Source organism: Vicia villosa, linkage group LG2 (genome assembly GCF_029867415.1).
Source record: "Vicia villosa cultivar HV-30 ecotype Madison, WI linkage group LG2, Vvil1.0, whole genome shotgun sequence".
Taxonomy (NCBI): Eukaryota; Viridiplantae; Streptophyta; class Magnoliopsida; order Fabales; family Fabaceae; genus Vicia; species Vicia villosa.
The window spans coordinates 11361519-11433607 of NC_081181.1; the positions used below are offsets into that span (position 1 = coordinate 11361519).

A 72089-nucleotide genomic window follows, 5' to 3' on the forward strand; every position below is an offset into this window, starting at 1 on the left:
AGAGAATTTGGTGTTTCAAGGATGGGCGCCATTGTTCTATGAATTCTATGGACCAGTCTATCCAGACTTAGTAAAGGAATTCTGGGTTCATGCAACTGTTATTCCTAAAGCTATAGTCTCCTTCGTTCATGGTAGATTCCTCCCCATCATTGAAACCACCTTGAGAATGTTGTTTGGGTTGATGGATTCTGAAGGTGCTACTGAAGCAACTCCAAGAACCGATTGGAATGTTGTTTACGCTGAAATCTTTACAGATGGGAAGAAATCAAAGGAAGTTAAGGATATGAAGAACATATTCAAGATATGGACAAAGATTCTTCTAGGTTGTTTCTACAACAGGAAATCAACGAGTTCGTCAAACTTCATCAATATAGACCAACAATACATCATGTATTGCCTTGGTACGCAAAAAAAGGTGGATATCCCTTACATAATTTTCAATCACTTGTGGAATGCTGTAAAATATTCCAGAGATGAAAACAGACTAAAGCAAAAGAGGAATGTTATTCCTTTTGGGAGGATCATTACAAATCTTCTGGTTCAAACCAAGATTGTTGAACAATTGGAGTCTGCTGGAGTAATCAATAATCCTTACACCATTATTGGGAGTCTGCTCATACTCTGGAGAAAATGGGCTTAATCCAATCTATTGATTCTACTCCTCTAGCAAATCCAGAAGTTAGAACCAGAAGAGGTCCGGTTTCAGCTGATTTTGAGGTGTTCTTCAAAAATGAACAACCAGATGTTATGGTTCATTATCTTACTATTCTCAAACAAGATGGTTTTGAATATGCTCCTATCGGGATAAGCAAGCAGAAGCTTCTGAATACTAAAGATGGAGTATCAGAAGTCTTTTCAGAAGTTGCGCCCCAGCAAGAAAGAAGAACAAAGCGAAGGTTAGATCTTCCATCTATTCGTGAAGAGAAGAGAAATAAAGAGAAGGCTGAGAAACAGAAGGAGAATCAAAAGAAAGAAGGTGAAGTTGAAAAGAAAAGACAGAAGAAGGATGATGAGAAGGATGATAAGAAGGACGAAGAAAAGAAGAAGAAAAAGAAGAAAGATAAGAAGAAGAAAGACAAGAAAAAGAAAGAAGAAAAGAAAGTTGTTGAAAGAGAAGAGGAGAAAGAAGAAGAAGAGAAAAAGGAAGAAGTAAGGAAGAAAGAAATTTCAAAAGGAAAGCAGAAGGTTGTGATTCAGAAGAAGAGGAAGGCAGTTGGAGATGACTCTGAGAGGCCTCACAAGAAGAGATCTTCAGGTATTCATATTTCTGAACCTGGTTCTGTACCTATTTTATCTTCAAAATCTGTACCAACAGAAGTTCCCCCACTCTCTCAACCAGATATTCAACCAGAAAAAGCCCCAGCTAAATCACCTCCAACCACCAAAGTTCTCACCCCTCCTCCTTCACCCAAGACTAAAGGCACTGCGCCTAATTTTGTTTCTGAACCAATCCTAGAAATCTTACCCCTCAACACCCTCTTTCCTCCTCATACCTCCTTCTCCATTTCTCAACCTCCTCCTCATTCCAACTCCCCTATTGTAGACAATCCTGAGGTCCGCAATACTGCTGCTTCCGAATCTTTTGATTCTGATTCTTTCAACAACCTCTTGCGTGATTGTAACTACAAACCTAAACCTCGCCCTGACCCTGCTTTTGTAGTCTTGGATTCAGACACCAAAGCAGAATCATTGCTTTGTCTTGACAGAGAACCTGAACCCTACTTCATTCTGAACCCAGACTCCTCAACCACCAAATTTCAAACCAAACCGTCTGAACTCTCTGTTGGTGTGTGTTTTGAATTTATTAAGCTTAAGGTACAGGCAGGTTTAGATGCACTGAAGGTAGAACATAATGCCAACATGGATTATGTTGCTTCTAGGAATCTCTGGAGAGCCTTCAGAAGAGAGATTCAATCTGACCTTCTGAAGCTTCAAGAAGCTTGTTTGGCTGATGCTCCTGGCCCTTCTGGATTTCTAAGGGACTTTGAAGAAAGCTACTTCTATCCCATCACCAGCTGGAAATCTCTTGAAGAGAAGGAATCTGTTGATGAGCTTGAAGAAGCGCATCCTCTGGCTATGGTCGTGTAAAAGCTTCAATACAACGTTCTGACTGGCGACTTTCAGTCTATATTCAACTGGCTTAGGGAGAATCCCTCTGTTAAAGCACCAAATATGGTATATCCAAGTGTTGAATACCCATTAGTACCGGTTGCTCCAACACCTCCAGAGAATTCGGTTGACATTCTTCTGGCTCTTGAAAATCCAGATGCTGAGATCCCTGCTCCTTGTATTCTGAAGATGCTTTTGTGTCAGAAGCTGATGTTGAGAATCATGATGCTGAGAATCATCCTGCTGAGAAAACTCCTGCTGAGGAAAATCAAGATGATGTTCTCATGGTTGAAGCAACTGCTGAGAATCCTCATGTCATGGATAATAGCTTTGATGCTTCTTCTGCTAGACCTTCGGCCTCTATTTTGATAAACACTATGAAGGCTCTTCAATAGAATCAAGCTGATTTGGCTACCTGTCTGGATAAGCACGAGGATACTCATGATGAGTTCAGATCATTCATGAAGAATCAGAAGGAAGACACTACTGAGATTAAAAACCTTCTGGCCATCTCAGTAAAAGCAGCAAAAGCATGGCTCGAGGTAGTTGACAAAAGTGTGAAACATTAAATGCAAAGCTATACTATTCACGCAAAGCATTAAATGCAACCCAACGGTCATCTTCTCAACGCCTATATATATAGAAGTTCTGATCAGAAGCAGCTTACGAACTCTTGCGCAAAATACCAAAACGCTGTCAAATTCAAAGCTCACGAACTTCATCTTCAACCTCACAAACTCTTGTAATATTTAGCGAGTGTTAAGCTTAGAACTTAAGAGAAATATCACTGTTGTGATTATAGCTTTATAAGAAGCAATTCATACTCTTATAAACATTATTTTACATTGATTGTAAAAGGTTCCTAGAGTGATCAGTATGGTCAGTAGACTCTAGAAGACTTAGAAGTTTTCTAAGTGGTGAATTCCTAGAGTGATCAAGTTGTGATCTGTATACTCTAGAAGACTTAGAAGTTATCTAAGTGGAAAACCATTGTAATCAGTTGGATTAGTGGATTAAATCCCCAGTTGAGGTAAATCACTCTAAGGGGGTGGACTGGAGTAGTTTCGTTAACAACGAACTAGGATAAAAATAATTGTGTTCATTGTTTTTATCTTACAAGTTTTTAAAGTCACACTTATTCAACCCCCCCCCCCCCCTTTCTAAGTGTTTTTCTATCCTTCAAATAATTCACAAATATTATCTCATTCCAATTTCAAAAAATAATTTTTAGAAACATATCTATAGTAAATTAAATATTTTTCATTACAACAGTTAATTCTGCTACATTAGATTAACCTGAGGAATGTTTACGTAATTCACAATCTCAATGGGATTAAACATTCACACATAAAATGTCAAGTGTAGAATAACTATCCTTAAAAAAGAAGCTCAAGTTATGAATAATTGGATATTTGTTTCCCAATGATTTTATTCCTTATTTATAATAATTTGTATTTATTACATTGTATGAATATTGTCCTATAAATAGGATCAATCTCTTTGTAGAAATACACCGATGAAATAATACAGAATCATTCTATCTTTCTCTCTTCTCTTTTATCTTCTTTCTCCTTATTTCATAACACGTTATCAGCACGAAACTCTACCAAACATGAAAAGGAAAAAAATTGAAGTTCTAACTATTAGAGGTAATATTGATCCTTTCTTTTAAGTTTCTTTTTTTTTTTTTTTACCTTTTATTATATAATTATTGAAGAAATTACCAAACTATCTTGAAGGATAGCAAAATAATAGTTTAATATTTAGTTCCTGAAGAACTTATCAAGTATCCATGAATGATAGAAATATAATAAGTTTATATTGTTCCTGAAGAACATATGAAGAATCCTTAAACGGTCGAAAAATATTGAATTTCTTATATTGTTCCTAAAGAACATATAAAGCATCCCTAAATGATCGAAATATATTGAATTTCTTATATTGTTCCGGAAGAACATATGAAGAATCCTTAAAGGATCGAAATATATTGAATTTCTTATATAGTTCCTGAAGCATCCCTGAAGGATAGCAAAACAAGTTATTTATATAGTTCCTGAAGAACTTATAAAACATCCTTGAAGGATTGCAAATGTTATTATTTTTATGAATAAAAGATTTGTGATTGAGTTTCTGAAGAACTTATCAAGCATCCCTGAAGGATTGCAAATATTATTATTTTTATTAATAAAAGATTTGTGTGATTGAGTTCCTGAAGAACTTATTAAACATCCTGAAGGATAGCCAAATAATAATTTATTATATAGTTCATGAAGAACTTATCAAGCATCCCCGAAGAATAGCAAAATAATGATTTGTTATATAGTTCCTGAAGAACTTATCAAACATCCTTGAAGGATAGCCAAATAATAATTTATTATATAGTTCATGAAGAACTTATCAAACATCCCTTAGCCAAATAATAGTCTTTTATCCGAAGAACTTATAAAACATCTCAAAAGGATTGCAAAATAATTGTTTGCTATGATTCTTGAAGAACTTATAAAATATCCCTGAAGGATTGTACAATGAAAAATAAATTTTGATGAATTATAAAAACGTGTATGTTATAGTTCTTGAAGAATTATAAATATTTGTATTATTGTAAAGAATTTTTTATGTTAGAAACTCTCTAAAATTGTTAGGGTACCAATTATTACCGGTTTGAGATATTATAGATTATATCAACTATTACTTATTTAAAAAGTTAGTATTTTGTTGAATATAAAAGTATGTCTCCTTAGTAGTTGGATAAATTTATTTTTGTGATTTTGAAAATACAATTATTCTGAAATAAATAAAAATTTTAAAGTGATTGTTTATCAATTAAAATTAACTTTGATTTTAAAATTATTTGTGATATTTTAATTTTTTAAAAAAAATCAATATATTTTATTATAGAATAAAGTTTTGTGTGTATAAAATATATTAATATCTACTTTCAATTTGAGTGTAATATAATTTATTGTGAGAGCGTGCATATAATATTTATATTGTGATAATATATTTATATGTGTATTTATATATACAAATAATAAGATTTAAGATATTTCATTTTATTGTTAAATACTACTCAATTAATTTATTAAAAATAAATTAAATAATTTTCAAAGATATATATATATATATATATATATATATATATATATATATATATATATATATATATATATATATATATATATATGATATGATTGAGATAAATAAGTAAAATGGAAATTTTTTATTTTTGAATATATTTTTTGGATATTTGATAGAATCATAAAATATTTGTGAAATATCACAAATTATTATATATAGTATTTATTGATTAATTACTATATTAATAATATGATGATTAATGAAATTGATCTTATGAGAATAAATATTTATATTCAATTTATGTGTGATGAATGCGTATTGTAAAATATTTTTATGATGATAAAATCAATACCTTCTAAGTCATTTAGAGATTCGTGATTTCTTTGTTTATCTAGATCGAAAATTTTATCACTTGCAAGTCATTTAGAGATTGAAACAAATTAAAAGAATAAAATCTTATGTATTATTGTAAACCAGAAGTTTACAGATCACACTTAAGTGTATTGTTGGCAAAATTGGTTGGGTCATCTCAGATGTATTATGATGCGAGAATTAGTTTTGAAGAACCAGAAGTTTCTTCCATCCAATAAAATTTGTGTGTTTCCAAAGGAAAAATTGAGAAATTGAGTTTTTATGACATTAATTGTTACATCGACTAAAAGATCATGCATATGGCTACTCATAACCAGAAGTTTGTGAAATTATTTTCTCAACTAATTAGACTAAGATCTTGTTTTTTAGATTTTTTAGAAATTCATGTATAAGTATCACATATATTATTAAAATTGATATATAAGAAAATGGACTTGAAGATCCATTCTTTAGACGTCTAAAGTTAATTATATGGTTGATACTTATGGGATCAACAATTATAAAGTATATATTTGAAACACCCAAAGTATGATATTAAGATATTTATTCGCATCAAGCCAACAAGATATTATATCTTAGTCCTCCATAATTTATTCTAATACTTCTCATCTAAGTGAAAATTTGGATGTGTTGTGTATATTCCAATTGCTCTAATATAATACATTAAGATGAGCCATGAAAGAATATTGGAAAAATATAATTAATATGAATCTCAATTTTGAGGATATAATTTGAGCAAATAATCAAATACTTGATTACAGCCCAATAGGCTGATTATCACTTGATAAATTAATTTTCCCAATATTAGGGGGGAGAATAAGCAGCTGAAATCATGAACAAGAAGTTCAAATGAACAATTTTAGATCTTGATCCTCGTACAAACCAATATGAACCAGAAGTTCGAAAGATTATTCATTTGCAAATTGTATACAACCAATTACATCTGATAATACTACAATCAAAGTGGATTCTCCTGTTGGATAATCTAATATAGAAAATGAATTGAAACCGTGCATGAAGCATGGTAGAAAAGTCGGTTCCAATATTAATAATCCTTTACCAAGCAAATAAGCTACAATTAAAGATGACTCATGTGAGGATATAGAAAATCTAAAAGAATCTTCGGACATAATAAACATTTTATCTCCAGAAGAGATTGATCATGTACCTGAAACTTATGAAAATAAAGAGATCTCGATAAATTATGTCCAAAATGGAATACAGTGGAACCGATACGGAGTCAACATTGATGATATATTTTTGTACAATATAGCGCTAAATGACAAAGAGGATCATGAGTCAAAGTCTATTAAAGATTGTAGACAAAGTGAGAATTGGCCAAAATAAACATATTCAATTGAATAAGATTTAAACTCACTTTACAAGTGACTCAATTTTGGACCTGTAGTCCGAACACCTTAAGGTGTAAAAATCAATGGCATATAAATGAGTTTTTGTGAAAAAGCAGAATAAGAATGGTAAATATTTTGATTTGTTGCTCAATGATTTTCACAAAGACATAAGATTGGTTTTGATGAAACATATCCACCTGTAGTGGATTCAATTAATTTTTAGATATTTTATTAGCCTTATAGTACTTGAAGGGCTTAATATGAACATGATATATGTTGTAATATCTTATTTATACGACTCACTTGATAGTGACATTTACAGGAAACTCCCTAAAGGGTTAATATAGCAGAGATACGTAATTCCGAATCTCGAGAAAGCTATTCCATAAAATTGAATAAATCTCTCTATGGTTTGAAACAATTTGGACGCATGTGGTATAACCGTCTTAGTGAATATTTACTTAGAGTGAGATATACAAATAACTCCATTTGTCCTTGTATTTTTATAAAAAGATCAGGAAAGGAATTTGCAATAATAGTTGTCTATGTTGATGACATAAATATTATTGGAACTCCTGAAGAGCTTCCAAAAGCTATGAATTGTTTAAAGAAAGAGTTTGAGATGAAGGACCTAGGAAAGACAAAATTATGTGTAGGTTTACAAATTGAGCATTTTGACAAATGAATATTTGTACATCAAGAATGCTATATAGAAAAAGTTTTAAAATACTTCTATATGGACAAATGTCACCTGTTGTCTACTCCAATGGTTGTTAGATCATTAGATGTAGAGAAAGATCCTTTCAGGTCTTGAGAAAATGATGAAGAATTGATTTGTCCTGAAGTACCATATCTCAGTGTGATTAGAGCACTGATGTACCTTGCTAACTATACACGTCTGATATATCATTTGCGGTCAATTTATTAGCAAGATACAACTCTTTACCTACACTAAGACATTGGAATGGAGTCAAACATATACTTCGTTATCTTAGCACTACAATAGACACGAGTCTGTTTTATACTAAAGTATCCAGACTCGAATTAACATGCTATGAAGATGCAGGTTACTTGTCAGATCCTCGCAATGGTAGATCACAAACAGGTTATTTACTTACATGTGGTGGTACAACTACTTCATGGAGATCGGTGAAACAAACAATAGCAACAACTTCATCCAATCATGCAGGACTTTTAGCACTATATGAGGAAAGTTGAGAATACGTTTGATTGAGATCCTTAATCCAACACATACAAAATACTTGTGGTTTGTCTTCTGGAAAAACAAATACAACAATCATATATGAAGATAATACGCCATGTATCGCTCAATTGCAAGATCGTTACACTAAAGGATACTGAACAAAAGACATCTCTCCAAAGTTATTTTTAACTCATTATCTTCAGAAGAATGATGATATAAGCATCCAACAAATCCGTTCATGTGATAATCTTGTACACCTTTTCACAAAGTCACTCCCAAGTAGAACTTTTAATCAACTAGTACAAAATTTGGTCTTCATCGTCAAAGAAATGAACGTTCATCTAAGGGGGAGAAATAAATTTATTTTAAAAGGATATTGTACTCTTTTTCCTTCACTAGATTTTTTTCCCACTGGGTTTTTTCTAGTAAAGGTTTTAACGAGGCATATCCAAAACAAACATTCAAGGGGGAGTGTTATGAATAATTGGATATTTGTTTCCCAATGATTTTATTCCTTATTTATAACAATTTGTATTTATTACATTGTCTGAATATTGTCCTATAAATAGAATCAATCTCTTTGTAGAAATACACCGATGAAATAATACAGAATCATTCTATCTTTCTCTCTTCTCTTTTATCTTCTTTCTCCTTATTTCATAACAATTTTACTATACATTTCAATTTTTAATTTTTTTTGGAAAATAATTTTAAAATTTTAAATATATACAAATAAAATAATATTAACATATGCTTTTAACTTGGTTATCAATGTTAAATCAAAGATAGATCCAAAAAGCTGTTGAATAGAGGGCAAATTTTTTTATTAATAAATTATATCTTTAAATAAAAAAATATTATGTGTCAAATATAAAAAAATAATAATAAGTAATAAAATTAATGTTTTTTACTTTTTTTTCTTCCATAAAACTCACTTAAAAATACAAAAGTTTAATTTTTTTTACCAAAGCACAAAAAAATTTCTTTTTCTAAAATAAATATTTTTAAGAAACATTTTTTATATGGTCAAGAAATCGAATTTTGTATTGAAGTTAAAAAATGAAAAAAGGAAAAATCATAACTACATTATTGGTAAATATATCAATTGTTTATTTTATTTATAAATTCCAAAATATTAAAAATATCATGTGACCTTTAAATGGTGAGTCATGATATAGTATACAACAAGTTTTATTATTTAAAACAAATAAATTAATTAAATCTAGAATACATGAATTATATTATTAGTTTTGTACAAGGACAAGTGTCAAATAATAATAATAATAATAATATATCATTTGTAATATATAGATAAATAAGACACACTACTAGGCCAACATCATCTCAGAGAAACAAATCTAGAGTGAGTAGAGGCTTTTAATTCAGGTATTGAAATTCTAAGAAACAAGTTAATATTATAGTATTATCAAGTTAAGGATGTATTGTCTTCCTAGTTTTCAATATAGGCAGTGGATATTGGGAATTTTGTTGTACATATGTGTTTTCATTCCATTGATGCAACTTGAGAATCTAGTTGCATTCATATTTGGTCCAATACTCAAGTTTTTCTTCTCTTGTAAAAGCAAAGAGATGGAGTTTTCAAAAACTCCAACGCTACCTGCGGTGCGGTTTGAGGATTTGGGAAGAAATGAAGATGAAGACGAAGAAATTTGTTCCATTTGCTTGGTTGAGTTTGAGGGAAAAGATGCAGTGAGCAAGTTGAGGAGATGTAAGCATGTGTTTCATCTTAATTGTATTGAACAATGGCTACAACGAGATCATTTCTCTTGTCCACTTTGTAGGTCTTTTATTTTCATAACTTCATACAAATAAATAGAGAATAAATTTTTCTTGCATTTTTATTTTTGTAGAGGAAATTAACTAGTATCACCTATCCATGAGATTAATAGCTTCTTGAAGTTGTTATTGTACAATTACAAATATTGTAATAAACTTTACATAATGACAATTGTTTTGAAATATTAATTAGAATTATATAATCTCTTTACCGGATTCAATGTCGTTAATATTGTGGCACTTACATATTTGATATTTTTGCGGTCATTAGATCAAGATCAAACGATTAAAATTTAAATATTATTTTTAATTTATATTAAATTAAATATATTTTAATTTTAATTATTTAATCTTAACTCAACTATTGAAAAAAATATTGAATGCATGAATTCGTTAAATTGATAAGTTTTCTTATTTTCCCATGATATAAGAGTCTATAAAAATTTCTACGAGTTTATAAAATGTGAATTTTGAAGGTGGGGATTTGAAAACTTGAAAGATGAGGCAAGAAAATAATAAGATATTTTGGTTGGAGTGGAACTTGATTTAGATTCCTTAAACAAGGTTTTGGGTTTGAATTTTGAGGTTGGGAGAAGAATTCTAATAAAAAATAATTAGTTATATTCTTCAATTGAGATTAGTCATTGATAAAATTGGTGATTCCTACTATTAATATAATTATTTTAAAAGTATAATATTTAAAGTGCTTGAATTTTTTTTCTTTATGCTATATTCTTTTTTTAGACATTATTACCATTTGGACTAAATGCTACTTTGACTCTTCAACATGATTATTTTTTAGAACTTTTTCTATATTTTTTTTTAATTGTTGTAATTAAGGATCTTCACCCATTTCCAATTTTTTTAAAATTTATTTTTATTTTTATCTGACTAAAAGACAAATTTAGGAAAAGAATAGTAGTCTAAATACTTTTATTGTTTTTCTTCAAGTGTTTGTATTTGTATTTTTTTATTTTAGTTATATTTTTTTTTATTTAATTGTAATTTGGACTATTTTCTAATTTGACTCCTATATATTATTTTAACAATTTTTATTTATATTTTTCCAATTAATGTCATTAAATATATTCACCCATTTCAATTTTTTAAATTTAAACTTCTCTTTATATGTTAAAATAAATAAATTCAGAAAAAAATAGTAATTTAAATATTTTATTATTTTTCATTATTCGAAAGAATAATATATTAGTGTTGTATCTTTATTTGCTGCTTCTAGAAAAAAAATTATACTAATAACAATTTGGACTATGCTACCTCAATATTATTATTTTTATAAACTTTATCTTTTTTTAAATTATCATAATTAAGAATCTTTATTCTTTTTCATTTTTACACATTAAAATTTTCTTTCTTTTATTATAAAAATTGAAGTAAATAATTGCAGAAAAATAGTATTCTAAATTATTTTTTTTTTATCTTTCTATCTTCTAAGAATATTTAAAGTGTTTGTATTTGTATCCTGACTTCTGTATTAATGTTTACATTTAACTAAAAGGATACCCGTGCGTTCGTACGGGTACTGATGTTGTTGTTGCGTATGTTTTGCAGAACGAAAGATTAAAAAAATAGTTAATTGAAAAAATATTAATCTATGAAGTAAATTAGTAAAAAAAATCACTACATAAAAGATGAGTTAAAAAGTTTGATAAAAAAATATAATCCAATAAAAAAAGTAAAAAAAAATAAATTAAACAAAATTTTAATGAGAAGACATAAAAACAATAAATTTAATAAAATAGATCGTTATTATAAATAAAATGTTTTTTACAATATGAAATTGGAGTTGATAAATAAGATAAAGTCAAAGGAGTAAAAAAAAGTAACTGTTAGTTGAAAATTAAAAACGGTAGTTATAGATAATATAAATAAAATAATGAAGGTTTATGCTAAAATTGAAAAAAATGAAGTGTGATAAAATTCTAATAGTTTTGATGATATGTGTTATATTAAGAAAAATTTAAGAGAAAGGTAGATAAAAAAACAGGTATCATTAAAACAATGAAGATAATTAGTAAGACTAGTAACAAACTCGTGCATACGCACGGGTTCTGGTTTGGTACGCGTATTTTTTACATAATATATTTATTTTAAATTAAAATCAAAATTTGAATTAAATTTTTTAGATCATAAATATCACTTTTCGTACATAAAAATATTTAGATCAATAATAAATTTTTTCCGTATACAAATATTATTTATGTTTACGTATCATTCAGAAAAATATCTGGATCAATAATAAATTTTCATATATAAAAATAATTTTTGTAATATTTATTTGTAACATATGCACGGTGTAAAAAATTTTTTACACTATCAACCAATGACAACCATGTAAAGCGTCAAGTCACACTGTAAATTTTAAAATACTTTTATGATTTGGCACTTTAAAATATTCTAATTGAATGTATGTGTAATCTTTTTTTACACTGACAATGTACTACCATTATACTCTATTTTTAAATTCATTTTGATTGAAATAATTTTTTTAAACTAAAATTGTTATTATTTTCTTAAAAAATATTGTATCTAAAAATAAAAACTATTTCAAATTATCTTTTTTCGTTATTAATATTCAATAACTTAATTTAATTTTAAAAAATTAAATACTATTTTAAATTTAAATTAACAATCATTTAAAATGATCATAATAATTTTTTTATTAAATTAGTTATAGAGTTAAAAGGTAGTGCACTGACAGTGTAAAATAATTTTACACTGTCATCCAATAAAAAATCATAAAAGTGCCATGTCATTAAGTTTTTTTAAAATACAAAAATGATTTAATTAGATACATGGGTGGTGATTGGTTGACAGTGTAAAAATATTTTACACTGTCAGTGCATCACCCTTTTTCTCTTAGTTATATATATTAACAATCATTTAAAATGATCATAATAATTTTTTTATTAAATTAGTTATATATATATATATATATATATATATATATATATATATATATATATATATATATATATATATATATATATATATATATATATATATATATATATATATATATATATTGATGTATTGAATTAGTTATATTGATGTATTGTTATTAGCATAGATTTGTTAAAAAAAATAATTGTTATTGTTGAATTATAACTATATTTTTATTTTCTACTTTTATATAAACAAAAAAGAGAAGTGAGAAAAGTGGGGGAAATAATAATTTGAATTCAAAAAAGTAAAAAGTGAAAAAGTTAAAAGTGAAAAGTGAATAGTGAAAAGTGAGTTGGAAAAAATCAAAAATGACATTTTTTGCCCCCAAATTATTAATTTAAACTAAGATAACTAAAGGGTATTTTTGTCATTTCCAGAACAGCAACTTTTCTTATATTATAGATATAATAAAAAATGAACATTGGACCAAGTTATGATAGTCAAAAGGGGACCATTTTGGAACTTAGACTCACACGATTTGGAATGAGCTGTGTTATAACACGGTTACAACAACCTGAGAGAGAAATTAGGGTTTCTGATTTGTTGTGTTCCAAGCGTTGAAGAGCTAACGGAGAGAACCATGGCTGAAAGTGGAAGGTTCTTCGAACATAGAGATTAAATCATTGATTCATGTACTTTTGTTCATCTTGTAATGTTTCGGTGTTAACTTTGAGTTGTTGCAATGTTGCAGGTTGAACGACGAGTTCGAAGAAGATGTAACTCCGAGAGATATGGACCCAGGAAATGAGAATGGTTTGGAAAGCGTAGAAGTTGGTGTAGGGGAAGAAGATGGAGATGCAATTTGCGAAGGGATTGTGGAGGTGGAAGTTCGTGGCGACGAAGTTTTGAATATTCATAACAACGGGTTGGCTGGAAACAAAAATGTCGGGTCGGACAATGAAGAAAGGTATGTTGAGGAACGCAATAATGCTTTATTTTCGCATATGTGGTTATCGTTAACATCGTTACAAATGTTCTGGAAATATAATAAGGTGTTGTTGCCATCCGCGTTTTAGAATTTATGTGTAGTGGGTATGAGTCATATGCAAGCTGAGTATAATATTTTATCTTGAGGAAAACGTTATAGGTGTGTAAAATGTCATATATGCCGATCATAATCTGTGGAGGAATGATATTGTAACTTAAGAATAAATACATTAGTTTGGCATACATGGTTATCAGTAAGTTTGTTATAATATTTAAGGAAATATATTTTGTTTAGTATCGCATATATGTTTATTAGTAACTTTGTTAGAAATGTTAGGGAAATATAAGTTGTTGTTGTTGCAAACTGTGTTTAAGAGTTTGTGTATAGTGGTTATGAGTGATATGCAACCGGAATAAGATATTATATCTTCAGAAAAACGTAATATATGTGTAAAATGTTATATCAATTAGGGGTGAATTTGTTTTTTTGAATGTAGGTCAGAAGAAGAAAGTTGCGCTTGAAGATGAAAGCCCTACTGATTCAGCAGGGTTGCTTGGATGCGTTGAAGGTAGAGGCAACCATGAATGTTGCATTAACGGCAGCGGAGAAGACGACTATGATCGAGAAAGCACACAGCGCAATTTTGTTGAGCCTTGGTGATAAGGTTCTTAGACAAGTATCAAAGGAGACGACGGCATCAGGGTTATGGATGAAACTTGAAAGTTTGTACATGACCAAATCATTGGTAAATCGACTCAACCTGGAGCAAACTTTGTATTCATTCAAGATGATTGAAGACAAAGTGTTAGCCGAGCAGTTGGATATGTTCAACAAGCTGATTCTTGATCTTGAAAATATTGATGTGAAGATCAATGATGAAGATCAAGCGTTGTTACTATTGTGCGCTTTGCCTCGATCACATGCTCACTTCAAAGAAACTCCCCTGTATGGAAAGGAGTCCCTGACCTTTGAAGAAGTTCAATCAGTCCTATATTCTAAGGACTTGAACGAACGAAAGAAGCATAAACCTTCGACTGTTGGTGAAGGTTTGTCCGTTAAAGGAAAATTCTTGCGAAAGGATGGTAAGTTCGACAAGAAGAAAGGAAAAAGTCAATAGAAGTCTTATAGTGGCGAAGCATCTGGTATTCGATACTATCATTGTAAGAAGGAGGGTCACACAAGAAAGGTGCGCCCTGAACGCCTGAAAGATCATGGAGGTAAGGATAATGGCAATGCAACCATTGTTTAAGATGATTTCGAATCATCTGATGTCCTTGTGGTTTTGAGCAGTGACTCCAGGAAGGAGTGGATTATGGATTCAGGTTGCACTTGGCACATGACTCCAAACAAAGACTTGTTCGAGGAATTATGTGATCAAGATGGTGGATCAGTACTGCTGGGAAACAACAAAGCTTGCAAGATTGCAGGTGTTGGATCTGTGAGATTCAAGCTTCATGATGAGTCAATAAGGTTGTTGAATGTTGACTGAAGTCAGGTATGTTCCTGATTTGAAGAGAAACTAGCCGAAATTGTATTAGTTCCTTTTGAGCAAAAATTAGTTGTGAGGAAAATATTGTACTGATGTCATGCCGTTATTTAAATGGGACATTTTTTATGAGAAATTTGGACCAGGATGAATGAATGTACAATGGAACAAGAATAATTGTGACAAGGCTATCAAATAACGTCATTGAGACAAAAATGTGTCTAGAAAGAACATTGATAACATAATTTACATTCCCCGAATGTCTATGTCCCCTTCGGATTCACCGTGGTCATTCGAGTCTATTAGGAGACAATTTCCGATCATTGTCTCATACGCAATGAAAATTAATAAATCTAAAGGTCAATCACGTGATAGTGTGTGATTGTATTTGTCTACTCCTGTTTTTCGTCATGACAAATTGTATGTTGCAATTTCAAGAGTTAAGAGCAAGAGTGGTTTAAAAATCTTTATATATATATATATATATATATATATATATATATATATATATATATATATATATATATATATATATATATATATATATATATATATATATATATATATATATATATATATATATATATATATATATATAACAAGGAGAATTCATCATGTTCGACTACTACAAATATTGTGTACAAAGAGGTTTTCCAATCACTTTGTTAGTTAGTAATCGACTTTTACTTTTTCTTTTATGCTACAATTTAAATCTCCATCTTTTTAAATATTTCTTTTACTGCTATTTATTTTAAATGAAAGTTATAGAAATTCTCAAATGTTTTATTTTTATTATTGATCATTTGTTTGATATTGGCCAATGTTTTAAAACTGGACCGGAGATCAAACCGACGAAACATTCAGTTTAATGTTTAATTGGTTCAACCGGTTAAACCTATGGTCGAACCGTTTATTAAATAAACTAATAATATGTAACTAATTTTTGATAGAAATGTTACACATAATTATATATTCACAACTTAATAAAATAAAATTTCAAAATTCAATTACAAACTTAATACAATAATATTGATAGTACATATAATAATAGAACATAATAATTAAAATAGAGTTCAAATAATTAAGAATACCTAAATTAAAAGATAGAATACAAAAACTAAACAATACACTTAATTAAACAATAAAAAGTAAATTCGAGTTGAGTTACGACAAACATGTGATAGAGTGTGGTTGAAAGAAAAAGTATTACGGAGTGACAAACTTAGAAATTTATATATTTGTAATAAAAACACATAATTCTTTTTTGTGATCGAAGAATGTATGTTAAGGTTTGATATTTATGTATTAAACTTCTTTAAAAAACTAAAAAAAAAAGGTCAATTTGATGCATTTTTTTGAACCAGACAGTTTTGCAAAACCGGCTCCCGTTCTATGGTTCGAATGGTTTTGAACAGTTCAATCTGGTTTTTCCGGTTCAACTCCGGTTTTGATCCACTAACGGTTTTGAAAGATTGATCCAACCGGATACATCTCTGATTCAAGATTCAACCAATTGAATCGGCCGGTTCGATCTGATTTTTAAAACATTAATATCAACGTAATTTATTTATATCAAAAACGGTAATTTAGTATAAAAACTGCTGGGAGGCTAATAATTTAGTATCAAATATGACTTATTTTAGAATAAATTTTAATTTCTGCTTTATTATTAAACTTGATAAATTTATGAATCATTGAAACATAATCTTGATTGTATTTTTTACATTTTCGAATGAGCAATATATAATGAAAATTTCTTTACCCACCTCCCTATGGGTGGTCACCTCCTGCGAAAAACCAAAACTACCCCTGCTTCGGAAGTTCATTTCCGAAAGCGTGTTTTTTTAAAAAATTGACTTACTTCGGAAGTTCATTTCCGAAACAATTATTTCGGAAGTTCACTTCCGAAATACTGCGATTTCTGCAGATTTATCAAAACACTCCCCCTCCCCCAATCATTTACCCTAAATCAAAACAAAAAGTGGCAGAGGCGAAAATTTGTGCAAACAGAATTCCAAAGCTGCATCAAGGCTCCAATCACACTGCTAAACAACATTCAAAAGCCCTCAATCCTAACACTTTGTAAGTTTTGAAATTTTTAGATCTATTATTCAAATGCATGTTATTTAGGGTTTTAATTGCATAAATGATATATGGTTAGGTTGTTAGTAGTATTTAGGTTGTTTAGAAGCATTTTGATTTGTTTTGAAGTTTGGTTTAGGGGTCTGCCATGGAAGTTGCAGAAAATCCCATCGCAGGGGTGTTTCGGAAGTTCATTTCCGAAAACACCTCCATCCCAGTTTTCGGAAATGAACTTCCGAAATGTATCAGAAGTTCAAATTTTTTTGTTTTTTATTTTGTCTCTCATATTAATCAATTTCAATTGTTTACAGGAATATGTCAGGCAACCAACCAGCACGCAGGACTGACGCTAAGGGAAGAAAGGGTTCTTCAAAGAAGGAGGTGAAAGAGGTGAAAGAGGTGAAAGAGGTGAAGGAGGTGAAGGAGGTGAAGGAGAAGAAGGAGAAGAAGAAGCTTTTGACTGGTTCTGCTTCGCAGCCTTCAGGCGTGATCAACGCTGATGGTTCTGATACTGAGTGGGATGAGGATTGGTATAATTATCTTCATTCGGAGGAGTTCACTCGTCGGGAAGAATAACGTGTTTTTATTTTGTTTGATGTGTATTTTGTAACGCTCGTCGGGCAGAATAACATGCTTTTGTCTTGTTTGACGTGTCTTGTTTTGTTCTGATTTCGGATTGTATCGAATAATGTTTTTGTATTGGATTTATCATCTTAGTTTTTGGAAGTGGTAACCGGGGCTGGAACATATGACGGAGGAGGTGGATGTCCAGAGGAAGAAGAACCGGAGGTACGTCCACCGCGAGACAAATGAGCCAATCAATGTAAGCTATAGTTTATCATTATCATCTGGGGACGTCATTTCTAAAAAATCAAGATTAAAAATAATAAGATTTTTTTCCCAATTTTTTGTAATGACGTCCCCTGATGATAATGATAAACTATAGCTTACATTGATTGGCTCCTTTGTGTCGCGGTGGACGTACCTCCGGTTCTTCTTCCTCCGGACATCCACCTCCTCCGTCATATGTTCCGGCCCGGGTTACCACTTCCAAAAACTAAGATGATAATATTATCGTTGTAATCTTCACCCGATTAAATAAAGCGAATTGTAACTTTAATTTTCGTTGGAAGTCTTTTTTTCTCCCCACCACTCTCTCATCCCCACTTACCCGTGTTGAACAATATGTAACTTTAATTTTATGTAATATTATCGTTGTAATCTTCACCCGATTAAATAAAGCGAATTGTTGTTGTTTTTCATTTTATTCTGTCCAGACATATTTTCGGAAGTTCATTTCCGAATTCCCCAGGGGGGTGCGTTCGGAGATGAACTTCCGAAACACCACATTTTCTGAAAAAGTCACTTTATTTCGGAGATGCATCTCCGAAATCAATATTTTATATTAAAAAAAACACGTTTTCGGAAGTTCATTTCCGAAAACACCTTTTTCAAGAAAAAAAGTACAGTTTCGAAAATGAACTTCCGAAACAAGGGGTATTGTGGTAAATTCACCGGAGGTGGCCAAGAAGGTTGGGAGGTGGGTGAAGAAATTCTCTATATAATTTAATATATTTCTTCATGTTGTTGTAGGATGGAAAAAAGAAGTTATTGGCTGATTACTAGCAATATATAATTTAATATATTTTTCATGTTGTTGTAGGATAAAAAAAGAAGTTATTGGCTGATTAATTTTCAAAATGTTGACATGTTGCATTTTCAAATTTATAAAAAAAATAGCATGAATTTAATTCCTCAACGTGCAAGCGTACAAACAATAGAGTTCAATACTTAATGCAAATAATCAATGTGCAATATGTGTGAGGGATATAAAATTCGAAATATCGAGTTTGATTGCCCTTCTTAACAGAAAAAAAAAAAATCATTAAAAAATATGATAAAAAAAAAGGGTCAGAAAAATGAAAAGTTGAAAACTACCGAGTAGTTAGCAATCGAGAAGATCAAAATAAACGAAACAGAAGAAGTAAAGTTGGCGCGGATTGCATCAGATAGATCATGAAAACGAAACCAACCGAACTGCATCAATTTCCAGAAGAAATGGAATCGGAGGAAGAGAATGACGATAACAATAACAACAACAACAACAAAATCACCGATAACAATAATAACAATAACGGAATCAAGTTACCAATGTGGGAGACTATTCTCAAAAACCATCGCAACTCTCTGAAATCTCTCTTCCACCGTAACAAACCTGACTTCGCCGCCGCTGATGACGCCGTCAATTCGCCCAAACCTATTCCTCAACTCTCTCCGATCGCCAACTCCGTCGTCTCTCGCTGTTCCAAGTCACGTTACTCCTCCTTCTCCACTCTCATTCGCATTTACATCCATTCGATTCAACAATTTTTTATTCATAGATCATTTTGTATTTTGTTTGTAGGATTCTTGGAGTGTCTACGGATGAATTGCAGCACGCGTTCGATTCGGAGCTTCCTCTCGGAGTGAAAGAGCTTCTAACATACGCTAGAAACTTTGTGGAATTTTGTTCGTTCAAAGCGTTGCAGAAATTGAGTAGAACTTCTGATTATTTGAGCGATGCGGAGTTTCGTCGTTTGGCGTTTGACGCGATGCTTGCTTGGGAAGCTCCTAGCGTTCACACTGAACAACTCGCAGCGGTTCAAATCATTGCATCATTATATTAATTAATTATACTATTTTGCTAATTACTAAATTAATCAGTTAATTAATTACTAATTAATGTTGGTGTGTTGTGTTGTGATCTCAATCATAATTTCAGGAAACTCCTACTAGTAAAGATGAAACTGCTGGTGATGAGGATGATGCTTCCTTTTTTTATTCCAGTTCCACAAATATGGCACTTCAGGTTCCAGAAACTCTAATCATAATCACATTATTATATATTATCTTAAATGAAAATTGAAAATGAATGTTGTAATACATACTATACTAAGGTTTGTTTGGATTCAATTGTTTGAGTTTATCTCCGGATGTAATCACTTATGAGCTCTGTAGCACCGACAGACACCTCTGAAAAAATGTGTGTCTGTATCTGAAACCAACACCAACACTTGTAATTATATTTAATTTATTTATTTTTTCAAATTATTACCAATGTTGACGTGTCAGTGTTGATGTCGTGTATCCGTACTTCATAGCCTATGAGACTATTTGGTAGATGTTATGAAAACAACTTATGACTTGATCGTAAATTGACTTAAGCTTATTTTCCATAAGTTCTCTAGGATAGTTTATGAAAACAATTTAGTTCTATAAGTTGTTTCCAACAATATCGATTAAACTGTTTATCTAAACATGACCTAATGGCATCTTCTTCAATTCAAATATTAATTAATGATGTATGCAATTGCAATGGTTTTTTTTAGGTTGATGATAAGAAGACAGTTGGTCGTGAGGCTTTCTCACGAATAGCTCCTGTTTGTATTCTTATTGCGGATATAATAACTGTCCACAACCTTTTTGATGCGCTCACGAATACTTCTGGCCGTAGGCTCCATTTTCTTGTTTATGATAAATACATAAGATCCCTTGATAAGTAAGGTTCTTTTCCTTCAATTGTGTTGCTTGCATTGTCTATATATTGCATTGTTTGTGTGCTTCTTGTTTCCTTATGGCGAGTTACATGTTCAGGATTGTCAAAAATTCTAAAAATGCTCTGTCCAGTAGTTCTGTTGGAAATCTTCAACTTGCCGAAGACGAGATAGTCCTTGATGTTGATGGGACAATTCCAACACAACCAGTTCTTCAACATATTGGAATTGCTGCATGGCCTGGTGAGTATTTTCATTGCTCAGACTAGAGTATACATATATTGATATTGAATGTGACGTCTTTGATGAATATTAAGTACTAAGTAGTGAGATACTGCTCATTGGTGGCTAGCAGCTTCATTTTTCTGTTTTTGTAAGTCAAAGCTTTCAAGTAATCTAGTCACAGAAGTATTTATCGCAGATAAATGATTATCATTTGTCTTTATCTTTTTGTGAGTGTCTTTGTTCTTGATAGAACAACTTTCGCTTTTCACTAATTGGTGACAAAGGGACACTCAATTATTTTAAATAAACTATTTCTAGACCAATGTCCATTGGTCACCTTTGCTTTTCACTAATTGCGTGAAAATATACACGGAGTAATCTCATGGAATGCTCAATCGAAAATTTGGAATTTTAATCAATTAAATGCTTTATTGTCCTATACAATATCCTACAGCTGGTTGTATTAAACCAGGCAAATCAGAGTATGTTTGTTGGAACTATTGTAAAACATGCAGTTTAATGTGTTAGCCTTTTCTTTATGCAGTAAATACAAAGAGTATAGCAACTAAGTGACTAGGAACCCTTGTTCATTAGCATACCTAAAAGATATTTTAAGTTGGCGGTACCTCAATTTTCTGACCTTTTCTAGGGCGTTTGACCCTGACCAATTATGCTCTCTACTTTGAGTCACTTGGAGTCGGTGTGTATGAGAAAGCTGTTCGATATGATCTGGGCGCAGACTTGAAACAGGTTATAAAGCCTGACTTGACTGGACCCCTTGGTGCTCGTCTATTTGATAAAGCTGTGATGTACAAGTCAACTTCTGTGTATGTCACCTGTTGCAAATATTCCATGCGATTTATCTATATATTTCCTTTGTTTCCACTTCAAATTTTATGATTTTCCGAAATGTATTGACAGAGCAGAGCCTGTTTACTTTGAATTCCCTGAATTTAAAGCAAACATGCGTCGGGATTACTGGTTGGACATAAGTCTGGAGATCCTACGTGCACATATGTTTGTCAGGAAATTCGGCCATAAAGATACACAGAAATCAGAAATACTTGCCAGGGCTAGTCTGGGCATCTTCCGCTATCGTGCACTAAAAGAATCTTTCAAATTTTTCTCATCCAACTACAAAACATTACTTACTTTTAACCTAGCTAAAGCTCTTCCTCGGGGAGATATGATCTTGAAAACCCTCTCAAATAGCCTAATGAATTTAATTGCTATTTCTGGTAAACAACATATTCCAGCGAATGCAGAAACAAAAAAGCAACCAAAAGTGTCTCCAGCAGCAGTTGTGGCACTCTTCTTTCTTGGACTCAAATCAAAAATGGCAGTTGATAACTATGAAGAAACAAATGTTGTTTGTGATATCCGAGTTGGTGAAATAAATCCGTTGGAAGTGGCAGTTAAACAATCCTTTAAGGACACTGGAAAAGCAGAAGCTGCACAGGCAACCGTAGACCAAGTGAAGGTGGAGGGCATCGATACAAATGTTGCAGTAATGAAGGTTTGTTATTATTTACTTTCAATATTGTTTATTTTCTGAAAAAAATCTGAATTTCATTTGATCATGGAAATTATAGTAAAGCAAAGAGGGATGAAAGAGTAACAAAGAACAAAATTTGGCTGTAATATGCTGTAAAACAAACTAGAACTGCAAAGCTCCTTCAGCACCAATGAATACTAATGGGCTATGTTCTAAATGAGTATAAAAAGTAAATATTTTTCCTCCATGTTCACTCTCTACTTTGTTCTATTTGAAATGTATTTCAGTTTGAAAAGTATGTTCTTTGGGCTAGGATGTCCATTGAAAGGCTTAGCCTTTCAAACTAAAATTATAAGGCTTCCCAAGAAGACAAGGAGAAAAAAAATGAAGTCGATGCTTTCATTATATAGTGTGGTTAACTCTTTTAAGTCCTTGTAGGAACTACTATTCCCAGTCATCGAATCTGCTAACCGACTAAAACTTTTGGCCTCGTGGAAAGACTTCTATAGATCAACAGCCTTTTTGATTCTCAGCTGTTATTTGATTATAAGGTAATTGTTTTGTTTTAAAATCAGTGTATATCTGTTTATATTTATCGTTTCCAATTGGCTGCTTTCTTTCTACATATGTATCACGTGACACCCTCATACAATGAAACTTTATGCTGATAAATTAATTTCCAATGTTGATTACAAATGTTATTTCCTGTACTCAGCATTTAATATATTTGATTGTCAACTCTACTACACATTGAATCTCCTTGATCCTGTCTTTATCTATGCGGTTCATTGTTGGTAACCCATCTCCAGCAAAAACCACCAGGTCTTTGACACCATTCTGGATACTGTTGTCAATCTCCGTATTTGAACAAGAAGTTGATGTCATTAAATCTCACATATACATTTAAGAAGGAAAGTAAGAAGTTGTGTTACTTTAATTTTATTGAACAGATTGACTGACACCTGGATCAGACAGTGACAACTGTTAATAAATAACATGTGTTAAAGTTTGCTTTCATGGATCAATTGAATAATGCATTTAGTTAACATTGATGTACAGGGGGTGGATCCAGTACTTATTGCCGTCCATTTTTCTGTTCATTGGAATTATAATGCTCTGGCGTAGACATTTTAGAAAGGGAGGAACATTAGAAGCCTTCACAGTAACAGCTCCCCCAAATCGAAATGCAGTAGAACAGCTGCTGACATTGCAAGAAGCCATTACGCAGTTTGAGTCACTGATTCAAGCTGGAAATATTGTTCTACTAAAATTAAGAGCTCTTCTACTTGCTATATTGCCGCAGGTGAGTATTCTAGTCATAGTCTACTTGGAAGAAAAATTTAAATGTTGGAATGTAGTTAGGCCAAAATATCTTATTTTAATATATGTATGCAATTACTTGTGGGGTGCAATGATGAAACTTGTGCTATGTTTTGTTAATCCACTTTAAATGTGGTCCACCTGCAATGAACCATAATTCAAAACATTTGTTATGTGTTTATTTTTTTTTCAACTGACATCATAACTCTTTATCATGAAATAATTTCAAAGATCATTTACATCTAAGTTAGTCTTAAGTTTGACTTAGTCTCATTATGCCTCTAACTATTAAACAATGCAAGTAAATGCAGAAAACTAAACAAACTCAACAGCACAAAAAATGGTCTACAACTAAATCATGTTTAGAGGCAAAAGCTCTATCTAAAACAATTTTACTTAGATTAAGAATACTCAAACATGTCAAATCAATTTCAGATTTCTAAAATCACTATTATCTAGGAAAAGTGAATCCAAGCATGCACTATTCAGTGTCATCCTTTGTAACATTGCTAATTTGCTATTCTATAAAGTATTTGCTAATTTAAATATATTGTAAATTGTATGAATTATAAACCAAATTTATTCAGTCAGATTGTTAGAATGCAAGTCTTCTCTAGAATCTTTTCTGAAGTTTTACATCTGTCCTGCAGGCTACTGAGAAGGTTGCTCTATTTCTAGTTTTTCTAGCTGCAGTGTTTGCTTTTATTCCTCCAAAATACATATTTTTGGTGATATTCATTGAGTGTTACACAAGGGAGATGCCGTATAGGAAAGAAAGTAGCAAAAGATGGATAAGGCGGATTAGAGAATGGTGGATCAGAATACCTGCTGCTCCAGTTGAACTCGTTAAGCCTGACGAGAGCAAGAAAAGAAAATGATATCTGGTTACTTGATACTGGCAAAGGTTGACAATATTTCTGTGGTAACTGTCATCTCGTTTATTAACAGGATATTCTGATCTATTTGTTCTTTTGTCAATTCATTCATTTTGTATTTGGCATCAAGTTGTATAGTCTCTCGCCTCTCTTGTGTTTCCCCAGTCAATATTAAAACCCAAGGTAAATTGAAAATTTAATGTCTTGATTAGGATCATGGTGTTACAAACCATTATTAACTTAGTTGTTATAGTACAGAAATATGTTGGGTGATCTTAGCAAGATTAGTTGGATCTTTACAAAATAAACCTCTTTTCATAGTCATTTTCCTGACATACGAAGTGATTTTAATGTGTAGTTGGATCCACTTAAGAAAAAACGCAACTTTTTATATGATAAATATTAGTCATTAATGGTTTTATTTTGCTTTACAAGTTTTACTTAGGAGAATAAGTATCACCTATTTAAATAAAAATAAATAGGTTTAGTAAATAGTCTTAGTCTAACTTTTTTTTACTAAAAGAGAAAGACCAAATCAGACCTTAAAAGGATCAGATTATAAACTGTCGCCAGATGCTCTAGCCTATTTTTAGTGTTAGTCGTAACCAACTAACCAACCTACTTATGTGGGTATATCATGTAAAATATGCCACGGAAATGAGACAAATAGTTTAACATATATCCGTAAAATTACCCTTATAATATTCACATTCATATCAATTATTTTCAAGAAGGCGGATAGCACGTGACTATTATCCATATTCATGGATGTCTTTTGTCATATCTATTTTCAACCTCTTTCCCTCTCACCTTACAAGCACAAATATCCTCCATTGTATCTCAAACAATTTTGACTGAAGAACATAATGCTGCTAAATATTGCTTTTTTTAATTGATGGAATAAGATGAAGTGATATGATATGATATGTGATTTTATTGTTTGGTTTGTTTTCTTAAAATGAATAGAATGGAGTAATAATCTGGAATCTAATTCTTCCTCAATTTGGGGTATATAAAATGAAATCCAATTCACTATTTTCTTAACCACAAAATTACCCCACTTAAATTCTTACAAAAATATGCTAACTCTTGGTTTGATTGTCAGCTTTATTCCCACAAGAATCCAATGAGTGACTCCATCGAGTTTCAAAAACTACCAAAATTGACAATATTATTTATTTGTGCACATTCTACATATTTTGACATGTAACTCTTAAAGTTACAAATTTTATAAAATATTTTGTTAATCCACCAGAGAAATAAGACTTAAAATATTTTGCAGTTATAACAAATCTCATTTTGTCCACTTTCTAAGCTATAAAATGAAAATTTAACTCTTTTTTGTCATAAAATATTCAAACAAAAACAAAATTCTGGTTTTATTCTATTTTGCTCCCCTTTATTTTATTTCATTTTAAAATATTCAAACAAAATTTTGATGCCCACATTTGTAGCCCCACATTTTCCGTCTTTTTCAGCAATTCTCAAGCATAATCCCTTCTAAAAAAGACTCTCGCTATAACCCATAACTAACTTATGTCACTTAGAAGTTAGAATTGAACCCATTACTTTCCTTTATAAAGAAAATACATGTGAAAACATCTTCTTTTGTTTAAACCGGGAGGGACATGTCCTCTCATCACATTCCCACAGCATTTGCATATTTCTCTATTGTACAAAAGAATTGAAAAGAGAACAAGAGTTGATTATTTACACATGAAAAAAGGTGCCAGAAATTCCTTCAATTTGCAGAAATCTTCCATGAGGAAAACATCTTTGAGATCCAACTTGCACAGACTCGGAATTCACCAGTGATGCATTATAATATGAACCCATCACCAATTCTCATACATTGTCAGGCCAGAACTCTCTAAAGAAAGCGCGCTCAAATTCCTTCTCCTGCATCTTCTTTTCTAACTCCTGCATCTTTCTCATCCGTTTAGAAAGTGCTTTGGTTTTCTTTTTAGACAAATCTTCCTGAAAAGTGAAATCAATTGAAGTCAAATTCAACGAACAACAGGAAACCATATACATATTATTTTTCCTTTTATTCTTTAAGAAAATGTAATGGGGAATTATGCAGAAAATAAAGACGCTGCTGTAACTCGTGTTGATGTTCAAAATCTAAATGGTTAAAAACAAAATACAACGCTTTACGCTTCTAACTCATAAACTATAATATCCATCAACAGGGCTTTTCCCTTTGCATTATTGTTTAATATGAACCTGTCCACTGATTCAGCACAGTACACAAAATTTCTACTCTATCATAATCACTTCTTATTTTCTTCTACTTGTTGCTAGTACTCTTCCAGACCTGCCACCTCCCTCTCATCTCCTCCACCAACGTTGTTATAAGTGATGGTAAAGTTGTGTAGATTTAAATTCAATTCAAGAAAAATCAGTTTTTTATATCAATCTAAATTTGAACCAGTTTTTATTATAAACCAGTTCTGAACCAATTCACAATTTTAAACCGTTTTATTTAAATGGTTTGCTTTATCAAATTATGACCATAAAGTGGATTGGTTTACATGGTGTGGTTAACCATGAACACCTCTACCCATCACTTTGTATGACAAACCCAAGGTACTTCAAACGTGAGAAGAACAATATTGTATGCTCTCGGAATATCAGCTTCTATGTAGAATATATTTTTCATTTACTAAACGGCACTATGCTGCTATAACGGAGCGGGATTTGGACAAACTGCTATCGTTTTGCGATACACAATTCAGTTCAAAATGTTTGTCAAGTAGAAGCTATAGTGGTGCTATAGCACTAATGCATAGCAGAATTTTAACATTCTATTATTTTCCGCAATCTATGATTGACAACATTGGTGGTAGTCTACTTAGGCATAAACCACCTATTTCCAAGGATTTTCGCAATATCTATATCTTTTCATTAACTATATCGAACTAACACAATACCATTCACAAAAGGCATGAAACTTGGAATTGTTTCTTGGACATGTAAGCATATCTAGAACTAAGATAATACAGATGTGCTAAAAGTGACCTTTAATAAACACCTATAGAGAACCTTCCATAAAACCTCTCTAAATACTAGTTGATTTGACCGCATTATATGTATTTTCTCTTACTCAAATTTAAATTTTTTTAACACTTTAGAGAGCCTTCCATAAAGCCTCTCTAAATACTCTATGTTGCGCCTTTTCCAATTTATTTATTTAAAGCAATGTATATAATTTTGTTTAATTCCTCCTATACCTACATCAATCTTCGTAACAATATTTGGCTTCTACAGTCATCCTCCTAAACATAAACCAAATTAGATGTGAGTTTCTCATCTTAATCGATGCATACCACCAAAGCCGTTGGGAACAAAGCAAAGCTTAAGAACAAAATAAAATTACCAGCTTATTGTCTCCTTTAGAGGAATCAGCACCACGATCAGGTTTCACTATCTTTTTCTTCACTTTATCTGCTCCCAAACCTCGCTTATTATTCTTCACATGAGTTTCCACAGGTTCTAATCTACCCTGTTACCAAAATAAATTTATTTATCATCAGAATCATTGAAAGGAAGCACCTAAATTCATTTCTCATGATCAAGATAGACTAAATTATGAATACAAAATAAAATACAAAAACATGAGTTTAACAGTTACTTTCGGAATCAGGATGAGAAAACAAGCATAACTGTACCTATTAATTCTGCTTAGGCTTTCCATCAATTAAAATACCTCTAATAGTAAAATTTAACCCATGGTTTCTGAATATCAAAATCACTGGTCAAATTACTCCGTGAATGTGCAATTAAATTAGTCTAGATATTCACAGGCCTAAGAACTAATTTGACTAACAAAATACAAAGTTAAAGACCTTAAAGGTAACTTCCCCCATTCAAGGACCTCTTAAGCCCCCGGAAATTCTGATTGAATGTGTCCGGTGTCAGACACATATCAAAAATTAAACCAAACATTCACTAATTCAATCTTTTCATAGAAGAATGAAAAAGAGAGAGAGAGAGAAAGAAAGAAAACCTGCTCAGAGATTCCAAGCCCAGTGCCTTCTTTCCAACCCTGCTTCTTCAATAGCTGCAGAGAAAAGTAACACCATCCCAAATTACAGTTACAATTACAACAACGAGGAGAAAAATTACAGTAGATAAATTCAGAAGGGAATAAATTCAGAACCTGAAACCCTATATTGGAAGAGTGGATTGTTGTTGATGAACTCAACCTCTCTTCCATGGCATGAATTGCTAAAACCCTCGAGATATTGAAGAAAATCGCTAAACAGAAACGAAACTAATTAAATCCGAAATTGGAACACCGGAGTGGCTACAACCGACCTCGATTTGATGAGAGTTTATCGTCGTCTTCTCTTTCTTTTTTTCCTCCTCTCGGTCTATTATTGCTGTCATTGGTTTTTTTTTTTTAATAAGGTTTCACTAAAACAAAGAAGAAGAAAAAAAAGAGAAAAGCGTTAATGAGATATTTATAGGTTTTTTTTTTTTTGAAACGCGTGTATTTAATGTATCTAAACTTTAAATATGACTTTATTGCATTTAATTACATTTAACATTTTCTATGTATAGTATCGTGCCCTAAGAGCACATGTTAGCATGACCCAAAAAAAATAGTATACCAAAACCATCTCACGAATAAATGGATTTAAAGAAAGACACGTCAAGTCCATTTTTTATAAAATCTATCAAAAAAAATTAGGAATACAATTATACTCAGTGTATTCACGCACGGTTAAACCAATATTTATTAAAGAATCCACACGACTTATCTAAAATATGAGAAGTCACAAAATTCATATTTTTAGTGATATTAAGACAATTGACCTACTGGTTCCGGATTTGTCAAGGTACTTTGAAAGGAGAAGAGAAAGCACGAACCACAACTAAAGAGTCAGATTTTAACCAAATCCTACGTCAACCCTTCTCACGGGCGAACTCAATAGCTAACATAGCACCGGTGAGTTCGGAAATGAGAGAGTTAGTAACACCTAAAAAGCTAGCAAAAGCCCCCAAAAAACTTACCGTCAAAATTAGGGTGGTAAACGGGCATGTCCAACTTGCAAATGCCCGCGAAAAAACGGGACAGGGCGGGGTGGGCATATTTGAAAGTGTTGTCTAAAATCTTGCCCCGCCCCGCAAAAAAAAAGTGAGGGTGGGGCGGAGAAGGCCCGCGGGCATTGAACTTTTTAGGCCTAAAAACAGTAAAATTGTATGAAAAAACTCATGTCCGCAAAAGTTCGCAAAAAAATGAGGCGGGGCGGGCACATTAAAGAGAGCGGGCCTAAAATCTTGCCCCGCCCCACGAAAAAGTACGGCCCAAACGGGCTTTCCTCGTGGGTCGGGCCAGTTTTGCCACCCCTAGTCAAAATCTCTATCAATATACCCACAAGCAGAAGGCCTAAGATTCTTTGAAGAAGCACCGTCACAATTAATCTTGATCCAATCCCAAGGAAGAGGCTTCCAAATGACTTCCACAATTTTAGGGCCACTAGGATGCTGAATAATGACCATAAAATTCTTCAAAATATCAAAATCAAGAATGTTTAAGAAAGACAAAGTAGTGTACTAATATTACATGCTAACCCACAAACCGAAACAATACCGACAATAGAAACAAAAGTAGAGATACAATATCATTGAATCTGAAACTATTGCGAGCAAACCAAATGGCATTAAGCAAGTAGATGACAACAACATTAAATACTAACTTGCATTGGTCAGACCAATTTCACTTCCAAACACTCCAAATATCCTCCCACGACTATATACAAAAGGAGATCTTTAAAGCTTTGCCCAACCAATTCCATAACCGCCGCACATAGGCACAATCAAAGAAGAGATGAGAATTTGTCTCTTATGCCAAAGAGCAAAAACTACACATAGACGAAAATAAGAAATTCTTCTTCTTAAGTTGATCATCAGAAGCAAGTTAATTGAGCAACAATCTCAAAACTAAGAACGATTTAGAGGACAGAATAAACTTCACCCAAATCCAACGCCACCACTCCACACGAACACCTCTTGAACTCATAAGCCTCCTTGAGCGAAAGATCCCCCGAAATCGTGCCATTCCAAATTCTTTTATCCGGTCGAAGATCAAAGGGAATGTGACATCGAAGAAATATGACCTGAACGGAATCCAGAATTATACCTAAATCACTCGGGAAAGTCCACATCTGGTCTGAAATAAAAGAGCTAACCATCAACTCTTTAGGAGTCAACCCTCAAAATAAAGTGGTTCGCCACACCAAGAATCGTACCAGAACATAATAGAATTGTCGTTGCCAAGCAGCTAAGAAGAATTATTGAGAATCACTGAAATTTTTGTTTTGATACTCAACCAATAAGAAGCGAAAATATGATGCTTGATGAAGTTATTCTTCCTCATGGCCCTCCCTCTAACAAGAATAGCCCGAGGGTCTGCCAAATTGAGAAAATCCCAAGCCAATTTTAAATTCGTAGTCGCTTTAAGATCAAACGGTGATCTAATACCAAGCTCACCTTTAGAATAAGGTTTACAAATGTTTTTCCAAGCCACATTGACGATTTTGCTCTTGGAGACTTCCCCATTCTAAATGAAGTTACGGGTTGCACGCTCAATATAACTCAACAGCGAAATCGGTCAATCATAGATGGACATAAAGTGAATAAACATACTTTGAATCGAGGACTTTACCAACTCCACTCTACACACGAAAGAAAGTAGGGAAGAAGAAACTTTACCAATCATTCCACGACGCGAGCTTAAGGATAATTTTATCAACAATAGGAAGAAGAAACTTAGCCCGAGGCTTTCCCTTAAAAATAGGGACACCAAGATAAAGAAAAGGAGAATTTCCAATATTGATACCTGACAGAACTGGAAGAATATTCAGACGAGATTGGGAAATAGCCCCACCATAAATAAAAGACTTACAGCAATTAACCAATTGGCCAAAAGCTGCCTCGTAAGCCTTAAAAACCGAAATCAGAGTCTTGATATTAGCAACACTTGCTTTACAAAAAATCAGCACGTCATCGACATAGATTAAATGTGAAGGAATCTCAATGTGATTGGGCCCCCTAATTAGAGAAAGAGATCCGGAGAGTACCATCCTACTAATATGCCTTCCAAGTACGTCTTCCGCAAGACAAAATAAAAGTGGAGATAACAGATCGTCTTGTCGCACCCCCATAGTACAATTAAAGAAAGGGAGCTTCGGCAAGGCGATGGTAAACTCTCATCAAATCGAGGTCGATTGTAGCCATTCCAATGTTCCAATTTCGTATTTAATTAGTTTCGTTTCAGTTTAGCGATTTCTTCAATATCTCCAGGGTTTTAGGAATTCATGCCATGGAAGATAATTTAGTCTATCTTGGTCATTGGTTGTTTCAATATTACATATGTTCTCACTTGAGTCGCATGTTTATTTTAAGTAAGATATATTTTGAGATTCTCTAATTAATTTTATGACTAAATACTTGTTTTGGCCCCTTAAGTTTACCTCAGGGTCCATTATGGTCCCTTATCTTTAAAAAGTTCCAAAGTGGTCCTTTAATTGTTCAAAAAGATCCACGTTAATCCTTTCCGTCACATCCGTTAGTCAAAGTCAAAATTATGATCCAAATGGCATATACGTGTCACTTAGTTGGCACATTGGCATTCACGTGGCACATTTATATGTTTCACTATTTATTTAACATAAATTTGTTTTTTAAAATTTAATTAAAAAAGAATACAAAATAACAAAGTTAGAAAATCTGGAAAAAAATTCTTATTCATCATCTTCTTCTTTCTCAAACACCCATCACCATCTTCACCTTCTTTATGGTATTCATTAATGCTTTAATTTCAGATTCTCAAATATTTTATTGAGTTGGATTAACTTTAATTCTGATTCTCAAATAAGAAATAAAATTCCCAATTTTATTTCCTGATGTATCTTTTCTTCTTTTTTTTCCAGTCCATAAATCTGCAGAAACCATTTGCATCAAAGTTTTGTTTAATTGGGTAAACTAATTAACAACAAAAAGTATTATGGATATGCAGAAAGTTGAAAGTGAACAATTCGTTCACATTGGTTTGAAGTAGAAAGATGAAAGCTTCATAGAGGATGAATATGAATGCAAAGGATTAAGGGTTTCCAGATCCAAAATAATATGTGTATTGTTTTTTATTTTAGTTTTTTGATTTCAATTTCAGATCCAAAATAATTTTGATTTTCGATTATAGTTTTTCAATTTTGATTTCATTTTCATTTTTTTGATTTCAGATTTAATGTTGATTTTAGTTTATGGGTTTCGATTTCTCCATTGTTTTGAAGGTTTCGTTAATTGGGGAATGTTGATGAAGATGATTCCGTTGAAGAAGACAAAGATTTAAGGAAACGGTTTCATTCTTGGATTTCTTCAAATTTACTGGGTTTCTTCAATTAAACATCATGAACCCTAAATTTAAAGCCACTGCATCCATTCAGTCATGTTCACCATGATTTTGCCTTATTATTTTGGTTCTTTAATTCTTGTTTGTCTTTTACTCTTGGTTATAATTTAGATTTGCCTTATTATAATGTCAATTTGGATTTTGTAATGATTGTTTATTGAGAGAATCTAAATATATTAAGGAAGCTTATGTTATAAAACTAATGGTCCAGATGCTAATAATAGTCTGTGTAAATTTATTTCAATTTACTATGAAAATGCAGCAAACGGTTACCAGAATGGTGCAATATCAGAAACTGGTGCAATACCTACTAATTGGAAAATCTTAAAATACAAGAAATTGGAAACTGAGTTGATTTTGAATGCAAGATTGAGGAACATGACCAGAAACTTTGAAGAAACCCAAAAAAAAGAGAGAATTAATAAATTTAGATAGTAAAGTTAATAACTAAAAGAAAAATGCCTCAGTGATAAAGTAACATCTATGGTGACCACCAAGACAATTTTTTGAGGTTTTATTGAGTTTTAATTAATAGTATAATTATCATACGCCACATCAACGCCACGTCAGATGCCACACAAGCAAAAGTTGACGCCGTTAGTAAAAATTGGACGGAAAAGACTAACGTATACCTTTTTGAACAATTAAAGGACCACTTTGGAACTTTTTAAAGATAAGAGACCAGAATGGACCCCGAGGTAAAATTAAGGGACCAAAAAGGGTATTTAGCCTAATTTTATTTATAAGAGATTCTCTAATTAATTTTGAGATTTGAGAAAAATAATGTGAAGACAATCTTTCTACAACTTGGTTTTGATGAAGACAAGATCTCAATTGCAAAAGGAATGGATCAATACATATGAAAGCACAAAGATTCAAGTATTTCAAAAGGAGCTTAAATTTGATTGATCAAAAAATATTAAGGTATATGGCATACAAGTCTCTTAATGCATAAACAAGTGTGTTAAAACATCCATACATGTCCCATAAACTTTGCAAAACATTAGAAACTCATTCAAACCTTTAAATATAAGTTTTTGGAGTTTTTTTGCATGTGGGAACCGAGTTCCAGTTTTGAGGAACCGGTTCCCAGTTCCCTCTGCCCATTTATTTTACGCCCGTCATGTCCAGGAACTGAGTTCCACTTTCTGGGAACCGGTTCCCCAGTTAAGTTTTTCAAATTTTGTTAACGTTACAAGTAGGGAACCCGGGTTCTGGATTAAGGGAACCGGTTCCCACGTGAATTTTTTCAAAAATTCAGAATTTCTTTCATTCTTCAAATGGTACCTCTTCACCTTTTATTCTTGCATCCTTCCATACATAATAACCATTTGTAAAGGTGTCTTAGAGGCTATATATTTCAGTTTTTTTTTAGAATTTATTTTTTACCTCTTTCATTCATATCATTCAAACAATTCAAGTGTCCATATCTTTCACAAAAATCACCAAGTGTCTATACTTCTTTTTCATTGAAACTTTGTGCATATAACTTTCACTCAAAATACCAAAGTTTCATATCATACATTCATTGAACACTTGTTTATCATTAAAAGGAATTGTATGCTTGAAAGGGAAGATCAATCCAAGATTGATATATTATTCATCTTCATAAATTCTTGTATCATTCAAAGATATTTTTCTTTTTCCTTACTATCCAGGATTGTTGGAAGTAAGTGTTGTGTTTTGAAGAGGATTGTTCTTCATTCACATTAGTGTTGTTTGATCTTAAAGGTGTTAAGAACCTTTGATCACCCTATAGGTTAGATAGTAAGCATAGGCTTGTACAATAATTCTAACTATAGTGAAATCTCTTTCGTGTTGGAAAGGGTACTGGAGTACTCTCGGATTTTGAGGGGAACCAGTATATATCCTTGCGTTCTTTACTTTTCCGCATTTTATTGTTCTCATCGCCATTACCAAGAAAAGAAAAGAATCACTCAAAAAACCTTCATACATTCAACCAAAAATTGTTAGAAGTATTCTCATAAAACCGATTAAATTTTTGAAGACCTAATTCACCCCCTCTTAGGCGTACTTTAGACTTACAAATAATAGTGTGTATCATTTAATCGCATGTTTATTTTAAGTAAGATATAATTTATACCACAAATTTTATTTAATAGAATCTAAGGACTATAAGTGATTGCTCTGTTTTCATTTTTCATTATTACCAAGTGTCCCCTATATATATATATATATATATATATATATATATATATATATATATATATATATATATATATATATATATATATATATATATATATATATATATATATATATATATATTAACTATAACAATATAATATTTATTTAATATTTGTGTCGATTTTGCGCGACCTGTGCATACGCACGGGTCCTTTACTAGTAATGCATAAAAGTAAATGACATAAAGTAAAATGGAGATTTCAATATTAATAGTAAGAAAACTTTTTAGGGGTAGATTTATCATTACGTATCATTTATAACCATAGGTTAGTAATATGGTCATTTGCTCAGTTATTCATATTACCACTTGTTGCTCTTATTGGTCTTAACACCGTGAGACAAGTGCATTACCTAATAGCCTGTATCTCATTCTATTAACCAACACAAAGCATTAAGTTTCAACAATTGTAAAGCAGAAAGACTCCACACCGATCCTTCTATCATACGTGTGGATATCAAACCTAACCTTATGTCATGGAATTAGTATCCAATAGATGATTATCTTGCATCTTAGTAGTATCTAGTAGTGGCAAGCACCTTTCAAATATCAAGTCACACCATGAATACAGGTTTTAGATAGCAAATCTAAAATAATCATTAAGATAAAATAGTTATCAATATTAAAGCTTGAGTAAATTTACATAAAATGCCATGACCTATCTAATACATGAGTATAATGACTACATCTGACCTCCAACAAAGAGATTTTTAGCTACATTTACTCATCGCAGTTGTTCTCGTAATCCTGTGAAGACAAATTTAGAAGTTTATCTGCCCTGTCACTTGAGCGACGCTTCCGCCTTGAATCTCGCTTTCTTATTCTCTTGTTGTTTACCAAGGTTAACCTTATCCAATCATGTACTACCTCACTCCACCGAAACTCCCTCTGCAATGGATTATATATCACTATTTATAGATCCTGATCAGGGCCTTCTTTAGGCACATCGCACTTGCTCGCCCAACGAGTTTGCTTTCTTCTAGGTTAAGCAATCCTAGTTGTTTAACAGGTGGCCCTAGTAGCCATGCTTCGATGAGAGCACCTCCCCTTTCGCTAATCGATCAAACCCTTACTTTACCATGAAATAACTTAGCTTTGAAGTGACAAGTGGCTTCCTGAGCTCGCTAGACGCACCTATGATCATGGTCTACCGAGCATTGCTTTGCAGGAAATTGCTTTAGCTTGACGTTTGTGTGATGTATTGTACTTTTCCGGTCCTTTTCAACTTCTTTTAGTTAATGCATGATATGAAAGTCAAACAGGTGTTTAATCACTTTTTATAAACAAATAGAGAGGGGGGGGGGGGGGGGGGGGGGGAGGGGCGTTGGGGTGGGTTATATGGTTCAACAATATTTTGAATGCATGGTTTATCGAAAGGTTGTTTGCCTCAAGTGAAGATTTTTTGTTTGAAAATGTTTTTATGGCATGGTATTCTTTCAAATTCAAGTTCATAAATGTTATGACTATCCATTAAACCATAACATAAAGATAAATCATTTGCTTGACTAAAGTAAGATTTTAAAACATGTCTAGATCAACAGTTAATTTATCAGAATTATGGTCTCATTGAGTATCTCTCAATGATTAGTCAAAGATTACTAAAGTCTTTTTTTGGTTATAACGTAGTTAGACTTAAAAAAAAAAAAAAAGTTTTTCTTTGAATTTTAAAACCTAAAGATAAGATAGTATAAATGATTTTTTTTCTTCAAAAATTATCTTTTTTACGTCCATTTTCTTACAACTATTTTCTTTTTCTTTTGGCGCTTCTTCTTTCGTATGCTTTATTTTGATTTTTGAATTGTTTATGTCAAAGCATTTTCTTTCTATTTCATTTCACTAATATTACTTGAATTTCTTTCAAATCATTTTTCTACTAAAAGGTAGTGATCGTATATTATCCACGAATGTTCCATTAATGCCGAGCATTGTGCTTCTTCATTTGTAAATTTAACTAGACAGTACTCTTGTCCTAGATTCACTATATTTAAAACTCATCTTCTCACCCATATCTATTAGAGTCTGTTTTCAAGTGCCTTGTAACCAATTCTTCTTCCTAACATTTTTCAAGTGCCTTATAACCAATTATTCTTCCTAACATTTTTCAAGTGCCTTATAACCAATTCTTCTTCCTAACATTTTGGCTATAACACCCCAATTCCATGGAAGCACCTCCTTCAACTCTGCTGCGTCTGCAAGTCATGGAATTCTCTTATCTCTGCAGATTCCAACTTCGCCAAGAAGCACCTTCGGTTCTCAAACTCCCTCCATGACCGCCACCATCTCATCCAAACCATTACTGATTCTTCACCTTTACCTGAGATCCTTCTTTTACAGATTGTTGGAAAAGAATTCAACACTTTCCAGCTCCGTTGTGTTTGGCTACACGCGGAGTATTTGTGAATGACTCTGTTAATTGGTTGGCATATGCTGGTATTGGTGTAGTACCGCCCATTGTTTCTTTTGATTTGGAGAAAGAGTCTTATCAAATGCTTTCGCTGCCGGGCGATGTACTGCAACTCAAAACTCTTATTATTTTTATCTTAGGCACATTGAGCAGTTGTTTGTCCCTTCTTTTTAACCAGAGGGACGGGGACGGGTTTTCTGAAGTTTGGATTATGAAGGAATATGGAAACGAAAATTCTTGGATTAAATTGTTAACTGTTCCTCAAACTGATTTTGCGCCCTATCTCAGGGCAATATATATTTCAGAAGATGACAAAGTGTTGATGGAGTGTGTGAAGAGTGGGAAAAATAGTTTGGTAGTTTATGATCCCATAAGTAATACTTGTAATATTCCTAAATTTCAAAACCGCAACCAAGGTGAGACGACATCGCAACCGCATATAGAAAGCGATGTTAAGATTTTTACATCAGGAATCTATGTTGAGAGTTTAATATCACCGTTGTAGATGTGTTACGTGACCTGATTTAGAGACTGTTTAAAGGTTAATGTATGATCTTATTAAGTTTTTATCAGTTGTATGCTTATTCTAATTACTAGTTTATGCGTTATTGTTAAGCTATGCTGTACGGAATATGCGACTTTGGAAATTGATCTGTTATTTTTCATTTAATGTTCATTAGAGTAGTCACTTTTGTCATGGTGCACTACATTTTTATATAGTAACAATTACTCAAATCTTCCAATATACTAGATTATAAATTTCTCTTATCTACACTACTATTCTCAATTTTGGTAATTAATGGTTGAATTCTACATTCTACATTCTAAAATATTTTGGTCTAGTAATTGTCTACTAATGAATGGTCTATACCTTGCCCTTTTTATCGGTTGTCTTATATACATGTGATGTGTGACTTACCATAAGATTCAAAGAAATGGCATCCCAGTAGCTCCAATATCATAAGATTCTTATTTGTTCAGGAATTTGCTATTGACATTAGTTTGTTATGATTTGATCACTAGGCATGCGTATCTAATTAACAAACAAGTACAATAAAGAAATAAAAGGAGTGCAACATTTATTATGTGATCACCTATAAGAAGGTGCACCATGTCACTGAGTTCATATTAGTAATATTACATCTTGATTTAGTATGAAGGTGTAAAACAAACTATCTGTTTGTTGAGATTTTAATTCTGATAAAGTTTTCTGTCACGTGGCTGAGGCTGAAGATTCACAAATATTTTGTTTAATCATTGCTTCACTCTTGGTTTTGCCGGAACTGCAGCTATTTGTGTCAGATTCATTCTGTATATAAAAAGAATTATGACCGCGGTGTTATGATATTTCTATTGACTCTGATAATTGCGTCAAGTTACTGTTGATTATGTTGGCCTTTGTTAAAAGATCGCATCTCTACGGCTCTACCATATGCATTGACACTGGCCTTTTCACTGGTCAGAGGAAGACCTTCAATATGATGCAGTTTCTACGGTCTAATTGTCTCAGTCTATATGAATGATAGTTAAAATAATGATGCAGTTCCTGTTATCGAATATTTTTATGTTTCTAAAGCTAAGGATGAAATGCATTTAAGTTAGTCTTTTTTTGGCTTATGCAAAGAACATAAAATTTGGTATTTTCTGACAGAAGATTTTTTAGTATAGAATTGAACAGGCAATGCAAGTGAATTGAGAGCCTATATACTCAAGAAGCAGCCAGAGTCCTGTGGTAGCAATAAGCAACTGAGTGAGCTTCTCTTCGCCATTTTTGGTACACTGTTGTAGCTCTACATGAATGTCTTCGGTCTGAAATGCAGGTACTAAATCAACTATTTTGGACACATTTAAACGTATATGATGCCAAACGACACTATTCTTGTAACCAAAAAAGTGGAATACATGTGTTTTTGCTTATTAATAATTTAACTTTCAACCCCCGAAAGGTAAATAAAAAGAATTGGTTCCCTCAAAAAATTTAATATAACTTAGAAATATTGTGATCCCTGTTTGTAGCATATGTCAGTCTAGAACGGAAATATTGTGATCCCTCAAAAAAAAACTTATAAGTTGTACAAATTAAAACAACTTAGGTAGACACTTGACTTGTCTATTAGTATTTAACATAGGATTCATGAAGACGTCAAGGTCAATTTGTGATCTGTACAATGATTCTTGCACAATGACTCTTGCACAAGAAGTATCAATAGTACTTAGTTCTCCGAGGAAGTACTTCCTTTTGCTGCTGGAGATGATTGCAAAACTAGGTCATGTTCTGGATGAATAACTCGGCAATATGTCTCACTTTTTAAAAGTTCAGAGACGATGATGGTGAGATTTTTGTAATTTTTGAGTGACCAAAAAATAAATACAGCTGAGAATGACTTGCATTCCTATAGAGGAGCAAAGTAGTTGTTACTAGAAAGAAAGCTTTTTTCTGGGTTTTGATGTCTATCATTACATGAGCAGTGTAAGCTTGCTCACGTAGTACATGAGTACACATTATCTATTTTGAGCCTTGTGTGTAGGAGAAAGCATTAGAGTAATTTGAAGATAATTTTACAAATATTTTGCTGCATAAAACACTAACTACTTGTTAAGATAACTCAGCATAGAGTTATTTGAAAAGTAAAAGGATTTCTTTGACAACTTATTTGATGTCTTGTATGTTGCTCCTCTGGTGAATGAAGAGACTCTAATTAAATAGATAGAGAATGCTTTCGAGAGGTTTTGAAATTATTGAAGGAGTTTCTTACACTTATTATTTCTCTATCTATTGTGAGTTTATTGGTTTAGGTTGAAAAAATATTATTAAAATTTTTTGGGGCTAAATTAATGTGTTTTTTAACATCACGTTTTTTAGTTTAAAATGATGTAAAAATATTTTAAAAGTTCATGTTGCATGTTCTAGGTAATTGTTTTTTGGACATGTTATTGATAGTGAAATTGCTCGGTTGGTAAAAGTGTATTTTATAATATTTCATTTGTATTTTGATGTTATGTACTTTTTTTAAATTTGTAATTTGATTTTTAATTTTGTTGTAATGTGATTATTAACCTCTCACTTAATTAGATTTTAATCCATGACAATTTGTTTTTTAGTTTGAGCAAGATGATCAAAGTCAATATATGTATGTCTTGAATCATAGATGAGCAATGAGTTTTTGAAGTTTGATTCGAATCAATGAGCAATGAGTTTTTGAAGTTTGATTCGAATCAAGCCTATGGTTGATTCGAATCAATAATTCAATTTGAAATCAGGATTTTAGTATTAACTTTATGATTCAAATCAAAAAAATTTGCTTCGAATCAAAGAACACTTTGATGCGAATCACAATAGTGTATGATTCAAATCATAATCAAACAAACTTTTGAAAACAACTATGATTCAAACCACATGTTTCAAATCATGATCCGAATCAAACAAATGATTTCTTAATTTTATCACCTTGATTCAAGTTATTCTTTCCTCTAATTTAAATCATAGTTGTAAGTTTTGGCACGAACTAATTGTTAATTTTCTCACATATTTTGTACCTTATCTCTAACACATGTATAAATCATTATTGTCATGAGTGAATAGAATTGTTGTGCAGTTTTATATTCTAAAAATAATCTCAAACCATACTTTCACTAATTTAGAAAACCTTGAGTGTTCTTTCTTTCACACCTATAAAACAATTTCATAGTATGCTGATTGAGTTAGACATGTTTAAGAGTTGTGTGAATTTCTTCATGATAGTCGATCATATTCAGCTTTGAGCCAAGAAACTCTATTGTTGTGATACTTATGTTTAAAGATTGAGTGTGAGGGGTAGATTCAATGTACATTAGGGAACATAATTTTTTTTGTGAAGCTTTTTGTGCGCATCAGGTTGAAGGTTTGATATTGTGATTATGGTGCTTGGAGATTGATTTTCAGCAGGAAACGATTATTTTGTGCTCCATTAAAGACTTATGTAATGTCAAATAAAGGTAGTTGCGAAAAGAAGTTGGCAGTTTTCAAGATCCTTAATAAAAACAAGGGCTCAGACAAGGAACTGATAGAGTCGAGTATAGACTGCTACGGAACTGAAGCTTGGAGCTGATCATTTGGTCAAGGAAGTCATTTGAGTTAAGTTCAAGTGAAAATCTTGTGAATTAAGTAGCTTAAATATTCAGCTACAACAGAAGAAAAATTCATATTTAGACATGTGTTGGGTTAAGTGTTAATTGGCTTTGAAGTATTAGTGTCGTCTAGATTATCCGTTGTACCAAAAGCTCTGTATATCAATTTGTGAAATAGTGGAATTCCAAAAGAATTTTCAGTGGTCAGCCTTTCAAGACTATAGTAAGCGTAAAGTAAGGATGAACATGTTGAACCAATATAACACTTTTGTACAATATCTCTATCTCCCTCTTTTACATTTCAGTATAAATTTGTATGACTTAAGGTTAATCACTTTCTAGAATCATATGTTGATAGACTTTATCAACTTATAGTGATTTATTGTTTAAGTCTAGGTTTGTGATAGATCTAGTTATTTAAATATTCTTTTCGACGATTATGTTTGTATAAACTCTTGATGGTAGATTAAATATTCAATTAATCAAACTCAGTTTGAGTTTTATGTAAAAATTGAATCATGATAATTATTGAATTGATTGTTTAAACAATTTTATTTTTCTTTGTTGTTGTGGTTTCTGATGAACCCACTCAAATGCGATATTCATCCAATCATACATTTTGTAAAACTCCGTTGTCTTTCTCTTGCGTATGTAACCAGTACATTTATTTGTAAAACACTTATTTTCAAAATAATGTTTTTAAGAATGATTTTTAGGGGGATGACTTATAGGCCATTTGATTTCCATATTCTCCTCCAATAAATAGGACAATTTAATATAATTAGTATAACTTAACTATTTACTTTTCATTCTATATTAATTTATCTAATTTTAAATAAAAGTATCGTAAAAGTTTGGTTGTGAATACATTTTATGTGGAATCTTGGGTCACACGTTTTTTTCCTCCCCAAATGTTTATTTGCTTGTGCTGGATACTAGCCTATAGTAAAATTTAAAAACTTGAAATTAAAAATTATAATTTTAAACCAAAGACTAAATAAGCAATGATATGTTAAGGTCTTAACAATGATATGGCATCTAAAAGAGCCACTTGGGCCAGGCATGATGAATCGTTAAGGGAGTTAACATGATGACCTAAATGATTTGGATCGCAAAAAAGGTGTCATTAGACTCGTGTTATGCAAATGCATATTGTACTAAGAATAAGTTTTTATGATGACAAAAGCTCTCAAACAAGAAAATGAACCAAGTTATATCATTCATGTCACAAACGAAGATGATCAAGAAGTTTGAATCAATGAAAGCATATCTAAGGTATATGTTACAATTCATACTATAACACATTTAATTCCTTAGAAAAATCATTTCTCACTTCATCTAATTTCTTCTTGCATATTCATGTTTGTGAATGATACAGTGATATTCAAATAACAAGAAATGATATTTGAATACTAGTTGAAAAAATGCACAAATTTTGTTTTTTATGGATGTGCTTTCTTTCTCTAAGTATGGGGTTGGTGGTAGGGGTGTTCATTGGTTTGGGCAAATCCAAACCAAATTAGAATCCAAATCAAATCATAGTCTTTGATTCATGCATTTTTTTAGTTCGAGCAAAAACCAAACAAAATCAATGAAATGTGATGTTAATTGGTTAGGGTATTGGATTTTCAAAACTCTACCGCGGGCCCGTCTACTCGAACCAACCATAACTAATTTGTATAATTTATACCATAATTATCATAAAAACTATAAAGTATTCTACCTCAAAAAGGAAAAAAATGAATTTCCATTTGTGACATTCACAATCTATATGGAGAAACGAAAAAATTAAAAAATTTATATTATTATTGAAATTTAGTTGATGTAATTTAGATATGTTTAAAAAATATTTGTACACATTTGATTTTAGTGTATCCGATCAATCCAACCCAAACTAGCTCGTTATTTTTTTGGTTTGGTTCAGTTTGGACTTTATCGCAAAAATGTGCAAATGCGATCCAAACCAATCTATATATTTTTGATCGGTTTGGATATCGAATTCTCTCAAACCGAACCTCGAACACCCCTAATTGGTGGAGAATGGAGTCCCTTTCCCCATCAACAACAACACTTTCATGTTCCTCTATACGAAAAAGTAAGTATATAACACTCTTTCAATTTTCTCACTTTATTCTAAATAGCTGTAAATAATTTGTATTATCTTTCCTTGCTTTAGGTTTTGTGTACAAGGGATGGATTACAGCAAAAGTCCTAGATGAAATGTGGGTCTCTATCGCAGTCTTTTGGATCACATTAGACCAAATGATGTATTATCACCAAATAATACATCTTATAAATAATTTATTTTTAAAGTTATCATTCTTAAAACGGTTACATGACTTTTGTCCCCTGCCATATATGCGTGTTTTGATTTACCCACCTTAAAAAAAAAATAATTTGTGCAGACCTCACAAAATATATTAAAAATTTCTTTACCCACCTCCCTATGGGTGGTCACCTCCTGCGAAAAACCAAAACTACCCCTGCTTCGGAAGTTCATTTCCGAAAGCGTGTTATTTTAAAAAAAATTGACTTACTTCGGAAGTTCATTTCCGAAACAATTATTTCGGAAGTTCATTTCCGAAATACTGCGATTTCTGCAGATTTATCAAAACACTCCCCCTCCCCCAATCATTTACCCTAAATCAAAACAAAAAGTGGCAGAGGCGAAAATTTGTGCAAACAGAATTCCAAAGCTGCATCAAGGCTCCAATCACACTGCTAAACAACATTCAAAAGCCCTCAATCCTAACACTTTGTAAGTTTTGAAATTTTTAGATCTATTATTCAAATGCATGTTATTTAGGGTTTTAATTGCATAAATGATATATGGCTAGGTTGTTAGTAGTATTTAGGTTGTTTAGAAGCATTTTGATTTGGTTTGAAGGTTGATTTAGGGGTCTGCCATGGAAGTTGCAGGAAATTGCATCGCAGGGGTGTTTCGGAAGTTCATTTCCGAAAACACCTCCATCCCAGTTTTCGGAAATGAACTTCCGAAATATATCAGAAGTTCAAATTTTTTTGTTTTTTATTTTGTCTCTCATATTAATCAATTTCAATTGTTTACAGGAACATGTCAGGCAACCAACCAGCACGCAGGACTGACGCTAAGGGAAGAAAGGGTTCTTCAAAGAAGGAGGTGAAAGAGGTGAAAGAGGTGAAGGAGGTGAAGGAGGTGAAGGAGAAGAAGGAGAAGAAGAAACTTTTGACTGGTTCTGCTTCGCAGCCTTCAGGCGTGATCAACGCTGATGGTTCTGATACTGAGTGGGATGAGGATTGGTATAATTATCTTCATTCGGAGGAGTTCGCTCGTCGGGAAGAATAACGTGTTTTTTTTTGTTTGATGTGTATTTTGTAACGCTCGTCGGGCAGAATAACATGTTTTTGTTTTATTTTGTTCTGATTTCGGATTGTATCGCACAGTGTATTTGTATTGGATTTATCATGTTAGTTTTTGGAAGTGGTAACCGGGGTCGGAACATATGACGGATGAGGTGGATGTCTGGAGGAAGTAGAACTGGAGATACGTCCACCACGAGACAAAGTAGCCAATCAATGTAAGCTATAGTTTATGATTATCATCTGGGGAGGTCATTTCTAAAAAATCAAGATTAAAAATAATAAGATTTTTTTTCCAATTTTTTGTAATGACGTCCCCTGATGATAATGATAAATTATAGCTTACATTGATTGGCTCCTTTGTCTCGCGGTGGACGTACCTCCGGGTCTTCTTCCTCCGGACATCCACCTCCTCCGTCATATGTTTCGGCTCCGGTTACACCTCCTCCGTCATTTGTTACTTTCAGTTGTACGTATTTTTATTAAAATAATAAATAAACCTTTTGAAATTTGGAAGCCTTTTTTTCTCCCCACCACTCTCTCATCCCCACCTACCCGTGTTTAACAATATGTAACTTTAATTTTATGTAATATTATCGTTGTAATTTTCACCCGATTAAATAAAGCGAATTGTTCATTTTCTTCTGTCCAGACCTATTTTCGGAAGTGCATTTCCGAATTCCTCCAAGGGGGGTGCGCTCGGAGATGAACTTCCGAAACACCACATTTTCTGAAAAGTGACTTTATTTCGGAGATTCATCTCCGAAATCAATATTTTATATTAAAAAAAACACGTTTTCGGAAGTTCATTTCCGAAAACACATTTTTCAAGAAAAAAAGTACAGTTTCGGAAATGAACTTCCGAAACAAGGGGTATTGTGGTAAATTCACCGGAGGTGGCCAAGAAGGTTGGGAGGTGGGTGAAGAAATTCTCAATATATTACCATCATTAAAGGCCCTGTTCCATTTTTTTTTGGCAAAAAATGCCTACATGGACAATAAAAAATGTTGACTGTGCATATGTTGCACTCGTGACATTTATTTTCATTTTTTATTTTTTTTATAATTCCACGTGGAATTTCGAATTTTTTTAAATTTAAAAAAAAGTTTAAAATTTTTTTTAAATTTTTTTATATTTAATATTTCTTTTTATTTTATATATTTTTTTTAATATAACAATACTTAAATGTATAGATGATGTGTAAAATAGAATTTGATGGTATATGTATATAGTAAAGCAAAAGAAAAAATCAAAATTGCATTGATTCATTATAGAGTAGATGGACATGCGGAAGACCTCACAAAGCATAAACATAAAGCTTGAACCCAGAACAAAAGCATTTTTAACCATAAAAAACACATTGCATTGATTCATTAAACAATAGAGATATTACAACGGAGATACTACAACGAAATTTTAAACAGAAAATTAAACAAACTAAGAGGTCTAAGAAATTACAATGGTTAAAATAATTTCATCTGCTCCGTGCATCATTTCAATGGAATCCCTATCGTCTTTCACTTCAACCCACCAACGTTCCTTTTCTCCGGAAGGAAGCAAAGTCCTTGTTTTTTGCCTCTGGATCCTTCTGATTTCTTCTCCGAGTTTGTACTCCCCCTCTAAAAAGCCATGATATTCCTCTTGAGTTGGTCGTTGGAATGAATATTCCAAAACATCACTGGCACGGGGGGTTTGACGGGAGATAAAATGACATGTCCATTCCTTCTACGATATTCCGGTTCAAGAAATAGACGTCGAGGCCCCATTGATAGTCAGTGAACATCTGGGCGGTGACATCCATCTGGCCTAATGCGAGACATTTTTGTGTTTGTGTTTAAGGTTTGTGTTTGTGGGTGATGCGAACCTAGAAACCCCAAATATATAGAAGCATTTGGAAAATATGGACCACACAATGTCTATCCATACGACTTTCGTAGATGCATCTATAGAAGGAATCAATTTTTTTAAAATATGGGGTGCTTTCGGATGTGCATCTACGGAAACTGAGGGAAAAATTAGAATTTTTCCCAGTGGGTAAGAAAACCACGGGGAATTATAAAAAAATTTATATAAAATAAAAAGAAATATTAAATATAAAAATTAAAAAAAAAGTTTAAAAAAAGTTTTAAAAAAAATTAAAAAAAATTCAAAATTCCACGTGGAATTATAAAAAAATAATAATAATAATAATAAATGCCACGTGTGCAACATATGCACAGTCAGCATTTTTTTATTGTCCACGTATTTTTACCCAAAAAAATGGAACAGGGTCTTTAATGATGGTAATATATTTTGTGAGGTCTGCGCCAATTTTTTTTTTAAGGGGGCGTTAATCAAAACACGCCTATATGGAAGGGGAGCAAAAGTCATTTAACCCTTCTTAAAATAATTTTTTCTGTGCAGTTTATTTGGAGACCATATTTGAGATTTGACCATCAACCCAACCCCGATGATGCGGCAATTTAGACTGCAAAAACTGCGACCATCCGGTTCAACGTCGAGGATACAGTGACTGGGTCAAAATGTAGTTCGACATGCATCAGGAAATTCCGGCCAACCCAATGTGTTTGTCACCATGGCATCTCCTTAGAGTCGACGTCCAATGGGCTTATGCCAATTCGAAAGAATACGCTCTAGAATGGCGTCGGATGTGGAAGAGACATGAACTTTATGTCCTACAATTTCATGTCGCACCCGAGAACCAAATAATGTGTCACACAACTCAATATATGAGTTAGTACAGATCGATTACTGCACCTCAAATGTTTGTGTCCGACCCGAGGTATTTGATCGACCCACGCGTTCGAGCTGCATTGTCATCAAATACACAACAACATTACCAACAAACATACACCCCTAACATCAAACCCAACACACTTCCACCACTCAACTAACACAACAACGACATCGATCCACAAGCACCCAACCACATCACCACGACTAATACCAAGACCAACAAATACCACATACTCAAACTCAAAACCAAAAATATATACCTTACAACTAACAACCCCATGTGAGTTCATCCGCTGGTCACCTTAGCCCCGACCTAGGCGAACATGCAGAATATTCTCCAACCAACCTAACTTACACACAACACAACCATCTCATCATCGTATCGCCCAACACACATATTGTAACACCCGTATAATGTTAATTTTTAATTTAATTTGAATATTAGATTAATAATTATTATTATTATGGATTTTATGAAAATAAGAGGAAAATGATGGTTAATGGCATTTGGGCCATGTGTGAGATTAGTAAGAAGAGGGGGGTGTGGTGCAGTAAAGCCTTACTAATTTAATATTATTTTCATAAAATAATTAGAATTGGAGAATTGGGAAAGAAAGAACGTGAGAGAACAAAAGTTGGAACAAGGAACGTGAAGGAGAACCGTAGAGGGAGAGACCAAGAACCAAGATCATATCTGAGGTAAGGGGAGACTCTCCGTTTAATCTCTTTTATCGTATTATAGGTGATAGTATGGATTAGGAGTATGATTTGATCCATTGATTCTATATTCTGAATATTCATCTGTGTTCATCATTAAAATTGAACTGTTAATCCCTAATAACTGATAGATTTAGGGTATGATGAATAGAATTGGTAGGGAATCATATACTATGGTTATGGATGAATTCGTATGCTGTTTAGATGTGCTTTCCTCTGGTTTTTGGACTCAAAATCGTGGACTGGTATGAGTAAAAACGAATGGGTTTTGGACTGTTACGAATTCTGCAGGTTCTGGGCATTTTCTGGTGTTTCGCGTATGAAACAGTGCCATACGCGTATGGGATGGGGTCATACGCGTATGGGGGACACTCCCAATGGGCTATACGCGTATGATACGCAGTTGCCCTGTCCCAAACACCATGTACTGGTGTTTTGCGTATGAGAGCGTATGAGGATGCTCATACGCGTATGGGAATTTGGAAAGAGGAAAATTATTCTGGTGATACGCGTATGGCTATACTGATACGCGTATGAGGTTGATTGTAGGCAAGATTTGGTTCTGTTGAGATGCGTATGATACGCGTATGAGGCAAGGGGATACGCGTATGGACGCGTATGGACCCTATGATACGCGTATGGCTTCCTGTATGTGAAATTTCTGTTTTGTGATTTTTCTAGAAAGTTCGATGATGTGTAACTTTCGATTTGTAGGCCTGTTTGTATGCTGTTTTAGACTGTGTAAACCTTGCGATGTGATTCTGTGGTTTACTGATGATTGATTGTATTGAATGATGTAATGTATATATGAACATGCTTAGTATTGATGATGATGATGATGAAATGAGTATAGATGATGCTACTCATAGAATGGTGATGATGAAAGTATGTTATATATATGTTGCATGCATTCATAAACATGGGCTGAATCCTATATGATGAGAGGATTCAGCGAGGGTCAGAATTCCCATTGTGTGGAATTTGTGCTGGCAGGGCCGTATCTGGATGATGATAGATCGGTCGGTGGATGATTTCCACTGGTGATGATTGGTACCACATGCATAGTGTCAGTTTCATACATGTGCATGAATTGTTTATAGCATGATGATAGGTGATACATGTTGACTGTTTGTTTATCTGTGGATGTATGAATGATTAAATTGTCTGAGTATGAAACAATTGGGTGAATGATATAACTATGATATGTTATTATTTATGATGCAATAACATTGGTTAACTGTGATGAGACTCACCCTTACTTGTTGTCATTTTCAGATTGAGGATAGCGGCGTGACTTGGTGAGGATTAGCTCATAAGTCGGTTTTAGTATTGTGTCGGTGTCATGCTCTGGTAGATGTAACACTGGGAACGCTTTGTTTTGTTTTAGAGTTTTGTTTATGACTCTATTTATCTATGATGTTTGAAGTCTGATACATTGTTGATGAATGTTGACTTGATGAAGTATTTCCGCTGTGTAAAACATGAATTGATTAATGAGTTATGATCTCAGGTGTTTTCAGTGAATGCATGACTTATACTGACGTGTGTTTTCTTCATTTTATGAATTGTGACACCTCTTGCATGTTTACTCTGATTAATAATTATTTAATTGTCGCGGGTTATTAGAGGGGTGTTACACATATGACTACCAAACTCTACAAGACTAATTTCCTTTTTGCCCCCACTTATTTAAACGACCAGTGCTACCGGCCACCCATCGAGCCTATACTCCCACCACCACGACCAAACTTTAAGAACATGGGTATTCGACTTTTCGAAAGCGGGTCTTTTAGATATGCTGACCTGACGAATTTCATGGACTCATATCGCATTGACTTCACTGGGCCATTGACCCAACTATAACAAAAAATTCATAGAGGATGAGTTATTATGAGAGGATGGGGACGGGAAAATTAGGTCTTGCTGTAATTTACATTTCCACTATATAATAGTTTATTTAAATTAATATTACTAGTTTTTATTTTTATTTTTAAATGTTTTTTATTATTTAAAAAAATGCAGATACACTCATACGTCAGTTGAGATGGCGCATATTCATCATGCATGATGGATGCATGCATGCGCCATTTGACTTGGTGCATGCAATGCATGTCTCAGTCCATTTGGCTATCCTCTTTAAAATTAGTGCATGCGCCATCTCAACTGACATGCATGCTTTTTTATTTTTGAAACCTGATTATTTATGTAATTTTTTTACAAAACATGATTATTGATGTATCTTAATTTCAATAGTTGGCTATTGGTAAAAAAAGTTCAAAACTTACATGATACGAGTGAACTTACATATGGTTGAATTTTAAAATTTAAAATGAATAAAAATAGGATGAAATTGTTGTTAAAATTTAAAGGGCAAAAAATTTCAACCATACATATATAATACATATAAAAAAATGCTAACGAATGCCCTTTAGACATTCTTTAAGTGGTTAAAGTGATAATTTTTTTAAAAAAATACGTGTATTTAATGCATTGGATATTGAAAAATTAACTTTTATAAATAATATTTTTTTTATTATCTTTAAAGGACATCTCAAAGGCACTCGTTAGCATGACTCATATATAATTGGTAAATTCTTATCTACCCAACTCAAAAAGTTAAAATGGTATGAATAAGTTTGTATTTGAATTTAAATATAAGATATTTTCTTAAAGTAAATAAGTTTATAAAAAGGTTAGTATACTCTGAATCTCAGAATTAGGATTCTGATACAACCGCCGTTAGCAATGGCTAAGACCAAAACGACGCCGCCTCTAAACAGGAAACGACCTCAACCATCCCTAACATTACCTATTCGACGGAGGAAACAACCCCAACCAACCCTAACATCACCGCATCTTCCGTTCGATCTGGTAGAAGAAATACTGTGCAGGCTCTCCGTCAAACACCTTCTTCAACTCCGCTGCGTCTGTAAATCATGGAATTATCTCATCTCCCAAGATTCAAACTTCGCCAAGAAACACCTCCGCTTGTCAACCTCCAGCCACAACCGCCACCACCTCACCCGAATCCCTAATGTGTATCCAAAGAAGTTCGTTGTATGTCATTATCCAATCTCCTCTATCTGCACCTCCGGATCAACTACTCGTCGTGTCAAACAGTTCACCTATTCTGTTACAGGGATTCTTAACAAAGAAAACTATGGTCATAGAGCTTCCACCTGTGACGGCATCATATGTTTTAAGCTAAATGAATCTTTAGCTGTTTTGTGTAATCCTTCCATTAGAAAATTTAAGTTGTTGCCTCCTTTGAAACTTCCATATCAATTATTCATCTCATATACCTTAGGGTATCATTGTTTCACCAATAATTATAAGATTATTGCTCTTAATGAAACTTGGAGTAGAAAAATAGAAGTATACGTTCATACTTTAGGTACTGATTATTGGAGAAGGATTCCGGACTTCCTCGGTCCCAATGAAGCACGGACACGATACGAGTATCGGATACGATACGTATCCGATACGGCGATACGTTACTAATTGAATAATACAAGATACGATACGTTTAAGATACGCATATAAAGATTAAAATAAAATATTTAGTTAAATTATAGTCTAACAAAACCACTTTCATAATAGAACTTTCAATACATAACTATATTACTAAAAAATATTAAATCTAAGATATTGGTATAGTATCAATGTTGGAAAATGTTAGTCATATAAATAGTCACTAATAATAGTCACTAATGATCAATATTATTGGCATTGAAAACTTAGCATAGTTATTATTAATAGTTATTGCCTATTACTTTTATCTTAACGTGCAACTATTGCCTAATATGCCTAATAGGAAGTCCCAACTAATGATGAATAATGATGAATTTAATTAAATAAGATATTAAAAATTGATTTAAAAAATTATTGGAATATAAATATTAGGAAAGAATTAAGTAGGGAAATAAATAATGACTATTAAAAAATAAAAAAATAAACGAAGAGTCATTAAAAAAATAAAATCTGCAAAAAAAATTGAAGATCACGTATCGGGACGTATCGGAAGCGTATCGCAGCCGTATCGGATTTTTTTTTATTTTTTTATTTTTTTAAAAAATTCCGATACTCCTTCGATACGTATCGGCAGCGTATCGGAGCGTATCGGCGTATCGGAGCGTATCGGATACGATACGACAGGGATTTTGAAGTATCGGTGCTTCATAGCTCGGTCCTGACCTCATTCCTATGGTCAAAACAGGAATATTCGTGAACGACTCTGTTAATTGGTTGACACGTGAGTCTGATAGTCGCGCGCAATACATTGTTTCTCTTGATTTGGAGAAAGAGACCTCTCAAAAGCTTTCATTGCCCGATGTGCATTTCACAACTTCTTATACTAGTACTACCTTAGGGACATTGAGAGGTTGTTTGTCTCTCCTCTCTCGGAAGGTCAAGTTTTCTGATGTTTGGATTATGAAGGAATATGGAAATGAAAATTCTTGGACTAAATTGTTAACTGTTCCTCACACGGTAGAATGTGGTTTTTCTGGCTATAACAGAGCATTATATATTTCAGAGAATGACAAAGTGTTGATGGAGTGTACGGAGTTAGGGATTAATAGTTTGGTTGTTTATGATTCCATAAATAATACTTTTAAGATTTCTAAATTTCAAAACAACATCCGTAGTGAAATGGTGACACAAGAAGTCTATGTTGAGAGCTTGATATCACCTTTGTAGATGTTGTGCTCCGCTACAGCCTATAGGTTAAGGAATTAGTTATTACTATTGATGACTTCATGGGTTACTCTTGATTTATGGTATATGGAACATGCGACTTGAGATATTGCTGTTATTTTTCATTTATTTGTTAGTTAGAGCTCTCGCTTTTGTTACCGCACATTACATTTTCTATAGTTAACAATAAATCAAATCTTCCACATTAGATTATTCTCAATTTTGTTTTCTATATCATTTGTTGGTTTCTACATTCTGCTGGGATGTTTGATTAACTCACATTTTGTTTTCAATGCAATCTTAATTAAAGTGCAATATTAATTCTAGGTTCTGAGATATTTTGTTCAGGTATTAATCTACCAATGGTCTGTATTTTCCATGTGATATTTGAATAACTTCACAATACAGTTTTAGCTTACCATAATATCTTTCATTAGGATTGCTTGCTTGCATCCTTTTAATCTATAATCATGTACAAAAGGGTGGGCAATATAACATGCTAACTTAAATTGTTCAAAAGATTCAAGTCATAAATAAATAAGAGTAATAAATAAAAACCAACTAAAAACTATTCGGTTAGAATACTTAAAGAATGGTATCCCAAATCCAAAAGCTTCAATTCCATAAAATTTCAATTTGCTAGTGAATAGTTACATTAATTTGCTATTAGGTCATCATAACTGAGTTTTAAAAAATGGTTGCGGTCCCGTAAAGACTTTTGTGATTTCGGTCGGTATTGTCTCAGTCTATGGTTAATAATGACGCAGTCACGGTTGTGGAATATTTCTATGATTATGAAAAACAAGTAATAGAGGATCTTACTATTGTAGCACTACATTGACCCATTCAGTGGCCAAAAAACTAAACATAGCCACCATTGACAAGAATAATTTGACCATTGACCCATTCAGCAGAATCAGAGGCTAAAAATCCAACAACAGGGGAAATATCTTTGGTCTCACCAATTCTACCAAAAGGATTCCCTTCCGCAATCATCTTCACCGTCTCCTCCGTCTTCCCTTCTAAGAACAACTCCGTCGCAACAGGTCCCGGCGCCATGCAATTCGCTGTAATCCCCGTCCCCTTCAACTCTTTAGCTAGAATCTTTGTCATCGCTTCCACTGCCGCCTTCGATGCCGTGTACGCACCGTAACCTGGCTTAAAAGCCGCTGCTAGTGACGTCGTCAGAAGTATGATCCTCCCTCCGCCGCCGCGTTTTAGTCTGTTCGCCGCTTCTCTCGCACAGAGAAACGCTCCTTTTGCGTTCACGTTCATGATGCGATCGAAGGATTCGTCTGTTGTGTTTGCTATGCTTGGTAGATGTACATCGAGGACACCGGCTGAGTTGACGAGAATGTGAACGGGCGAGTTGAAGGCTTCTTCGGCGGAGTCGAAGAGAGACTTAACGGACTCTGGATCTGACACGTCAGCACGGACGGTTATGGCTCGTGGAGTGGGTTGGTTTGCGTTGATCTGAGTTGCGACTGAGTCAGCGAGGTCTGAGTTGGAGGTGTAGTTGATGAGTAGTCTGGCGCCGAGTGAAGCTAGATGAAGTGCGATCTCTTTGCCGATCCCGCGGGAGGAGCCGGTGACGATTGCCACTCTGTCCTGAAGCGGAAGTGAAGTAGCCATAGCGATATTTGCTGTGAATGAATATTATGCAATGGTTATGGATCTGATAAACATTGATATATTATATATAGATGATGTAACTCATTCTTAGGTCAATGGACTGTGATGTTTTTGCGTAAGCTCATATGTCATTTACTCTGAGAGCCTTCATAAATGAGTGTAGTAAACTTATGAAATTCTAAAAGTACACTTTGAATATTATTCTAAAAGTAGGCCAAGAAAAGATAATCAAATCATATAACATTTATACTAGATTAAAAAATAGAACTATTCCTACTTGACAAAATAAGGAAATGTTGAAGAGATTGATTTATCTAAGAGTTTATCACTTAATGTATATACATATTATCAAAATACTGTAAATCATGAATAACTTTGAGCTAGTAATTTTGTGTTCAGCAATGAAAGAACAAAGCTCAAAGCATCAAACATCAAAGTGAAATAGAAACACAATAAAAGTGCTTTTGACAAAAGAGAAAGAAAAAGTATCCTTTTTTAAAAGAGGCATATAGTAGAACTAAAATCGCATTAACATTATCAAGTGAGTCCAAACCTTTGTGTTCAAATCAAATGATCTTGCTAAATAAAAATAACACCATAATATATTAGATCTATTTTGGAAAAAGTACTCTTTTGAAAGAGAGTGGAAAAGAAAATAGATCTAAGAACTCTTTAACCTTATTAGACTTGCTTTGAAAAAATATTAAAAATCTTTTGGAGAGTGAGGAAGAGAAAACAGATCTAAAAAACATTAACCTTAATTGAATAGTGAGAGATAGATACAAAATATAGAGGGATGTGACTCGATGCTAGCCAATCCATCCCAACCCGTCAGGTTGCTTCTCATGCCGTCTGTTGCGTACAAACAAAAATAGATATTGTGCAAATTCATTAGTTTTTTCAGAGAAAATGAGTGTATATAAAATATTCATGCTATTGTTTAAATGATTGTTAAAAAAGTTCGGTTCTGTTAAGATTACCCGTTAAAAAAATTACCAAAAATGACCAGATGGATAAAGTGAAAGATTTGGAAGGGATGAAGATGAGTTTCTACCATACCATAGAATCAGAGGCAATGGTTTTTGTTGGTATTGTTAGAACAAGATTTGTTCTGATCAATATTCTTAGTTTTGATGATAACAATGTATATGAATTTTGTATGAGATAATGTGGTACTCTAATACTATGCAATTTCCATTTCAGGAATTATATAAAGAGTATGCACAAAATCAGCGCAAGAAGCACTGACTCAGAAGGTTCAGCATGCAATATCAGAACATGGTCTGGCAAGACATCAGAAGATGGTCAAGTAGAATCAGAACATGGTCTATGGAAGCATCAGAAGGACTTGAGATCAGAAGCAGAAGCACTGAAGTTCTCACGGTATCACGCTAAGAAGCACTTCAAGGTCAGAAGACAAAAAGATGCTCTGCACCAAGCTGTTTGACTCTGATGATATTCAAACGTTGTTTACACAAACATCAGATCAGAAGCAAGTACAAGATGGCAGGCTACGCTGACTGACAAAAGGAACGTTAGTAGCTATTAAAGGCAAAGTCAGTAGACACAGCGAAAGCAAGGCTCGAGGTAGTTGACAAAAGAGTGAAACATTAAATGCAATGTTGTACGGATTACGCAAAGCATTAAATGCTCCCAACGGTCATCTTCTTAAACGCCTATAAATAGAAGTTCTGATGAGAAGCTGAATACAACACTTGCGCAAATATACAGAAACGCTGTCAAATTCAAAAAGCTCTCAAACTTCATCTTCAACTTCACTACTTTACTGTTGTAATATATTAGTGAGATTAAGCTTAAACTTAAGAGAAAATCACAGTTGTGATAATAGCTTTATAAGAAGCATTGTAACTCTTAAAAGAATTTGTTTACATTAATTTGTAAGAACTAGAGTGATCAGGTTGTTGATCAGAATACTCTAGAAAGTCTTAGAGGGTATCTAAGCAGTTTGTTCCTAGAGTGATCAGGTTGTGATCAGTATACTCTAGAAGACTTAGAAGTTGTCTAAGTGGAAAACCATTGTAATCTTGTGTGATTAGTGGATTAATGCAACATCCAGGTGTTAAAAATAATTTTTAACAGTCATCAAACTTGGTTAATGCTGTGTAAAAACTTGGTTAATGCAGTAATGAAGTTGGTTAATGCATGTCCGTACATGAACAATATCGTTCGTAATTTTTAAAATAAAAAATATTTTTTATAAATATTATTATTTTATTTTAAAAAACACTGTTCACCGTATAAATACGGTGAACAGTGTTTGGTGTAAGTATTGGTGTAAGTTTTAAGTGTAAGAATAGCATTACTCATTAAAAAATATAACTATTCCTACTTTTCAAAATAAGTAAATGTTGAAGACATTGATTTATCCAAGAGTTTACCACTTGATGTATATACATATTATCAAAATACTGTAAATCATGAATAACTTTGAGCTAGTAATTTTGTGTTCAGCAATGAAAGAACAAAGCTCAAAACATCAAACATCAAAGTGAAATAGAAACACAATAAAAGTGCTTTTGACAAAAGAGAGAAAAATAACACCATAATATATTAGATCTACTTTGGAAAAAAATACTCTTTTGAAAGAGAGTGGAAAAGAAAATAGATCTAAGAACATTAACCTTATTAGACTTGCTTTGAAAAAATATTGAAAATCTTTTTGAGAGAGAGGAAGAGAAAACAGATCCAAAAACATTAATCTTAGTTGAATAGTGAAAGATAGATACAAAGTATAGAGGGATGTGACTCAATGCTAGCCAATCCATCCCAACCCGTCGGGTTGCTTCTCGTGTTGTCAATCACCTACAAACAAAAATAGATATTGTGCAAATCCATTAGTTTTTTCGGAGAAAATGAGTGTATATAAAATATTCATGCTATTGTTTAAATGATTGTTAAAAAAATTCGGCTCTGTTAAGATTACCCGTTAAAAGAATTACCAAAAATGACCAGATGGATAAAGTGAAAGATTTGGAAGGGATGAAGATGAGTTTCTACCATACCATAGAATCAGAGGCAATGGTTTTTGTTGGTATGAGTTTATGGAATTTACGAGTTTGCTTCTTCGTCTTCTACGATGCTAGGGTTTCGAGGCAAAGAGAGAGGAGAAGAAAGAAAATGGAGAGAGAGAGAGAGAGAGAATTGTTTTGTATTTTGAGAAAGAGAGAGTTGTTTTGAGAGAGAAGGAAATGATTAGATAAAGTGGGACATTGTTTAAACAAATGGACAATACATGTGGCGATAGGAGAATTTGAGGAAAAGGTTGAAATATTTGGTTGATTATGAAGAGACACTATTGACCTTTTTGCTTTGAAAATTTTGAAAAAAGGAAAGAGTATATTAAGTAGAATGGCGGTATCTTATAATAATGGCTAGATAGTTGGTAGTTGATTGTTGATAGTTAAAAATATTCTAGAATGACGGATTAGTGAGAGAAAGCTTGAAAAATTCTTCTTGTGGCTTTAGGTGCTTCATCTGGAGGATATTTTGTATCTTTTTTTGAAATAAAAGATTTTATTTATTCCAAAGTGAACAATTACAAGCACAAGCTTAAAACAGCCACATAAATTGAACATCTATTTACATCAGTATGTTAACTATATGATTCCTATATTTAGGTTTCATCCACCCTCTATAGACAGTAGCATCTATAATATTTCTAATGATAGCCCGTTGGTCTCTGTAGCCACCCACTGCCCAAAAAATCTTACTATTCCTATGCATCCATATTCCGTAAAAAACTTCAGCTACTGTAGCTTTAAGTAATCCCATTTTCCAACCTTTCCCACTAGTTTTCCTTTTGATCCAATTGAACTCAATTCTACAATCCTCATTGATATCCATCCAATTCAGAATAGTGGACCAAATCTTCACAGTCCCTTTGTAGTTAAACATCAAGTGTTCCATGGTTTCATTGTAACACCCGTATATTTTAATTTTTAATTTAAATGGAAATTTAATTTATAATTAGAATTATTGGTGATTTGTAGAATTTAATTGGAAAAAGATGGTTATAGTGTTGGGTCAAGTATGTTATATATATATATATATATATATATATATATATATATATATATATATATATATATATATATATATATATATATATATATATATATGTTTGCATGCATTCATAAACATTGACGACGGCTGAATCCTAGATGATGAGAGGATTCAGTGAAAGGCAGAATTCCCATTGTGTGGAATTTGTGCTGGCAGGGCCGTATCTGGATGATGATAGATCGGTCGGTGGATGATTTCCACTGGTGATGTTTGGTACCACATGCATAGTGTCAGTTCATACATATGCATACTTTTATAACATGATTGGGAGTATTCCCGTGTTATAAATATTGATGATGTGTTGATTGCTTGTTTTGTTGAATTAATGTTGAGTATGATTGTCTGTGTGAAAGATGTGTTCTGTTGATGTTTGTGTAAACGATGGATGTTCCTGATAATCTGAATATGTTGAAATTGGGTGAATAATATAACTATGATGCGTTGTTATTTAAGATGCAATAACATTTGTTAACTGTGATGAGACTCACCCTTACTGTTGATATTTTCAGATTGAGGATAGCTGTTTTCGACTTGGTGAGGATTAGCTCATAAGTCGGTTTAGTTGTTGTGTCGGTGTCATGCTCTGATAGATGTAACACTGGGAACGCGATGTTTTGAGTTTCGATTATAGCTCTATTGTTTATTTTATTTGAAGTCTGATACATTAACGATGTAATGTTGACTTGATGATTTGATTCCGCTGTGTAAACATGATTTTTATCTAATGAGTTATAATTCAGACGTTTCAGTGAATGCATGACATATGCCGAACGTGTGTTTTCTTTTAGTTTTTGAATTGTGACACCCTTTGCATGTTTACTCTGATTTAATTTTGTTAATTGTCGCGGGGTATTAGAGGGGTGTTACAATAGTGGTATCAGAGCAGGTCGGTCTGTCCGGCCAATTGTTGAGTCAGTTGAGTTGCGCGACAGTTGTATATTGTCGGCATTTTATTCCTTGGTACGCGACATGTAAGTGAATCAATGTCGGTACTTGGTTGTTTGTTGCAGGTGTTGAATTGAAACAAGTGGGGGAGAAGCTTCGCTTCTCGGTTATGTTTCAGTTGTAAGAAGATTGATTCGGTAGGATGTTGTTGGCAACAGTGCAAGCGTTGTTGGAGTTTGTTGTTTCCCGAAGAGAAGGTGACTTGGAATTAAGACCTGACTGGTTTTTGAGTTGGAACATCTTGAATGAAGATGATTAGAGGTAATTGACAGTTATTGTAAGAGAAGGAAATTGGAAAGTTGCGATGTGTCAGCTCTACTGGTGTACTGCGAAGATGTCAGTTGAGTAGCTTTACGTCTCGGAAGAGATTCAGCTGCAAGTTTGCAAAGAGGATTGTTGTCGTAATGTTCCAGAAATCGCACTTCGGCGATAGGATGTGTTGCTCAAGTCATAAGAATGTTTGGAAGTGAAGAAATACGATAAGGGGCTGTTTGGAATGTGATAGAGTTGAAGAGAATGAGTTTTGGAGAGAGATTTTCGTAAGCAAAACGCAGGAAAATTGCTGAATAGCTGCAGAACTTCGGAAATTCATAACTGGAGTTCCGGGCATCCGAATTGAGTTCCGTTTGAAGCGTCGGAAAGCTAACGAGATGAACTTTGTTATAAAAATGGTTGCAGCAGCTGTAACATATTTAATTGTGACAGGATGATGTTGGAAAGAGGTGAAGTTACGGTTACTCTTGTTCTTATAACTATACTTGTTTATTGGTACTGCACGGGATGTCAGTGTCAGTGTTGAATGGATCGAAGGAATAATTAGAAGATTTTTTGAGGAGTAATTTTAAGAATTGAATTTACCAATTGAGGAGTTTTGGATATATTGTATAGAGTGTCGTTGTATGATGTCAGTGTTGCATTTTTCGGGCAATGATTGGAAAATTCATATCTTGAGTTCCGAGTGTCGGATTAATGCGCCGTTTGAACCTACGAAGAGGTGGAGTTGTGTTATACCTTATGGGAGAGTTATAAATACAGTAGATTGATCCTATAAGGGGATATTGTGAATTCGGTTAAGGGAGCGTGAAACTTGTTGAATAAGAATGCCTACTACCGCGATTGTTTGAAACAGAATTGAGTAGAATATGCTGTCGATGAATTAATTGACGAGATGTTCGGTGATAAAGATGAATTGAGTACCGATGGGTTTTAGTGAGAAGTGAATTAGTAGTAAAGATGAAATAAACTTTAGAAACCTTGGAATCGTATTTGTGATGGCAAAGTAACGATAAGTATAAAAGAAGAATTTTAGAGGATTTCTGACACCTATTGATGTGAAGAAGACTTTGTTGAGATTCCGAGTGGAATGATATATGGACGTGGAGGATGTCATGGAATTGGATTAAAACCACGACTTATGAATGTGGTATTGGTCTTGCAGGTTAGTGGTATAGTTCAAGATTCGAAGTGTTTAATGATCATAAGAATTGAAGTACCTCTTTGATCAGAAGGGGCTTAATATGAGGCAGCAGAGATGATTAGAGAATATTTTTTTAAGGATTACGATTTTGGTTTGAATTACCATCCTGGTAAGGAAAATGTTGTGCTATTGTGTCGCGTAGGAAGTCTTTAAAAATGTTGGTGCTAATGGTGAATGAGTTGGATTTAATTGGACAATTTAGAGACTTAAGTTAGTATGTGAAGGCACTCCTAATAGTGTTAGATTGAGTATGCTGGAAGATGACTAGTGATATTCTTGACGAGATTAGAGGAGGTCAGAAAGATGAGGTTGAGTGGATCGGCAGTTTGACTTTGAATTACCAAGGTAAAGGCGGTGAATTCAGAACCGACGAGAATAGTATAATGAGGTTGAGTGATTGGATTTGTGTAACTGATGTGTTGAGCTTCGGAAGAATATTCTAGAAGAAGGACACCGTATTGAATTATTGAACTATGACGATGTTAATGAGTTTGGGTGCAAACTCGGAAAGGGATACTATTATGTAGTAACGACGGTTTATGCTTAAATATGATTTTCAACTAATATTGACAAATTTAGGACTTGATCACCCTAAATCTCTTGTTGGTAGTAGACGGAAATCATATAGGTGGGATGAACTTGTTTGTTACCTTAATGGTTTAAGATGCGATGAATATTAAGCCGTGAGAATAATCACTCACTGTGTTGTTTGAACTTATGAAGAAGTGAATATGAAAGATTGCAACATGGTGGATGATGACTTAAGGCGGGTAATTAGAATCGCGCAGCGAAAGTGTAATGTGGAGTAGTGTTATGAGTACTACTCGCGGGAAGTAAGGAATTAATATGTCGGAAGCCTACATAGAGAATATGTATTGATCTATATGTTGGATTTAGAATCCAGTGGATGTAAGGATGTCATGTTGAAGAATTGTAACTCTTTTGAATAATTTCCGAGATGATGAATATGTTACTACGGTTGTACGTAGTTAACAAGTATGTATTCGGCGAAATTAAAACGAAGAGTTGATGCTATATAATGTTGTAATAATTTTGCGCTGTTATTGAGGTGACATTGTAGATTCCAAATATAATGAGGAATTATACTCTATGAAGAGAGAAATTGATTTAATTCTTAGAAAAGAGCGAAACTCAATTTGAGTTGTGTTGTAAGAAATGGCGTATTGAGGCTGATGAGCGTGATTATAATTACTTGTGTGCACTCGTTCCGATGGCTGGAATGTTTAATAGATGTAGTAACTCAGGAATTTGTTTTTGAGTGCGAGTAAGTATTACTAAATGGTAAATTGGTACCATGAATGATGAAGAATGATTCTGGAACGAATAAGTAAAGAGAGTCGGAATCGGGTAAAACTCAGAAATTTATTTGGTATAGATAATTGCGACGAGTAATCGGAGTAGTGTGGAAAAAGCGGAATGTAACGTGTTGGATAATTGCTGGTGTGACTTAAGAGGAGTCAGAAAGTTGAAATCCGATGATATAGGAATATTATTGTTGAGTTTCTTGAAGGAAGCAGTTGGTGAAAAATGTAAGTATTATTTTATCGCTCAGATGGAAGAGTGTGTCTAAGGTTGGTATGTTGGTAGATGGAATGCATTACTGCATTGTTGATCAAGTGTGATCATACTATGGATTGTGTAATTGTATTACTCAGTTGTTGAGCGTATGGTATAGGTTGTACCTCAATGTTCTATTGTAGTTAACCTTTTGGAGATATTATGAGTGGTACACCTTGGATGGTCAAATGTGACGTAAGAACTGGGATTGGAATGTATGAAACATGTTTCCTGTTGGTTATGACGGATGGATTTTGAGGATTGACTGATGGTACTGTTAATTGGGAGCTGGAGAGTCAGGTAAAGGACTCTTATACGAGCTGGTTACTTGAGGTATGTTTTCGAGGACGAAAACTCTTTTAGTGGGGGAGAGTTGTAACACCCGTATATTTTAATTTTTAATTTAAATGGAAATTTAATTTATAATTAGAATTATTGGTGATTTGTAGAATTTAATTGGAAAAAGATGGTTATAGTGTTGGGCCAAGTGTGGTATTAGTAAAGAGGGGGTGCTATGTTAGTAAAGCCCTTTACTAATTAAAATGTTATTTTTCATAAAAATAAGGAAAATTGGGAGAAAGGAAAAAGGAACGTGAAAAGCAGAGCAGAGGAGATGAGGGATTGGAAAGCTGGTACGTGAGGAGCAATGGAGGGAGAGACCAATCAAGAATCTTTGGCTAAGGTAAGGGGGGACTCTCCGGTTATCATCTATTATCGTGTTCTTAGATAATAATATTGATTAGGGATGTTGTTGAGTCAATTGGATTATATGTTAGGTTTAGGGAGGTTATGAATTGATGAAAATTGCATGGATTATTGGTTGATTATGTGTTGTTTTGATGTGTGATGATGAATAATGATGCAATTGATGATTAACTGCTTGTATATGATGTTTAGAGTCAGTTTTGGACTCAAATTGGGTGAGATCGCAGGATCTGACGCAGACCTGGAAGTCTGTGAAATCGCCAGTTCGCGCCGCGTCCTAGTGTTGGTGCCGCGAAGGCGTACTTGTTTTCTCGTATCGCGCCGCGTGCATAGGTTGGCGCCGCGAACGCATTTGTGTGGTTCAGGTCGCGCCGCGAGTCTTGGTTGCGCCGCGTGCTGTAGCGTTAGTTGATTTCTTGGAAAAGTTAAATGATGTGTAACTTTCGAACCGTAGGTCCGTTTTTAGTGCCGTTTCGAGTATGATGGACCTTATGAGATAAGCTATGAGTTTAAATGATAAAATGAGGTGTAGCTTTCAATTAATTTTGAATTATGAATTTATTGCTTGATGAATGATGTATTGTACATATATATGATGAGATATGACAATACATGCTATATTTTAAACATGAGTCGTATGATGATTTTGTTTGATTGTGTAATGGGACTCATGAGATATTTCATGTGATGATATGAGTATGATGTAAATACCTTGTTAGTTTGATGGATGATATATTGTTGACATATGTGATGAGATGTGACAATGTAAGACGTGTTTTGAAAACATGATTATGTGATGATTGTTGAGAATTGTACAATGATGATTGACTTGTTTTGGAAGATGTGAATACATGTATATTCTTACTTTTGATGATGATGATTAGTGTAATACATGTATGTTTTGTAATGACGGTGATGATGATTGATTTGTGATGAATGATGTTAATGTATATATGAACATGCTTGATAATGATGATGATGATGATGATGAAATGAGTACAGATGATGCTACTCATAGAATGGTGATGATGAAAGTATGTTATATATATGTTTGCATGCATTCATAAACATTGACGACGGCTGAATCCTAGATGATGAGAGGATTCAGTGAAGGGCAGAATTCTCATTGTGTGGAATTTGTGCTGGCAGGGCCGTATCGGGATGATGATAGATCGGTCGGTGGATGATTTCCACTGGTGATGTTTGGTACCACATGCATAGTGTCAGTTCATACATATGCATACTTTTATAACATGATTGGGAGTATTCCAGTGTTATAAATATTGATGATGTGTTGATTGCTTGTTTTGTTGAATTAATGTTGAGTATGATTGTCTGTGTGAAAGATGTGTTCTGTTGATGTTTGTGTAAACGATGGATGTTCCTGATAATCTGAATATGTTGAAATTGGGTGAATAATATAACTATGATGTGTTGTTATTTAAGATGCAATAACATTTGTTAACTGTGATGAGACTCACCCTTACTGTTGATATTTTCAGATTGAGGATAGATGTTTTCGACTTGGTGAGGATTAGCTCATAAGTCGGTTTAGTTGTTGTGTCGGTGTCATGCTCTGATAGATGTAACACTGGGAACGCGATGTTTTGAGTTTCGATTATAACTCTATTGTTTATTTTATTTGAAGTCTGATACATTAACGATGTAATGTTGACTTGATGATTTGATTCCGCTGTGTAAACATGATTTTTATCTAATGAGTTATAATTCAGACGTTTCAGTGAATGCATGACATATGCTGAACGTGTGTTTTCTTTTAGTTTTTGAATTGTGACACCCTTTGCATGTTTACTCTGATTTAATTTTGTTAATTGTCGCGGGGTATTAGAGGGGTTTACAATCATCATCCTCATCACATAGCTCACAGTTTGTATGTTGCAGCAATCCAAACTTCTTCAGCCTTGTCTTTGTTGGCCGTCTGTCTTGACATACAAGCCATATTATGACTTTAGCTCTAGGTCCTGCAATGTTATGATACATCATATGATACCAATCAACCCTATTGCTGTCTTCGATCAACACATTGTAAACCTGCATTATTTTGAACCTTTTCTTCATAACCATGTTGTTCCAGAGTTGCTGAATATTGTCAATGTCTACTTTTCTGGCCATTATATGCTTAAGGATCCAGGTACAGTAGAGCTGTCAAAATGGGCTACCCGGCCCTAAACGAGTCGGCCCTGGGCTTTTAGGGTTGGGCCAAAAAGGTCCGATTTAATATTGGCTCGAGAATTACTACCCGAGCTCGGCCTTAGATGGGTTTCGGATTACCCGATCTTAAATGGACTTTTTTAATTTAAAAAAATTAAAATAAAAACTCCATAATGTTTATTATTACTAAAATTATAGTATTTTAGACATAATACATTTTTAAGTACTAAATTATCTCTTATAAATACTATAATCTGTTTTTAAATACAATATATGTCCAAATTCTATAAAATAATTATTAATATTTAAAATAACGGAAAACTAATATAATACAATCTAAGAATGTTGATTATATTCTCTAAAAAAAAAGTTGATTATATTAATGCATAATATTTAAAAGTGAAAGATCAAATAGAATAGAGATAAAATTTAGTGAGGAGAGAAAAATCAATATGATATTTTGGAGTAAACAATATAAATATTCATATATATTTTTTAAATATTATAATTATGCGGGCCTAATAGGCTACCCACGACCTATATGGGCTAGCCCTAATGGGTAGCGGACTTTTTAGGACTGGGCTAAAAAGGCCCTGAAAAATATGGGTTCTAATTTTAAGGCCCAAACGCTATAATTTTTCAGGCCTAGCGGGCCGGCCCATAGGACTAGCTCATTTTGACAACTATACGGTACAATTATTAGAATGCAGCTCAGACATAGCATCACAACCTTTTAGATAGTAAGTGTGAATCCATTTGACCCACAAGTTATCTAATTTCATACAAATGTTCCAAAGGCATTTCAATAAAGCAACATTATTCCAGATTTTCAAATTCAGGATACTCAATCCCCCTTATTTTACAGGCCTGCATACCTTCTTCCAAGCCACATGACTTTTTTTTCTTGGAGAAGCTCTCGCTGACCAAATGAAGGACCGGCAAATGGTATTCAGCTTCTTGATGACACAATCAGGTAGAGGAAGACTGAACATCCAATATTGAGCAATGGCCACAACTATACTTTTTACCAATTGAATCCTACCAGCTATGCTTAGGAAATTAGCAGGCCGATGTCAAATTCTACTAACAATCTTATCAATCATGGGCATGTAGTGATTAATATTCAGCTTTTTGTTGGACAAAGGAATGCCTAAGTACCTGATTGGAAGCTGACCCTCTTCATAACCTATTAGATGCTTCACCATTTGTTTAGTGTCAGTATTCATCCTTCCATAAAAAACCTTACATTTCTTAGGGTTTACAATAAGCCCAGTTGAATCAGAAAAAGTTTTGAAGACTTCAAGCAGCTTCTCAATGGATTTACAATCACCTCTACTAAACAAAAGCACATCATTTGCAAAAGTCAGATGAGTAATGCCCAATTCTCACATTTGTTATGGTAATTGAAATTTGGATTCTTTGTCATCTTGGACATGACCCTATTCATATACTCCATCATAATCACAAATAGCAAAGGGGAGATTGGATCCCCTTGCCTTATACCTCTTATGACCTCTAAGATATTAGAAAACTTTCCATTGATATTAAATCTCTAGGTACCAAGCATAATCCATTTGATAAATATATTTTGTATCTTTGCTTACAACAGTTTAGAAGTTTAATAGCATTGTGCTTATAATTTCTGAAGGGGTATTTGAAGAAATAGATATTGAAAAAGATTATCCACCTACCTATTTTGTTCATGTGCCTACAAATTTCTTAATATATGACACTATGCCGGAAAACGTTTGGGACCTAACATTGTGCCAATAAGTCTCATATCAACATGAAATACCAATATTTAAATAACTTTTTGACATTATTGTAACTTAGATTGTTGGGTTATACTCTAACTTAGATTGTTGGGTTGTTACTGAGGGTCTGTTTGGTAAGACCAACAAATAGTTTTTTGTTTTTAGTTTTTCAACTCACATTAATGAAAAAGTTCTGTTCCGTAACTCTCTTTTAACTTTTAGCTTATAGCCTTTTTAATAGCTTTTGACTTTTCTTTCAAAAACTATTTGAAATAGCTTTTGAGTTTGTAGCTTTTAGTCGGTGGCTTCTTCTTTAATTTATACCCTTATTATTTTAATAAAATATATTATTAACTTTATTAATTAAAATGTCCTTTTATGTTATTTTGTATCTATTAGCTAATGAAACAACTAATTTACCATGTTAACTTAGCAGCTATCCGTCACCAACTATAAACTATCAGTTGTCAGCTATCAGCTACAAGTTAGTTTTACTAAACATAGCCTGAAATGAATATGGGCTTTAGAGAATTTTCAATGGTAGTATTTTCCTTTGAGTTCTCCAGCTGGACATCAATATAATATTAAATATTGAAACAATTTGCCATGTCATAGTACAGTTGCATTGCAATGTAACTAGTAAAAAATTGTGGTATCCAATCAAATTAATTTATGAGTTAAAGTTGTGGGACCCATTAAAATTACACCAATAAAATAAAAATTAAATAAATTATTTTGAGATAATATGACTGACCTATAAAGAACTCATGGGTTGCACCATTACCATTGGAGATGGTCTTAGGCCTACATATATATTTTTTAAATTGGTAATAATTAATTTCTAAATAAATTTATAAAAAATTAAATGATTAAAAGTATTAATAAGAAAAAGTTAAGAAAATAAAATAATTATTTTCTAAATTTTTAAATATTTTTATTAACGTGACACCACATACTCTTGGCCAAGTCATACTTTTCAAGTGCCACATCTATAAAAAAAAAAGAGACTACAAAAACCATTTAAAATAGGAGATTAAAATTCCATTTAAGTCAATTAAAAATCATCAAATTAAAATTAAATGTGCATTTAAATGTGTCAAAATTCAAAATGAGTCTTTCTAGATAATTGTATTCTACAATATGATTTGCACTAAGATAAACCGAAAAACCCTCTATCCCTCTAGTCTTGGGGTACTACTATCTATCTAAAGAGAAAAAAGAAACCGGCGTCGAAGCACTTCTCCGACCAAAACAGAAACTGAAAGGTAATGAAACATCTTAACATAGCTGCTATGTCTTTTTCCATTCTCAAATTATGTTTTTTTTACATGCATCATAGATTTCAAATCATTATTATTTTTAACAACTAGATTTTGGTCCGCGCGATGCGCGGGATTTTTTCAACGTTTTGGAGTAATTAAAATAATTATGCTAAATATATAAATTTATTTGAAATATGTTGATATAAAATAATGTGACATTATATTTTGTAAAATATTATATGCATTTAGTTTTTATGTGCATAATAAGATTATTAAATTTAGAAATATACTTGAACACTATTATTTCATATTATTTTTAATTTGTCTTAAATATTTATCATTCTATTTTTTATGTATATTGTCAAATTATTAAATATTTTTATGATTTAGCAGAAATTCAATTATGATTTACGACACATAAAATATAACATGACATCTTGGAGTTCTTTTAATTTTCAGAATAATGAAAATAATATGTAAAATTAAAAATTAAAAATTTAAAAATACATTAAAATTTGTGTTAACAATGAAATTAAATAATTTTGAGTGTAGGTAAGAGTTTACCATACATGTAAATAGATCATTAACAAATGGATTGGAATTCTAGACATAGAAAAAGAATGTGAAACAAACTAATGATGAATTAGAATATAACTAAATTCACCCTTCGTTCAAAATTTAATATTATATTACAATTAATAATAGGTTTAATTACTAAGTAAATGAATTAGCAATAAAGAATTTGGTTTGAATGCATATTTAAAAACTTAATGAATTGTCCAACAAAAATTAAAGTTATATAAGTTTTATCTAAGACATGTGTATAAACTTGTTGACGGGTTATCAAGGGAGGAGTGAAATTTTTGTATATAAGAAATACATTACTCATTAAATTAATACTTAATAAAATTAATTAATATTTAAAATCTAAGAATTATTCTACCTTTATCTGGTTTTAGCTCAAGAATATGAAAAGAAAAAGGGATACACTTTATCATTATAAAATAAATAAAATAATTATTAAAAAATAGAAAAATAAAAAAAAAATCTTACAACATATAAAAAATGACTTACAAAGTAATTTAACTCATTTATACTTTGAAATGTCTAACACTATAGGATCACAATTTTATAGATGGTCTAACATATTTATAACAACTTCCGCAACAATATTGCCTCGTGGTTTCAACGTGATCTTCATCCACATACAAATTATGATCTTCATCCACATACATATTTCATTTATACTTTGAAATATGTCTAACACTATAAGATCACAATTTTATAGATGGTCTAACATATTTATAACAACTTCCGCAACAACATTGCCGCGTGGTTTAACGTGATCTTCATCCACATACAAATTATAAAAAGAAAAGAATAACAAACTTGACCTAGAATGTATGCATCGTGGTTTCAACGTGATCTTCATCCACATACAAATTATGATCTTCATCCACACACAAATTATAAAAAGAAAAGAATAACAAACTTGACCTAGAATGTAAAAAAAAATACAGAAAATAAGTTGGAACAATAATATTTATAATTTTTAAGAGCATATTATAGAACAGAAATATGTGTAGTGGTTAATAAAAAAAAATAGATTTACCTTATACCACATGATCCTAGTGAGTCTTGATGTCTTCTTATCTATCAAAATAAAAATTATATAAATAAACCAAATTATGTCTTATTTTTTTGGTTGAATTTATTATGAATATTGAGATTCACCTTATACCTCACTGACATTTCATATTCCATTTCATATATAATAATAAATGGGAAGTGAATGGAATACTTTATATAAAGAAAAAACAGTGAAAGTAGAAACATGTAAAATTGCCATATTCCATTTCATATATAATAATAAATGGGAAGTGAATGGAATACTTTATATAAAGAAAAAACAGTGAAAGTAGAAACATGTAAAATTGCAAACGTAACGTCTGATAAATGTAGAGTAAAAAGATATAATATTCAATTAAATAGATCCGTTATAGTTATGAACATGTAGAGTAAAAAAAATTTAATATTCAATTAATTAATTACGTTATAGATATCTACAGTAAAGAAATTGTGTGTATATACTATATAGAAAAGGTTTAGTTGAAATGACAAAATCATGTAAAAACTATTTATGACATGATATTAATATGTTTTTGGAGTCTCTCTTTATATACTATAAACAAATTATTTAATTTAATTTCAAAGAAGATATGTTGTAATGAATTGTTTCTTCATGAAATAAGATTTTAATATAGATTGTTTTTATAATCTTAGTAAGTTATTATATAAAAGATTTCTCTGACATTTTTTATTAGGAATTTTTTACTTACATATTGAATTGTATTAAATATTATATTATATAAAATGTAAATATAAAATTTTATTATTATTATTATTATTACTATTATTATTATTATTAATATAGTGCCAATTTGATAATTATTATTAATAATTACATATTGAATTGTATTAAATATTATATTATATATAATATTTATATTATTATTAATAGTAGTGTCAAAATATTATATTATTATTATTATATATTTATTATTATTGATTATATATATTATTATTTTTAATAGTGATATCTAAATATTATATTATTACTATTATTATTAATTTTTAAAATAAAAAATAGTAACATTCAATGATAATAGGAGTTATAAAGGTAGTAAAATGTTACTTGAGAGGCATTTTTTTAGAAATTTTTTATGTACATATTGAATTGTATAAAATATTATACTATATAAAATATAGATATAAAATTATATTATTTTTAGTTTTAATATTATTGTTATTATTACTATTATTATTGTTGTTATTATTTATTTATTATTATTGTTGTTGTTATTATTAATTATTTATAATTAATAAAGTGTCAATTTGAATATTATATTATATTGTTATTAATAGTAATATCAAAATATATTATTATTATTATATATTTATTATTATTATTTATTTTTAATATATGATCAATTTAGTAAATAACACATTAGAATTTTTGTTAAGAATAATTATCACG

The 72089-nt window shown here is 32.5% G+C and overlaps 5 protein-coding genes across 5 annotated transcripts; 3 read left to right on the forward strand and 2 right to left on the reverse strand.

The window, feature by feature from the left end:
* Nucleotides 1-19263: 19263 nt before the first annotated feature.
* Nucleotides 19264-25144, forward strand: LOC131649145 (uncharacterized). Its single transcript, XM_058918894.1, has 10 exons — nucleotides 19264-19681; nucleotides 19777-20011; nucleotides 20134-20220; nucleotides 20741-20910; nucleotides 21006-21148; nucleotides 21780-21957; nucleotides 22052-22646; nucleotides 23064-23176; nucleotides 23685-23928; nucleotides 24596-25144. Exons 1-10 carry the CDS (start codon nucleotides 19389-19391, stop codon nucleotides 24821-24823), a joined length of 2286 nt encoding a protein of 761 aa, XP_058774877.1. The 5' UTR covers nucleotides 19264-19388; the 3' UTR covers nucleotides 24824-25144.
* A 1226-nt stretch (nucleotides 25145-26370) lies between these two features.
* Nucleotides 26371-29234, reverse strand: LOC131649146 (zinc finger CCCH domain-containing protein 18-like). Its single transcript, XM_058918895.1, has 4 exons — nucleotides 28983-29234; nucleotides 28830-28883; nucleotides 28200-28325; nucleotides 26371-26797 (listed from the first exon to the last, which is right to left on the reverse strand). The coding sequence occupies exons 1-4, from the start codon at nucleotides 29037-29039 to the stop codon at nucleotides 26666-26668; spliced, it is 369 nt and encodes a 122-aa protein (XP_058774878.1). The 5' UTR covers nucleotides 29040-29234; the 3' UTR covers nucleotides 26371-26665.
* Nucleotides 29235-51494: 22260 nt separating this feature from the next.
* On the forward strand, nucleotides 51495-52250 carry LOC131648558 (putative F-box protein At3g47150). The gene has a single exon (XM_058918309.1). The coding sequence runs from the start codon at nucleotides 51495-51497 to the stop codon at nucleotides 52248-52250; it is 756 nt and encodes a 251-aa protein (XP_058774292.1).
* Nucleotides 52251-52952: 702 nt separating this feature from the next.
* LOC131648559 (F-box/kelch-repeat protein At3g23880-like) lies at nucleotides 52953-53447 on the forward strand. The gene has a single exon (XM_058918310.1). The coding sequence runs from the start codon at nucleotides 52953-52955 to the stop codon at nucleotides 53445-53447; it is 495 nt and encodes a 164-aa protein (XP_058774293.1).
* Nucleotides 53448-54217: 770 nt separating this feature from the next.
* LOC131645867 (NADPH-dependent aldehyde reductase-like protein, chloroplastic) lies at nucleotides 54218-55164 on the reverse strand. Its single transcript, XM_058916066.1, has one exon. The coding sequence runs from the start codon at nucleotides 55074-55076 to the stop codon at nucleotides 54306-54308; it is 771 nt and encodes a 256-aa protein (XP_058772049.1). The 5' UTR covers nucleotides 55077-55164; the 3' UTR covers nucleotides 54218-54305.
* Nucleotides 55165-72089: the final 16925 nt, after the last annotated feature.

Excerpts from the sequence above, each read along its gene's own strand:
- LOC131648559 (XM_058918310.1), top strand. The coding sequence starts at position 52,953 with ATGGTCAAAACAGGAATATTCGTGAACGACTCTGTTAATTGGTTGACA.
- LOC131645867 (XM_058916066.1), bottom strand. The coding sequence starts at position 55,076 with ATGGCTACTTCACTTCCGCTTCAGGACAGAGTGGCAATCGTCACCGGC.
- LOC131648558 (XM_058918309.1), top strand. The coding sequence starts at position 51,495 with ATGGCTAAGACCAAAACGACGCCGCCTCTAAACAGGAAACGACCTCAA.
- LOC131649145 (XM_058918894.1), top strand. The coding sequence starts at position 19,389 with ATGAAAACGAAACCAACCGAACTGCATCAATTTCCAGAAGAAATGGAA. Across the intron at positions 20,012-20,133 it reads ACACTGAACAACTCGCAGCG|GAAACTCCTACTAGTAAAGA; the intron begins GTTCAAATCATT and ends TCATAATTTCAG. Across the intron at positions 21,958-22,051 it reads ATGTACAAGTCAACTTCTGT|AGCAGAGCCTGTTTACTTTG; the intron begins GTATGTCACCTG and ends ATGTATTGACAG.
- LOC131649146 (XM_058918895.1), bottom strand. The coding sequence starts at position 29,039 with ATGGAAGAGAGGTTGAGTTCATCAACAACAATCCACTCTTCCAATATA. Across the intron at positions 28,884-28,982 it reads CTTCCAATATAGGGTTTCAG|CTATTGAAGAAGCAGGGTTG; the intron begins GTTCTGAATTTA and ends TTTTCTCTGCAG. Across the intron at positions 28,326-28,829 it reads GGCTTGGAATCTCTGAGCAG|GGTAGATTAGAACCTGTGGA; the intron begins GTTTTCTTTCTT and ends TTTTGGTAACAG.